Source organism: Colletes gigas, unplaced genomic scaffold (assembly GCF_013123115.1).
Source record: "Colletes gigas isolate AHSC1104 unplaced genomic scaffold, ASM1312311v1 Colletes_gigas_Sc00019, whole genome shotgun sequence".
NCBI lineage: Eukaryota > Metazoa > Arthropoda > Insecta > Hymenoptera > Colletidae > Colletes > Colletes gigas.
Window position 1 is genome coordinate 3183749 of NW_025106648.1, and position 72089 is coordinate 3255837.

General features: G+C 33.2%; 3 protein-coding genes across 3 annotated transcripts; all 3 read left to right on the top strand.

The window, feature by feature from the left end:
• Positions 1-24057: 24057 nt before the first annotated feature.
• LOC122400641 (protein UXT homolog) lies at positions 24058-25019 on the top strand. The gene is made up of 2 exons (XM_043402187.1): positions 24058-24328; positions 24480-25019. Exon 2 carries the CDS (start codon positions 24491-24493, stop codon positions 24923-24925), a length of 435 nt encoding a protein of 144 aa, XP_043258122.1. The 5' UTR covers positions 24058-24328; positions 24480-24490; the 3' UTR covers positions 24926-25019.
• A 279-nt stretch (positions 25020-25298) lies between these two features.
• Positions 25299-31951, top strand: LOC122400636 (cysteine sulfinic acid decarboxylase-like). The gene is made up of 6 exons (XM_043402183.1): positions 25299-25626; positions 28372-28618; positions 28987-29194; positions 29312-29688; positions 30748-30939; positions 31676-31951. Exons 1-6 carry the CDS (start codon positions 25355-25357, stop codon positions 31847-31849), a joined length of 1470 nt encoding a protein of 489 aa, XP_043258118.1. The 5' UTR covers positions 25299-25354; the 3' UTR covers positions 31850-31951.
• A 4394-nt stretch (positions 31952-36345) lies between these two features.
• Positions 36346-55091, top strand: LOC122400638 (elongation of very long chain fatty acids protein 7-like). The gene is made up of 8 exons (XM_043402186.1): positions 36346-36461; positions 37595-37643; positions 39259-39449; positions 40463-40543; positions 40624-40786; positions 41535-41674; positions 51872-52062; positions 54803-55091. The coding sequence occupies exons 1-7, from the start codon at positions 36396-36398 to the stop codon at positions 52034-52036; spliced, it is 855 nt and encodes a 284-aa protein (XP_043258121.1). The 5' UTR covers positions 36346-36395; the 3' UTR covers positions 52037-52062; positions 54803-55091.
• Positions 55092-72089: the final 16998 nt, after the last annotated feature.

Genomic DNA, 72089 nt, shown 5'->3' on the forward strand with positions numbered 1-72089 from the left:
TTTTTTAATATATTAACTACACTATATTGTAACGCAATTTATTTTGCAGTGTTAAGAACAAACGTTTATAATATTGTAATATTTACAAAATTTCACGTCAGAATTGGAATATAATTGTTATAATACAGACGATGCTTCAGACTACATCACGTATGAACATTAGGTTCGTTTTGACTTCCGTTCAGTAGACCGATCGTGAATATAGGTTTCGTATAGTTGGGAATATCCCAAGAAGTGGCGTGTTTCTTCGATTAGGTTCAAGATACTGGGCGAAACGAAACTGGTAATTATTATAATTAGCCTGGGCGAAAAATTAACTGCACGCTGTATCCGTGCCTTCTTCCTTCTTGTTATTTACCTAATTATGTCTTGCATTGTTGCCCACAGAAAAACGCGGGAAGACGACCCGCCTCGAATTAGCTTTTTTTTTTTATATACACAGCTCATTTTAAAAAATTGCTTCGCTTTCCTTTCGTATGATAGTCCTGAGAAAAAAGTTACTACTGTTGCCTTTGTATTCATGTTCTGCAGAAGCTCGGAAGCAACGATCGTTGTTGCCAATCGTTTTGTTGCGTGGTAAACGTTCGCAATAAATTATTAAAGTATTTTTATCTATTTATTCACTGATATTTCAAAGCTGCGGAGAAAAATATTCTGCTTTTCAAACTATATAGTCAAACAGTAGGAAATATGTGAAAATGCAAAAGAAATTTTCTTCAATTTTCTTGCGATTGCTTTCAAGATTATAACAAGGTCACTTTGCATCTTTTAAGAGCATCGCATTATTTTTGTTTTAATCTTGTTTACAATTTATAGATATCCATAATATGAATTTCGAACCTGGCTGATTTCGTACGATATATTACGAACGAATCTAACATTTTTATTCGTTATTTGAAAATAACATTTGCTCGACTCTGATGGATATCAAGGTGGAGAATAACACGACGGAAGAAAAGTGAAGCTGATTCTTTCGTTCATCCTTGACACATGCAAGCGTCTATCGATTTCCTTGTACGTGTAAAGAATTGGATCTATTTTTATATAAGGTGTTTCAGGCCTGCAGGTGTAAACTAAACTACGATACATCGTGAATAAAGACGCAGACTAGTTTTTTAGATATTTCATTGATTACTTTGCAAGTCCATAGTATATACTTTTTATCTATATTTTTCAATGATTCTCACACCTAGAATAATTTCACCCGAGTGTTCTAAAAGTATAGATTTACTAATTAAAAAATTGTTATTTTGTTTGTTTATTTTCCAAAATTAAAAGTTTCCTTCGTTGTTTGGTATCGAGAAGTGGAGAGGGTGGACACTAAACAACGAATAAGGAAACTATTATACTTATACAATTGGTTAGCTTGATTATTACAGAATATTTTAACTGTAATTTTCTGCAATAATCGAGGTTCTATCGAGGTAGTTGGAATTGGAAAACAATTTTATGTAATTTTAAATAATTTCTACGTTTCAGAATTTTATAAAAATTTCCCAATTTAATATCCTTTTCAACACCTGCCAGTGATAATAAACAGATTTAAGAGAAGAATTTATTTCTGCAATCTGATTAACCGGTTCAGTACTAGCTCTGCATTCACTCTAATTGTATAATAAGTGGATTAACCGAAGCATTAGTATAATATAATATAGTATTAATATTCAATGGCGTGTGCAAAACGCGGCTCGCTACCCATGCTGTTGCAAAACACCTGTTTTTAATATTGAAAATTTTATATCGATTTCTAAGACTTTTAAACCATACGTAAGCACTTTCAAACTGTTTAGTCGTATATCAGTCGCTGGATGCCTGTTATTAAGATATTTTTAGATATGTCGTGCGACGAAATGCCACGACACGTTTGCTTCTAACAATTTTCTTCTCGCTAATATGGTTTTAACATTTTCAAGCAGTTCTCGTGCTAATTATATACTCGTTGTGCTTATTTATTTTCCTAATACAGTTCTGACACTTAAAAATAATATAGTCTTTTATCTGTAGCGATGAAGATTATTGTTATAAACAGTTTAACAATTTCAGAATATTGGATTACAGGTTTGCAATTCCGCCACAAGGGGGACAACATAAGATGGCGGTGTTTGCCTATTGTCAGCTTCGATTCGCGTGAAAAGTTTGCGATGAAATGGAAAACTGGACTGTTAATAAACATTGAAAAACGTTTTAGGTCAAAGCAAACGTGAAATAAGCGTTACGTAAAAATGCACGCGGTCAGATGGACGAGCAGAGGGAACAAAGACAACGCTCCGGAGGCGGGATTGGGAAAGCAAAGAGAAAAATAAGAAAATTTTAAACGCTGGAAAGCCACGCCAGTCGGTCGGCCCGAAACGTATAAAAGCGTTGCATCGTCTTAGCTATAGTGTATTTTTGCGCTATATAAGCAATACAGTCTTTAGTTTATGCCCGGGACGCCGCAGTTAAACGTTGCGAAGACTTTTATAGGCTTATATGCGAATTCCCGTACTTATGCCGGTTACGACGCCCGGCGTGTTTCTACTTAAAGGCAGACACACGCGTGTGTACGCGTGCATCTTCCCGTTGTCGTTTCTCGCACGCCCCGATGGGAAAGACATTCGCGATCCACGCTGCGAGATAGATGGCCCCGTACCGTCGGATAACGAAGTGTTAACCCTTAACCGGTAGCGAACATTTTTCAAGATGATTAAATGGTACCGGTCCACCGTCGTTATCTCAACAAAAGACGGTTTGACGTTCAGTAATCGTAATAGTACATCATAGATCGATCAAACCCGCGGAAACCTGTCGAATAAATTCGTGTAAATTTATTGGCAATAAATATCGTAATATGTTGTTGCTCCCTAAATGTTGAGCGTACGCCTATGTCGGCAATGGAAAATCATTAACAATTTATGACTGGACCGCGGATGTTTATGCAAATGCATATGTTTCTAGGAGATAGATAAAAGTTTGTTTCATCAATAGAGGCCCTTAAAAATATATTTTTTATAAAAACATACGTCGAAATATACTCCATGTGTCATATATATTTATTGCATTTCTTTTCATAAAATGAATGCTTATATGGACATTCAATATTCAAACATCTATTTCAGTCTACTAATTCAACGTTTGTATACGATAGTCGCGGTAGAAATGATAACATAGCTGTGTTTACTTATAGTGCATCCTTAATGGTAACAGTTCATAGATGCTACGAATAGTATTCATCAATAATTCTGAAGTATCCTTGGCAAATAGGTTCTACAGAGACGAATTTTATGAGGTACGATTGTTGGAGAACCTAAAATTATTAAAACATGCTAGATCAGTAAATTCAAATGTGCTCCAATCACATCTTGTAATGTTGAGCATTCGTTCTCAGCTTATACTCTTAAACTCTTGACAATATTGGAAAAATACTCCTAATATATTGTAATTTAAATTATAATTGGTTATTATTATGTGTAAGTAATAAAATTAATTCAACATATTTTGAATATATTTTGCATATTCGACATATGTCACTTACATAATTTTACATATTTTATTGACATAGACATCCACAACCTATTTATGACAATATATGTATATTTTATTTAGGTATATTAACAGAAAGCTTTTAAATAAACTAAATTATTTAGTTTTATTTAATAAAGAATGTAACAGTACAGATAATCATTTTCAAATTTCGCGGGTCTGTATTGTTTTAACGTTGACGTTATTGAAATGAAAGACTCACGAAATCAAAATCAAACTACTGTTTGGTATCCATAAATTGATAATTAGTAACAACATGGTTTATGAGAACCATAGATAAATAAATCTTATTAAGTAGAAATGTATTAACTTTTATTTATTAGTAACCTAAATGCTATAGTAGTTACCGAGATATTTTGATCTATTTCTCGATGTACTTATTAAAAACAATGTAAAATTTTCCAACGTACAATTTTGACATTCATTTGTAGATTTTAAGAAATTCAAAGAGCATAATTATACATATAGTCACCGTCTGGTAAGACTGTTACACAAAATTTGTGAATAATTTGCAATATGACAATCAGTATAGCTTATTGAATTAATGTATTTTATTGTTAAAAATAATAATTGCAGAAATCAACAAGTAAGTTAGTACTACGATTGAAATATTAGCCAAACAAGTAACATAGCTATCGAAGATTTACGGTTTGAATTTACAATATTTACAAATATTTGTAAAGCAGAAGTAATATTAGTCAAGTATGAAGGTCGTTTGAGCAACGATCCTAGTTCTGTCTATTAGAATTGGTTATTACTAGAATATGCAAAATATGTTCAAATAATTTTATTACTTACACATAATAATAACCAATTATAATTTAAATTACAATATATTAGGAGTATTTTTCAATATTGTCAAGTGTTAGTTGATGACGTTTATCGCTTAAAGTCAATTTATAAGTTTTTATAAAAAACATGCAAAACATATGCCATATACAGAATATGCAAAATGAAAAATATATTTTTAAGGATCTCTAGTGATGAAACAAACTTCTATTTAGGTTTCACATTTTTTTTATCTAAAAAATCTTAATATCTATCTTAAGTTTATTTACTGTACAGTTAAGCAACAAAATAAATATTTATATTCTAACATCATATAAAATGATTCTATTTTGAGATATGTATAATTTTTGAAAGATTTACCGTTGAGTTTATCTAATTTATAAAACAAGCTTCACATTTAGAGTGAAGATGCAAATGGGTTCATAAGTAGACACATAAATAATTTCCATTTTGAAGGATAAAAAAAAATTCTATGCTTAACCATGGAGTTTTCGCGTCTTTAAGTCGTTACACGTGTTATAAATCTGGTCGATGAATGTGATGAAACAAACTTCTATTTAGGTTTCATTCTCTTATCTATTTCCTAGGAACATTTGCATAAACATCCCGCAGCCTAGTTATTACCATACCAGTAAGTTCGATTGCTTGAAAATGTCTGTGTACGAGGGAATTTGGTACGAATCGCGGCGAATATTTATTGTCAAGCCGTGAAAAAAGTGTTCTTCGTAAGGATTTCGTGGATCGTATCTTTTATTATTATGCGATCGTAAAGTATTAGTAAAACACGAAACTAAAAGCGGTGTATGTCTTTGTGCGCCGTCGGGATTTTATTATATTTGGACAGAATTTCGATTTTTATACATAAAAGTTTAAACTTTGCTTTCCAACGCTTATGTTACTGCGGCTATAAACACCGGAATGTAATCAAACCAGTGCTGGCGGAGTGCGCAGATGGGTACATCGCAAATGTTTGGGGTCCGTAACTGGAAGTAAAATTGATCCTTCCATACTGAATTAACTGTTACATGGAGTTGCGGCATTCCAGACTCCATAAATAAATTCTCGTGGAAGGGATGTGCAACCGAAATGTGATTGTTTCCAGACTAAAGACGCGAGAATCTGTCGACCCAACGACCATAGAGGTTATCAACGGAATATAATATAAAACATGTTACGTTAATTCCCGTTTACGAGCGACAATTTTTATACAGGATTTTTACACTTCGTGTTCTTTTCTTCCCAACGCAAGCGATCGATCTATTCGGAGCAAAGAAGTCATGGTGGATCAAACGTCATGGTCAACCTTCCGTAAGACAAAATTATTCGACGCTGTCCACATTCTACTTACTCGTACTGCCACAGTCCCCTTAATCTGGCACTGTTCTTTATTTCTTCCTGCAATGTACGCGCGGTCAACGGTCCCAGACGAGAACGATAAGATACGCAGCCAGGATCGAAATTATAATAATAATAAAAATATGTCTTAACATGGAATCAAGTATCAAGCGTAAAAATATGAATATGTAAATGTATAAGTTACCGTACAAAGGCGAGGTACAGTAATATTATTAACCTAATGTCTAAGAATTTCATTCACCAATGAAAAATAAAATTAGTATACTGTATCTCTATGAGAGGATTGGTGAGGTTTTCCCAATGAAAAGAAGTGTAAACACGATTTTATTCTATTTAAATAAAATATACAGTAAGTATTAGTAAGTTATTAAAAAATTAAATTAAAAAATTTCAAATCATTCTAAAAAAATTATTCTCGATTGCAGGGATCGATTAGAATAATTTTTGGTCATTATACACACCCACGAATTCTTACCCACTAAAGAGAAAAAAATTCCTTACCGAAAATATAATCTGAGGCCTGGTGGTTCCCCGAAAATGTGAATCTTTGAAACATCATAACTCTTGAACGGATTGGACGATTTTAATGTTTCAAAATTCAAACAACGCGTATTTTGGTGAAGAATATGTGAAAATTCCAAAAATATACGAAAAATTAATCCTTGACTCCACGAAATATGAAAAAAACAATAAAAATGGTCCAATTGTCAAACAGCCATAACTCCTACAGTAGTGAATATATTTCATTGAAATTTTAGGGGGAACTAGAGTTCACGGATATCTACGAAAAAGTACTAAACAACTTTTCTGTACAGCTTAAACCAAATTTATTAAAAATGAAAAACAAATTTTTAAGAAAAATCGACAGGGGATAAGGTCCCTAAATTTTTCGACGAGAAAAAAAAATTTCAAATCGCTCTGGAAAAATTACTCTCTGTTATAGAGATTGATTGCAATAAATTTTGGTCATTACACATACCCCCGAAATCCTATCCACTTTCGAGAAAAAAATTCCTTACCGAAAATATAATCTGAGGCCTGGTGGTTCCCCGAAAATGTGAATCTTTGAAACATCATAACTCCTGAACGGATTGGACGATTTTAATGTTTCAAAATTCAAACAACGCGTATTTTGGTGAAGAATATGTGAAAATTCCAAAAATATACGAAAAATTAATCCTTGACTCCACGAAATATGAAAAAAACAATAAAAATGGTCCAATTGTCAAACAGCCATAACTCCTACAGTAGTGAATATATTTCATTGAAATTTTAGGGGGAACTAGAGTTCACGGATATCTACAAAAAAGTACTAAACAACTTTTCTGCAGCGCGTAAAACAAATGTGTTAAAAATGAAAAACGAATTCTTAAGAAAAATCGACATCTAAATTTTTCGACGAAAAAAAAAATGTCAAATAGTTGTGGAAAAATTATTTTCGGTTTCGGTGGTCAATTATAATCATTTTTGGTGAATAGACATACCCCCGAAATTCTACTCATTTTCGAGAGAAAAATTCAGTACGGGCGGAACTTTAAATGTTAATAACTTTTTATCGAAGCCTCCACCAACAAATTGGTATTCTTGATTTTCGTCCTATTTTGATCTCTAGAATCTCCCTTTACAATTTTTTTTCCCAGGGGTAACCGAACACCCTGTATAGTCTGTTAAACCTCGTTTAGAAATGCAACATTTCAAACTAAATAATGATAAAATATGTTTTCTTAATTTCATTTAGAAAATTAAAAAATTTTATGCGTACATGATAGAAAGTCTTATAAGGAAAGAGTGAAAGTCAAAATTGCCCTTAACCATATATGGATATGAAGGTACCGAAGAAAACTATAATTATCGTTACTTCAAATAATTATGAATTAACTGTGGTGTTATTGTATGTATCCCCTATGCGTTATCTAAAGGGGTCTATATTATTTTAACAATTAGTAGCATTCCCTAAAGATCTGGTTACTTTTCGCCATTAATTATCAGGCAAAGATTAAAAACGGAGGTGACTATAAGGTGCACATAATTAAAAACACTAGGATAGAATAGCCGAAAATAATAAACGTACTTAATCTGACAGTTGCAAAACAGTGAAGTTTAATTTTTATTTCGATTCTGCCTACTTTACAGATTCGAAGGTAAAAAAAATATCACCGATACCTCACCATCTTTCACAATTTTTAATTATTCTTAAGTGTCCGAACATTAAATCGCTCGATCGATCCTCCGTGTTTCATTCGCAATAAATGGCGTGCATAATATAGTCATTCTCCGTAATGTTCTCACATTTGTTGCTCACTGTTCGTCCAAATTGCAATAATTCGATTGCAATTACTCGAATGTCGTTACATCGTTCTCTCGGCTGAAGAAAAAGCAAATTGCGTTAACATTTTGTCAAGCTGATCGTAATTACGTTCTTGTTTGTCAAGCTACTTTTCCCCATGCGGTGTTCCTCGCTTTCACATTTCGTACGAATTAAACCATCGATAGAGATAAGTCGTTCACGCGGAACACTTTGGCAATTTCTTCCTTACGGCTGGATTCTCTGTTCATCGTTGGAACCAGAAACGCCATTATCCAGTATCGCGTTTGCCACCCAATATCGTCAACAACGGTATCAGATATTGAGGGCAATTAATTAAATTCGGAATTCCCCGCTGCAGAAGTCGCATATAAATTCTGATACGTCCATGAACGAGTACAGTGAATCGTGAAAGTATGCAGAAAGCTCTCGATGCAAAGACTTAACGTCTAAAACCATCAATTTAACGATTTTGACTATACTTTTATTGCATAACAACTAGACGCGTTAATTTCAAGGAGTATTCGACGATGTAAACACTATTTACCAATAACATAGTATCAGTATGATGAAATGAGAAATAAAAAATTGAATCTCATGATTACTATTAAATGACTTTATTACTGACTTTAAGAAAATGCTAAAATAAAAATTACTGAAAATATTTGTAAATAAACAAAATATTAATGATTCTCTGGTGGTGTTTATAAAAATTCTGCGCAAAGTACTACAGGATATTTTCCAAAATTAACATATACAATATTTACACGTTACTGTTGCAATAAAAGTATTTAAAAAATCGTAATGTAACTGCATCGTTTTAAGCATTAACCGTTTCGTTCGAACGAACAGAAATATTTTTGCGATCCACTGTATGTACTTGCGTTCCTGTGAGTGGCGGCCTACAAAGTTTTATCGAACAAGAAAAAATGTGCATCTCGTTTTCGGTTTATAAAACGATCGAACGGAGAAAGCCACAATGTTTTCGATGCGCCAATTAATCGATCGCCGATATGCGCACGAACTTCATTACCTTTAAATTATATCTTTCGAGCGGATCCTGTTATTACAGGAAGCTTCTTCTACGGCTTCTTTTATCTCCTCTGTTTAATTGCATCAACGTTCTTCCCTACCTGATTTAACATTAACTGGTGATTATGAAAGAGCAGAATTTTATTTATTAACAGCCACGGATGTCATTTCGATCGATACGATTTTTTGAGAAATTGTTGCAGACGTGGAAATTTAATAAAAAATACGAGAACACTAACAGCTACGTTTCGATCTTCCTATAGTCAATAGCTTTTTTATTTTTATCCTTGATAACCCTTTGCACTCCGAATTATATTTCAATTTTGTTACCAGCAGCTCCCAAAGCCTTTAAGTGTTTTATTTGAAATTTACCTGTTAAAATATCTGTTTTATTTACACTGTTCTTGTATTTTGTAATTTTCAAGTGTACGATATCTCTTTGGTTTGGACTTGAAAAAATGTCGAGTGGGACTTGACGAAGGTGCTCCTGAGATAAAAATTGATGTCGAATCACACTCGACATAGGAGTGCAAAGGGTTAATGTAACTCAATCTCAATCTGTTATATTAATTTATGATAGTGTTGAACATCTTTATAATTTAAGATACGTTCGAAAAATAGCTGATAGCCAACTCTAATAAGGCAGATGTTAAATTCTGATTAGTTAAGAATTATAATGTTTTTTGTATTCTTTCAACAGCCCGATATCTGTAACGCAACAGTAATCGAACACGCGTAGCAGAATTTGTGACAAGCCTAGGTAGAAAGCTGTCTGAAATTGGGTTAGTTTTGATCGCAATCGTTTCAAAAAATGTTTAAAATATTTGTCACTAACCGATCTACTGCAGTCGAATAACATTATTCGTTTTCTTCTTGTTGTTTTCCACTTTCGGCTGCGCCGTGTCCAACGAGTCCTACTTCTGCGTCGATATGCCAGTTGTCACAGCATGCTATATGACCGATATCTGATTCTCTGAGCATGATATTGCACCTGATAAAGTCCAGTGACTTTGCGATCGTGAACGTCACTGGTTTGTTCGTGAAATCAATGATCGATTGCGGGAAGAAAACGATGAGACGCCAGCCAGAATGGTTTTATTTTTACGACACGGTACGTTCGAACATGGAACACGATTTCTTGCATTGCAATTTTAACAAATTGTTGTCTTTCTTACGATTGATTTTCAGTTCTCAGTAAGTTTGGCAAAAAGTGATTTATATTTATATATTATAATATACAGGGTGTTCAACCAACCTTGGGAAAAATTGTAATGGGAGACTCTAGAGGCCAAAATAAGACGAAAATCAAGAATACCAATTTGTTGATGAAGGCTTCGTTAAAAAGTTATTAATGTTTAAAGTTCCGCCCGTATTGAATTTTTTTCTAGAAAGTGAGTAGGATTTCGGGGATATGTTTATTCACCAAAAATGATTGTAATTGATCCCCGAAACCGAGAATAATTTTTTTAGAACGATTTGAAATTTTTTTTTTCTGTTGAGAAATTTAAGCACCTGTCGATTTTTCTTAAAAATTCGTTTTTCATTTTTAATAAATTTGGTTGGAGCTGTACAGAAAAGTTGTTTAATACTTTTTTGTAGATATCTATGAACTCTAGTTCTTCCTAAAATTTCATTGAAATATATTCACTATTGTAGAAGTTATGGTTGCTTGAAAATTGGGTCATTTTTATAGGGTTTTTCTCATTTTGTGGAGCCAGGGATTAATTTCTAAGAAAAGTTGTTCAGTACTTTTTTGTAGGTATCCTTAAGCTCTACTTTCCTACTAAATTTCAATGAGATACGTTTACTATTGTAGGAGTTATGGTTGTTTGAAAATTGAACCATTTTTATGGAATTTTTCTCATTTTGCGGAATCGAGGAATAACTTTTCGAATATTTTTGAAATTTCCGCATATTCTTCACCAAAATACGCGTTGTTTGAATTTTGAAACATTAAAATCCTCCAATCCGTTCAGGAGTTATGATGTTTCAAAGATTCACATTTTCGGGGAACCACCAGGCCTCAGATTATATTTTCGGTAAGGAATTTTTTTCTCGAAAGTGGGTAGGATTTCAGGGGTATGTGTAATGACCAAAATTTATTGTAATCGATCTTTGCAACCGAGAATAATTTTTCCAGAGCCATTTGAAATTCTTTTTTCCGTCGAAAGATTTAGGCACCTTATCCCCTATCGATTTTTCTTAAAAATTCGTTTCTCATTTTTAATAAATTTGGTTTAACCTGTACAGAAAAGTTGTTTAATACTTTTTTGTAGATATCCATGAACTCTAGTTCTTCCCAAAATTTCAGTGAAATATATTCACTATTCTAGGTGTTATAGCTGTTTGAAAATTGGGCCATTTTTATGAAGTTTTTATAATTTTGCAGAGTCAAGGAATAACATTTTGAATATTTTCGGAATTTCCACATATTCTTCACCAAAATACGCGTTGTTTGAATTTTGAAAGATTAAAATCGTCCAATCCGTTCAGGAGTTATGATGATTCAAAGATTCACATTTTCGGGGAACCACCAGGCCTCAGATTATATTTTCGGTAAGGAATTTTTTTCTCCTAAATGGGTAGGATTTCGGGGGTATGTGTAATGGCCAAAATTTATTGTAATCAAGTTCTGCAACCGAAAATAATTTTTTTAGGACGATTTGAAATATTTTACTTTTGCCGAAAAATTTCAGCACCTACCCGAATTTTTTTCTCGAAAGTGGGTAGGATTTCGGGGGTATGTATATTCACCAAATATGATTGTAATTGACCCTCGCAATCAAAAATAATTTTTTCAGAGTAATCTGAAATTTTTTAACAACTTTTTAACGAAGCCTCAATCAACAAATTAGTATCCTTGATTTTCGTCTTATTTTGGCCTCTAGAATCTTCCATTAAAATTGCTCCCAGGGTTGACCGAACACCCTGTATATAGAAGTAAATATTCATTGTTCAACGATACCTGTTCTGAACAATGTCAACATGATCTTTCACTATTTATCCATTGTAAGTATCTTAATTAGGTTAAATTGTATACGAAACATGCTTTGTATAGGCTATCATGGTCAATACTGCTACCGCGCAGAAAACAGTAGACTCACCCCGCGGTACGGGAGATCTAATCTGAAATGCATTTATCATCCTCGTAAATTGCTTCATAAAATAATTAATTCATTTAAACCCGTTTAATGGCTCTTCGATCACAAAAAGCGAGCAACGCAGCATCTGTTGCCGCGTATGGTGAACCACTTAACACTTTTGGGCATGGGTTCTTCTCTTCGTTTTAAAACGCGCGATAAAGATCACGTTCCAATATATCTGAAAATTTTCTATTAATTGTAATAGTCGCGTCACTCTATTAAAGGTCCGCATATTTAATCACTCGACCATTTTGCAAAAGTAACAGTTCGAGCGTTAATAAATATTACAATGCGCCGTTAGTCGGACGAGAATTTATTGAAATTGCAAACTCTCATAGAATTCGAATAAAAATTTGCAACATCCATAAAATTTTCCATGTTAAAAATTATTACATGTACAGTTCATGCTTCTTAAAAGGTCTACTGAATCTATTAATTGTGACCATCTTAAAAAAATCAAAGTTCACTATTTATGTGCAAACAAAAAATATGATTTTAGAAAAATACTTCATTTTGACGTTCCTAGTGGGAATCCCCTTTAATTCTATAGTTTAAATAACGTGTCATTTACCGTATCGTCAGCGCAAAATTTCCTGAAACGTCAGGAATTAAGACTGCTCGATGGACGTAAAGATAGCAGTCGTTCGTGTGTTATTTTCCTAGTCTGTCTTTAACGTTTCGAGAATCTAATGGACGGCGTTTCTAAAAATTTTTGGGTCGAAGGAAAATTACATCGCTCCTGGATACAAAATGTATACATGCCGCAACACGATCGGGACCGGGTACAAGGCATGCATAGTAACCAAAGTCGTCGATGGGCGTGAATGGTTTAATTCGAGCCAGAGGCAAACGAGCGTCGGCTACCAGGTCTGGGGCTAGCACGCAATCGTGTTGGTGAAATTTTACGAGAAACGGTTCTCGTTCCCATCGATAGGGAAGGGTAAGTGTCGCGAGAGTATTCTTTGAGACCCGTGGGGCGAGTTAATACGCACCTTAGAAACGAAGAGGCGATCAGCTGCAACCCACAGGCTGCAGTTTCTGCAAGTTGCTGGCCACAAACCGGTATTACCCGAAATTACTGGATTTAGGCAACTGGCGAGGCGGTCTTCTACACACGGATTTTCCTAAACTTTGGAAACACATCCTCGATCGCGGATATCAATAACACGCGAACGTTTATTAACTATAATTTGAGAAACTGACGGGATATTTCATCGAATTTTTTTACTTTTAATAGCATAATAGAACTAATTATACATTGCTCTGAAATAGATTTTATTATAACTTGACTGCGGATGTTTATGCAAATGCATATGTCTTTTGGAGATAGATAAATAAGTGAAACTTATATAGAGGTTTGTTTCATCAGTAGAGGTCCTTAAAAATATATTTTTTATTTTGCATGTGGCATGTGTTTTGTATATTTTTTATAAAAACATATGTCGAAACAATATTGAAAAAATACCATAATATATTATAATTTAAATTATAATTGATTATTATTATGTGTAAGTAATAAAATTATTTGAACGTATTTTGAATGTATTTTGCATATTCCTGTATATTTTGGCATATATTTGACATATATCACTTACATATTTTTACGTATTTTATTGACGTAAACTTCTGCAGCCTAAGTATAACACTTGATACCAACTCTAAATCTACTCCAAACCATTTTGAGATAAAGAATAGAGCATCAGTTTTTGTTTGAGCGAGTTTTAAAAATTTTATTCTTAAATCGTTCTTCAACATTACAACTAAAACTAACAAGGAACCATCGCGAACGGTCCGGCTTCGATTTTGATGAAACTTTGTACACTTATAAAGCAGCCAAAAATAATCGACACGTATTTTTTTTTAGCTGCGGTAACTCGAGTTTAAGGGGTGAAACCACCCCTTGAAGTTTTGGCTCGAAACGGCTATCTCGAAAACGAAAAGACATACAAAAAAATTGTTAATGGGCGAGGTTGATGGTTTCTTATGTACAATAACATGGTGTTAAAAAATTTTAAAAAATACAATTTGTATATAACAAAAAAAAATTTATTGACTTCATTTTTCATTTTATTGAAATTTTCATAATGACAAAAAATGACGAGCATTTTATTCCAAATCCATTGGTATGCGATTTTTTAAAATTGCCTCCTACAGTTTTGCAGAGTTTGATGATTTACATCTTGCGCACACATCCATTATGGTAGTAGCCGTTCTAACTTTGATTTTAATGAAGCACTGTAGGCTTGCACTACTTCTAGAGGACAAAATCGGGAAAAATACAAGAATACCAATTTGTTGATGGAGGCTTCGTTAAGAAATTATTAACGTTTAAAGTTCCGCCCGTACTGAATTTTTTTCTCCGAAATGCCCAAGATTTCGGGGGAATGTGTAATGACCAAAAATGATTGTAATCGACCCCTGCAACTGAAAATAATTTTTTTAGAACGATTTGAAATTTTTTTTTTTCCTGAAAAATTTAGGCACCTACGCCCTGTCGATTTTTCTTAAAAATTCGTTTTTCATTTTTAATAATTTTGTTTGACGCCCTACAAAAAAGTTGGCCAATACTTTTTTGTAGGTACCTATGAGCTCTACTTCAGAAAAAAGTTTCATTTAAATATATTCACTATTGTTGGAATTATGGCTGTTTGAAGATTGGACCATTTTTATGGGGTTTTTCTCATTTTGCGGGGTCAAGGATCAACTTTTTGCATATTTTTGCGATTTCTACGTATTCTTGATTAAAATACGCGTCGTTTGCATTTTTGAAAATTAAAATCCTTCAATCCGTTCAGAAGTTATGACATTTTAAAAATCCGCATGAAATTTTCGGACAACATTTCTGGCCATAAATTACATTTTCGATTAGGAATTTTTTTCTCGAAAGTGCGTAGGATTTCGTGGGTATATGTATTGACCAAAAATGATTGAAAATAATTTTTTCCTGGAGGATTTGAAATTTTTTAATTTAATTTTTTAATAACTTTTTAACGAAGGCTCAATCAACAAATTGATATTCTTGATTTTCGTCTTATTTTGGCCTCTAGAATCTCCCATTAAAATTTTTCCCAAGGGTGGCCGAACTTTTCCAAATCCATTGGTATGTAATATTTTAAAATTGCCTCTTACAGTTTTGCAGATTTTGATGATTTATCATAAAATCTGCAAAACTGTAGGAGGCAATTTTAAAAAATCGCATACCAATGGATTTGGAATAAAATGTCATTCTTTGTCATTTTGAAAATTTCAATAAAATGAAAAATTAAGTTAATAAATTTTTTTTTGTTATAAACAAATTGTATTTTTTTTAATTTTTTAACACCATGTTATTGTACATAAGAAACCATCAACCTCGCCCATTAACAATTTTTTTGTATGTCTTTCCGTTTTCGAGATAGCCGTTTCGAGCCAAAACTTCAAGGGGTGGTTTCACCCCTTAAACTCGAGTTACCGCAGCTAAACAAAAATACGTGTCGATTATTTTTGGCTGCTTTATAAGTGTACAAAGTTTCATCAAAATCGAAGCCGGACCGTTCGCGATGGTTCCTTGTAAGTAAAATTGAGCGAATTTTATTTGGAATTAAAGGAAGAAATAACAGTTCAGTCTGTTTGCAGTAATGTTTATAAGAATGGAACGAAATATATATTTGAAACAAGAATTTCAAGTAACGAAATGGTACTTTCTTCCAAATTGTGAAATGTTTGTGAAAAACAGACGTTTCTATAAACGATATTCATTTTTTAAATATTGAGTTGTTTATTTCTTAATCGCGATGGATTTTGAATTAGAAGTAGACTTAAACGTTCCTGCAATATTTGTTGCTTTAACCCATTATAAGCCAGTGTCCTATTTATAGGACACTGAGTATTTTATTTTTTTTCAACCCTAAAAATTGGTTCAAATTAAATGAACAATTTACCACATATATTTTAGGTTGTATTAAACTAAATTATAATTATTGTTGTATTATATTACCAATATTTTTTTAATAAAAAAATTATAAACATTGCATTTTTCTTACTTTGTCTCGAATTATATACTCAATCGTAAAAACTCCATGTCGTTACTTTTTTTATCTTCTAATGTGTTATTCCTATTGAGGAATGATTATTCAAGATTGTTGTAAACTTTGTTTATGTATTGTGGAAAGTGTACAGTAACATTATGTAAAAATTGTTTTATAGATTACCATGAGAAATAAATGTATTTTTATTAGTTTTAAATAAATATTTCAGTTTATAATTGTTTTCAATACTTTTGTATACATATACTATACACTTGTAATTCTGATAGCACTAAGTCCCAGCGTCCTACTTATAGGACAGGCCAAAATTCAAAAATGTGAGGATGGAAAAAATTTTTGAAAATATTTTCTTATTCAGGCCAAGGTTACTAATAAATCTGAATAAGTGAAATTTTGAAATTTGAAAAAAAAAAATAATTTGGGCGTTAATGGGTTAAGCACTTTCTGCAAACAGCGGTTATTGTTCCATTGATATACGATTCTTCGGGGATTGTTAAAAAAAATCAACCGACGATAAGTACCTTATTATTAGTCATTCGTCTTATTTTCCACGCATCTTTAGTCGATCCATCTTGTGGAAGATTCGAGTTTCCTTTGTCGGACATTTCACTGCGTATGACGAATCGAAAACCATGATTTGCAATAATGGAATCTACAGATTGCAGCAATTTGAATACTAGATTGTCGCCAGAAGGTCGACCCAAACGTTCACAAAAGTATGATCTACTTTATTATGAATAATGTTTGTCTTTATCGATAAGTGCCTCTACAGAGTAATTTTGTGTTCCCAAAATGGTGCAACAAATAAACAGATGTGAATTCCACGCGACAAAGACAGTCGACAAGCTTTTTCCTTTTGCAATCAGAGACAATGATTTTTAAATAGACATAGTTTAAAGTTTCTGTGTTCGACTTCTATGGCGCGTTATTCAAATATCAGACTCCCTTACATTCCTTCACAGTGTTCCAACACGACTACGTGAACATTAATGCATTATTTACTCGATGAGGCAATATGTCATGCAACGAAATCTTCGTCGAATACGTTTTATTACGCAGTCGCATAAACCGTTTTTCCATTCAAAGATAGTAGGAAAAGACGACTCGTTTGGTCTAACTTCGCATGAAAAGAGAAATTGCAGTCGTAACTTCAGTGAACTGTAATAATTGCATGTTATACACATGGCATGAACACTATGTATACCGAACATACAGGGTGATCTAACAGAAACAGTCGATCAATTTATGTGCACTGTATTCGCGTGAGCAAAAAACCTTTCCAAAAGATTTTCAATATCGTGCTGGAATAAATACTAAACAATTTTTTAGCAAAAAAAATCTCTCGAAGCAACATACATAAATTGTTCGAACCTTTTTCCACATCACTTTACCTTGATAAAAGTTCGCTGAAATAATGCGCAGCTCCGTATCGACCTTTCTACCAATTTAATTGCCCGTTTATTTCCTGCAGTAAAGACGCCACGCTGTAATTATTATCCAGAAGCAAACAATTTAGTTTCGTTTTGTATGCATCGGTGTTTTCCTTGCCGCGCTGCTGACTAAACTATACCTGGGTACGTCGATACAGGATCGCGGGGATCGTGAATCAAATATGGAAATGAATACTTTTTTGCCGTGGCTATGGGCATTTTAAAAATTGTTAGTTCCATATTTATCTGCGCGTGACTGAATTATTATACGCTTAGGTGGGCAAAGGTAAGCCCGAGCATCGTGCGGGTCCCTCGCTATTACATAAATTTCCATCATGCGCTGTCGCGCGGCGACACTACGTTGCCATGTGCTCGCAAATTACCGAATTATCGTACTAATTAACAGAATACCAACGTAGCAATGGCTGATCGTCTTCGGAGGCCATGACCATTATTAGACGTGTCTCGGTTGATTCATAAATTTTAATGCAACTCGGTTATGGTATGTGCGCCTGTACCCGTATCAGTTTTAATCTGGGAATAGTATTTTAATTTATGGCAAGACGATACGCGCCGAGGATCTTCCCGCAATCCCGCCGCCTTTTCGTGCGATTTGAAGAAAGTGTACTACATTGACGTTATTATTCCATCCAGACGGTCTGCATAATAGTGCATCATTACCGACACATTCATTAAATTCGTTCAATTATTGCCTTGGTAGAACAACTGGAGCAGTTTCTCCTGAATGTTTCAGAGTGTTTCTTTTTAAAAAAAAATTTAACGTTGCAACAATTACACCTGCGTGGCTATTAGCAACGATTGTTCACTACTTCGAAGCAACATTTTAATATTAGAGGCATTGTATCTTTCAAAACCAATAGTAATTGACAAATTTTGTTACTATTGTTGAAATTCCCTCTTGGTCCAATATGTTTTGTGTGTTAAGTTGGTAACACTACACTTTCAAGCGAAGAAATGATTTGTTCCCAGAATGCCTAATATTCGGTCTGTACTATTATTTATTATACATATAATAGTTTCATGAACTCCTTTCTCAAAATGACGTTACAAAATATTAGTTAAATCTCCTGTAATATTTTTGGATACTCGCGAATTTCGTTTTATAAAGAAATTGATACAGAGTTTTGAATTTCAATCACGTCTGAGCAACACTTCCGGTAGTAATTCCTCATTTTCACATTTTAAAGTACTGAAAGCGTTATATTAATATTTTTAAATGTAACGTATGTAACCAAATGAAATATTTAACACGTTCCATGGCAAATTCTTTTGCCTGACTTTGTCGTTCAGGTCATTTTATATTTCGACTAATTATTGATATGTTATCACGCAATATTTCATTGTATCATCAATCGATAAGCAGTTACCTTGTTTAGATTAGTTATCACGTCGTGTACCATTTGTGGTACACGCGGCGCTGCGATCAGTTAGATGGAAAAAGTCAGTCTGTTCGAAATATCTCGACTAGTAAAGAACCTGCTGCATTCGAATTTGTTTTAAATAAAAAACGAGGCAAATAAAATATTCTGTAGAGACGGCTATTATTAGAAAAAAAGGATATGATATCGTAAAACCGAAACTTGTAATTGATTACAATGAAGCCAAGAGTTTCGTTGACATTTCTGATCAAATGACAGCATACAGTATTCCATTACGCAAAACTGTCAAATGGTATAAAAAAGTAGGATATTATATAATACTCAGCAAAGGAATCCTATATCAATAGTAGAATTTAGAAAACGATTAACTAATTATTTATGTTACCGTGAGGATGAAAACAACAGCTCGTCTTCTGAAATTGCGACAAACTCTAGAAAACGACATGAAATTAAAAAGCAAGAGGGCAAAACGAGGACAGGTAGACAACGTTGCAGTTCTTGCTATAAACAAAATGTAAAAAAATTTGGTACTGTCGTAGCAAGACAAAAAACTACAAGAATAATGACGTTTTGTAGCGATTGCCCGAAAAAGCCGTTTTTATGTACCTCTTGCTTTAACAAAATCAACCATACATGTAATTATTAATTATTGTAAATATAAGAATTAAACAAACTTATGTGCTTTGTTCTACACTGCATTTTGTATAATGCCTCAATCATTTAGTAGAAGTATTTTTTTACAGAATTAAATTTGTCATAAATATATATTTTCAGCGCATTAAATAAATATGCCTGAGTGTACCACCGGTGGTACACGTGGCACGGAACGTGTTAATAATTCCCTATACAAATCTATCTATGACCACAGACGAGGCATACGAGTAGACTTGTCACCTTATGGACTTTCGTGGCCCAATCTGACTGCCATACCGACCTGAAAATTCGGAGGTGATTTTAGCGTCCTCTTCACATGGATGGCGGTCAGTTGAGAAACTATTCACTGAATTAGTATTAATAGGAGAGCAGCTGTAGTGTTGCGTAAATGCATGTAAGTTGACTATGGAAGAGATTAAAATTCATTTCTGAATCTGTTGGTAACGTTGCGAATGACACGAAAATGGTAATGGGGGTTTCGAGACCCCATAAAAATAGGCCGCAAAATACATTGGATGAAGGATCTACTTCTATACCTCATCTGTGACAATACTCTAGAATCTTTGATGAATCAATGAGAATCAAAACTAACCTAGTGAAGAAGCTCTATATTTATGATGACCTATGCAAGGCGGATCGCAGCCAATTTGCTAATATTATTCAGTTTTTAATTAATAATTGCATTACCCAGCTAAGAGTGATACGATTATTAATTAAACGCTAAATAATATTACCCAGGTCTCACCACGTGGAGGTTGCTGCGGATGGAGACCCGCCCTAACCGATTCCCAACCACCCTCCATTAATAAAAATCTTCTGTGACCATCGATCGTTGGTCGAAGAAGAAACAAATGAAAGTGCAACCAACGAAAGAGTTTTTTGAGAAAGAATTTGCCTCAAAACAGAGAAATAGACCAAAATATTGCCTGCCCGATATAATGATTAATATAGAGAACCAAACTCCTGCCTAACTATAAATCTAAATTCATTTACATCCTACCTATCTAATCATCTAACAAAATACATAGAAAATATATTCTTCCTTGTTGATCCTACGACGAAGATTTCCTGAAACATACTGTTACATTCTACCTAACTATAAATCTAAATTATTAAAACATAAACTAAGCAATCTGAAACAAAATACATGAAATACATTCATCTTTCTTCTATCTTCTATTTATCCCACGATGATTTCCTGAAACACAAACAAAACAATATCGAACAAAATTGTAACAATTCTTAATTGTTACTTCTATAACCCTGAAACTTCCATAGGAATATGCTCTGTAACAGAAACTTGTTTAATAGATTAGTAAGAGAACAAACAAAAATTTGACACCTGCAAGAAGCATATGCCCAACACCGAATCTGTAAAACTACAAATACTACAACTACAGGCAAGTGCAGTGAGAAAGTAAAAATAGTATATGTATAATATACGAGGTTACTTTGACTCTAAAATGTGTTCGTCGCGAAATATCTTCTTGCACGTCAATCTAATGATATATTTTAATAAGTAAAGAAAGACTTTGGGTATCTTCGATATCGAAGATACTCAAACTCGTCAACTCAATTATGAAAGTGAATTTAATTATTGAAGAATGTAAAGAACAATCGGAAGCTACTAATTTGACACTCGTTCTAAAATTAATATAATTATAAGTATTATAAAAGATATTAAAATCATGACTCTACTTTCGATCGATATTACGATGTTTGTCATATTAAAAATTGCGGCGTGTAAAAACATCGCACGCTTAAATAAAACGCGATGCGACACGTGCTCATAGCGTGCAGTGAGTGTGGGTATCAAATTGATCAACCCCGGCCTTGATTATCAGAAAAGCAAGTCACGCCCCTGACCCATGTCTATCGGGCTTCTCTACGTACAACTGCCGGGTCCTGGAGGACACACGATCACAACAGGACCCGCTTAGTACTCGAGAACGGATATGAGTCAAGAACTCTCACCGGAGGTCATTCTCTTTACCGTATAAAGAGGAGAATATATGCGCTCGGTGAGGCCCCACTTAAGCTGAACCAAGCTGCACCGGGGTTGAAGCGGTTAGAGCTATTACACCTAATACACAGGTGTCACATGTTTCATTCTATCAAACAGAGGTGATCGAGCAAAACTCTCCGGGTCCTTTCAGTCGAGACATAATCTCGGAAAGCGAGAACCAGAGAACAAGCGAACGAGAGAAAGTGATACTACTCATATATGTTGTATGTACTCATTATATATTCATTTTAAAATGAGTGTCAAATTAAAAATAATTGAATCTACTATGACATTTGTTATCTTAAAAATCGCGGTGTGCAAGAAGATTATGATTTTAAGCAAAAGGTACTAACTACACTTGCCAAAGAGAGCACGTATACAACCAGTCGAAGCTTAACCCCTTGCCTTACGATTTAATTTCCAACTGTGCGTGCCAAAAGCGACACCAAGGTTTGGCCCGGTAGACTTATCACATCTCTGAGACGTCTTATTCATGTTTGGCCGGGTAGACTTATCACGTCTCTGAGACGTCATTGTAAGCTAAGGGGTTAAAAAGGGGTGAAGGTAAATCAAAACTAATATTTATATTAGTGAGATATGGTAAGAAATTTAATAAACACTTAAAAATGATCTACCACCTAGCTCAAGGGAATTGAACAGAGTATATTAGCAAAATGTTACAAGAATTTAAGCTGAATCGTAAAAATAAAAATCTTATATTAATCAGTGTCATCGAAACAAATATGGTATATGCATCGACACTATGGTATACATATCAAAAGGAATACTCTTATATTCATCAGTGTCATCGAAACAAATATGATATATGCATCGACAGCATGTTATACATATCAAAACGAACATTCGTAATTGTAATGAAAGAAACTTGGATCGAGATACCAAGTTGAATCAACACCAAACAATCAAACGAAATGGAAGAATCAAACAAAGTACCTCCGTAGAATATTACGAGAATTCGAGCAAGAATATAATATTACATTATTATATCCTGCAATAATATACATATCAAAGCAGTCACATAAATTCGAAAAACAATGTAAAAGTAGAAACAGAGAAAAGGAACATTCATAATAACCAAATAAAATCAGATAGATAAATAAAGTTGAACTCACATCAAACAAACAAATAAAAATAATAAAATATAAATAAATGGAGCAGACTTACTACTTGTTGTCAGTACATAGGGTAGTTACCACTGGGCCAGCTGTAAAGTAAGAAAATATTCATATTATAGCAACGTCAGTTGGACAAGCAAGGCAAAATCAGTTCATTGAAGCAAAATTGGCATCAAACGATAGAATAGAAGAGGGGAGAGAATTTTTAAACAGTTCTTACCACAGGCCATCACCGTCCGGCACTGGTCAGTAGTGGTCAGTCATGGTCAGCTCTGGCCAGTAGTGGTCAGCTCTGGCCAGTAGTGGTCAGCAGCGGCCAGCAGAGGTCGGCAGCGGTCCCCGGTTCACTTCTGGCTGTTTGTACACTCCCGAATTCGCGACGAGACTGAAGAATTCTTCGCAGTGACCCTGCTTATATGTCTAAGGTGATGAAAGGGTAGGGAGACCAGTCAGAGTCAAAGTTAAAGTTAACAGGTAAGACTGTCTTGTCTACAAAGAAACTATTTCGATTGGTCCCACCTCTTGACCATTTCTGGATCTTCACTGGACCGCTGACCTTGATGTCAACCTCACTGTTGACCACCAGTGACCATAAGCTAGTCATTGTTGATCATCGACCCATTAAAACCATTACGAAGATTAAAGCCTTCTTACGAGGATCCCTTTACAATTTGATGCATGATCTTTTTAACTTTTGTTCCACTTTGGAAGAGTGTATCTCGTTAATTTTTCTTTTTGTACGTCAGTTCGAACAATTGTCATACGTGAGCGAAAAATTCGGAGGTGATTTTAACGTCCTCTTCTCATGGATGGCGGTCAGTTGAGAAACTATTCACTGAATTAGTATTGCTAGGCAAACAGCTGTAGTTTTGCGTAAATCCATGTGAGTTGACTATGGGATTAAAATTAATTTCTAAATCTCTTGGTAACGTTGCGAGTGACACAAAAATACTAATGGGGACCCGGAACATTAGGTGAAAATACATTAGGTGAAAGGTCTACTCGTATACCTCGTCTGTGCTATGACCTCTTGGAGTTTCTGGACCAAGTTTAGAACCACTGTAATAGACATCTATAATTATAAAAAAATAGTAACGAAAAGATTCTAAGCTTGTAAAGATTAAATTGTCTTTTATTTTGCTTTATGAGTTTTGCGATAATACTGTTTTGAAATACGTTCGCAAAAGATCTGTAGTACCGATGGAGCTTTGAATTCCCGAGATCTCCCGCTAGAAGAACATGTGGCGTTCTCGATCACGTAACTTGACATGTTATTGTAACACTGTGCTTTATTTACTTGAATATATGCATACAATTTTGTATATATCAAAAATGATTAAAATTAAGCATCATAACGTGTATCCGATTTACGTGATTTCATAGAATGTTAAAGTAAAAGCTGTTGGGTTATGTTTATGAATACGTTTATGTTAACCTCAAAAGTAATAAGAGTTTTATTTTTACATTCGATTTCTCAATCGTAAACAGTACGTAGTGTTCTCGACAAAATTTTGTACACTCTAGTTTATCTTTGGTAAGTGAGTGTAATACTATATTTACATTTATATGCATGATAGTACACTGTACAGTAAATCTAACCTATACCGTATACGCTTTCTTCGTTTGCTCTGCGTACATTGACGACACTGTTAAACGAATTTCCAGCACTTTTGTATGTTGTAGAGGCTGTTCGATTATGAATCCTGATATTCAACAAAAGATTTCACAATTCGAATCATTTGTTAATGATGTATTGAAAGAAGATCTAGCTAAACTTGAGAAGAAGCTCGACGATAAGAACGCAGATGTTGCTGAATTTTTGCAATTAAAATCCATAATCACTACTTTTCAAAATAATAGCTTGGATAAAAATGGCTTCAAAACGCAAGTAGATATCGGACAGAGTTTCTTTATCGAAGCACATGTTCCCGATGCATCCACGATTCTGTTAGATGTTGGTTTAGGACACTATGTGGAATTTTCTCTGAACGATGCTTTAACGATCATTAATGTGCGAATTAAACTGCTAGAACAGCAGATTGCACATTTCCGCAAGGAGGTAGCTAAGACAAATGCTCACATTAAACTAATTCTCCTTGGTATTAACGAACTACAAGGTTTCGAAGACTAAGTCGATGATAATATTAGTACATGTATAAAGTGTTTTGTAGAAGACAATGCCTATTGTTTTATATAAGTTTGTAATTTCACTTGTGTATATAGGTTCGAGCCAAATGTCTCTGTACATATGAATACATTATGAATAAACATTGTTTGCACGTTCTTAAATTTTTGTTCTTTCACTGTTTTCTACTTTGTGACTGCTTTGCATAATTTACCTGATAATCTAATTTAATGCAAACCCCTGCCTGTGCTCCATTAATTTACTACTGCGAACGGTCCGCTTTTGTTTCCTCGTTAAGCGCAATTGCCTGAATTTACAAGGACCTTGTACTTTGCTTATATACGATAGAGGTCAATCGCAATCGGATCAGTACGTTCTTCGCTACAAGCTGTTTTCTTATATTCGCGGCGCTTTCTGGCGCGAAGCGTTCCTTTAATGTCGGATTGGCGTAGCACACCATGCGTGGAAAGACACAAACAATTTCTGGAGAAGCTTGCCGCGGCCTTGATCGATTACACCTTCCAAAGTGTGTCTCGTGAGAACCCCGTATTGAGATGGAGGGAACCAGGTCATTTGCGGAACATCATAAATTTCGATTTGGAAGACGAGCCACGAAGTCAGGATAATCTGTTGGAAGTCGCGATTAAAATTGTCAAATACAGCGTTAAAACGGGTCATCCTTACTTCATGAATCAGTTGTTCTCTGGGTGAGACGATCAATGCATGAGTTTCGATTAGGAACAATTACAAGCTTCGCATGCCTCTTTTTACGAATTTCAGAATGTATGATTTGGCGAAACTTTGAATCTGTTAGAAATTTTAAGAATATGGACAAGATTGATTTTCGTTAATCCTCGAGTAGATAAATGGAGGTCTGTTAGATTCTCAAATTGTTTCGCTTTTAATAATAAAATTCAATATTTTTACTTCGTTAAATCGTTCTTTTTTAGTATGAAATATATTACAATTTATTTCAATATTGTGTGATTTTTAAGGTCCGATCTTGAGATTTGAATAAAATCCACTGTAATTTTTTTGTAACCGATTTTATAATATACTAGAGTAACCCTGCCCGCGTTGCTGGACAATACAATAACATACGTTTAATTTTAATGTGAAAATAAGTGAAATATTACAAATGTCAATGCTCGCACTGTAAACTGAAATGACAATCAATAAACACACAGAAATTAAATAAGTCAAATGACGCGAGCAAGCAGAGCCTTATACCGACAAAATGTAATTCGCATAAGAAAAAAAATACATTTTATATAGGGAAAACAGACCATCATAAAAGTGCGCGTATAACGCATATTCGTAGAAATTTTTCGATGTTTTTTTTTTATAAACCATCAGTGAAAGTAGATCTTTCCAACGCATGTACTCGTTTGAAAATCGGTTGAGTGGTTCTCGAATTATAAAATCACGAACATAGGACAACTTATTTTTATATATATAGATTATGAATAAAAATACTATATTCCATAATAATTTATATAATTTCTCTAGTTTGGAATATTTACAGATCTTAATTAATAAAATGAATTTTATCCGATTTATCATTAAAGAAAATATTTGTGGAAGCTTACAATACTGTTATTTTTTGTTTTACATTGTATAATGCGAAAGTTTTTCGATACCAGTATCATAAAATTTATAGAACACGTCTTAATTCGAAAAAGAAAAATGTTTTTTCATGGAAGAACTATTTTTCAAGCTTAATAAATTATTTTCAAATACATCACGTAGGAAATAAATATCAATTTTGAAAAATAAATAATTTCGTATTTAATCGATTAATTTATGATACAATGTACCCAATCCAGCCTTAGTGTTGGGCTTAAACCGGATCGAATGATCATTATTCGAATCCAGACGGTCTTGAAAGTCTTGGTCGATTTTGAAACTTTTGATCGGTCTCGCAGTCTTGATAGGCCTTGAAGTGTTGATTGGTAATGGGAGCCTTGATCGGTCTTAAATTCTTCACGAGTTTTGGAACTTTTAATTCAGTTTTATTTATAGATTCAAGAAGCTTTCTTTTGTTTTTAAAAATACGTATAATGTACTTTAATCATTTGTGTATAAACATAAATTAGACAATATTTACAAATCTGTACAGTACTAATTTGTAGACAATAACTTAATCATTTCTGTATAAGAAACAACTTATTATGTTTAAGGTACATAATTATAAATATAAAAATTTATTAAATTTTTTGCATGTTGTCATATCTTTGGAAACACAAAAGATCTATGAATGCAAAATGTTCCAGACTTATTAGAAGTTTCAAAATCTATAAAAAAGTCCAATCGATACTTCAAAACGAAAACGATTCGAATTTTCACAGTCTTGAAAGTTTCGAATCTTTTGCAAGACTTTTCATTGTTATCGTAGTTAACGTACGTATCTATTTGCATACAAATTTTTATTTTACAACTAAAAATATTTGGAGATAGTATCGATGATTTTCTCATAAGTACTGAATTTTTGTATCGTTTAAAATGATTCGAAAGAATGAAACTGATGATAATTCAATGACATTGGGTTAAAGCAAACTGCTGAATGGTTAGTTACTACTCAAACTGAATTACGTATCCTCCGTCGAGCACCTCTTTCGTCAAGAAGTGCAGCCATTTTGTCTTTAAATGTAGTGTTTAACTTGTGCAAATGTTGGCAATACCTTTCAGAGCTAATGGTTTTACCCTATTTTAAAAGTTCATAATGAACTAGACGTTCTGTTTTTAATCATACACAGTACGTAACTTCCTTTTTCGGTTTGCAACATATTTTTTCCCTTAATACACTCATGTACTGTTTCCATTTCTTATCTGTAATAAACAATTACTAAAACACAGCTTGATATTTCAACGAATTCTTATTTGATCGAATTAGTATATCTCTAATTCGTATGGAACTTAAATGTTTTATTTTAACTGATTCGTTGGTAAAGTTCGAACGTTTAGCAAGCGGAATGTGTTTGGTAGACGCGTTTAGTAAACATATTCACGTCCATAAGCTCTTAATGCACAAATGCAGTGTTTCATTGAACATCTATAGCTATTGATAATAGTGAAATGATTGAAATAAATTCATTAACCAATCAAGTTTGATGAAATCCAAAACCTTTGTATCTATTGTACTTCGAAGATCTTTATTAATAGCAACGAATAATAAACTCGAGTGACTTTAATTCGAGTGTCTTTTAATTTGAAAAATCTGGTGAGAAAATATACAAAAGTTTGAATTAAGAAAAACGGCCGCCATTTTGAGCATTCATGCTGAAGCATGTTTTGAATGACTTACAATTTAAAAACTGAGTATCTCTGAAACTAACAGTTTCCGGACTACATTTGTTATGACTCTGTTGTTTGTTTTATAGAGTTCACCTAAACGCCTTTTTGCACGTATAGCTTATTTACACTTTATACACGAATAGATTTATTTGATGTAGGTTGGATCCCTACGGTTTAGCTGGACAATGGCTCACCGACGCATTAAACTCTTCGGTGTATACATACGAAGTGGCGCCGGTCTTAACACTGATGGAAAAAAGCTTGATCACAAAATTACTAAGTATGTTTTATAAAGAAGAAACTGGTATTACGACCGGAGATGGCCTCTTTTGTCCAGGTGGTTCCTTTTCCAATGGCATTGCCATTAATTTGGCCCGGTTTTGGTTCAAGAAGAAAAGTCAAAGTGTGAGTACTTAGAAAAGGAATACTTTCGATATGAAGTTGATTGACCAGAAAGGAAATGAAATCAGTCGAAATCTTTTTTCAAAATATATAATTTCATTCTATAACTTTGCAATATTATACTAATCGAAAGTATAGATTGTCAATTTTCAATATATAAAAATTCTTCATGTTTCATCTTATAAATTGTGACTTTTGATTTTTCTTTTTTACGTATTACATTAAAAAAAAAAAAAAAAAAATAGTAATTAAAGTATATTTCTCTACAATATTAAAATAGCACTTCCATTGTATACGTATTTAATTTATATTTTGGAGAACAATAATTATATGATATAGCAATTTCTACTTATCGAATGTTTTTATTTCAGAATAAAAGCGTACCATCTTCGAATTTAGTAGTTTTCGCATCAGAAGATGCGCATTATTCAGTTTCAAAATGGGGGAACGTTTGCGATGTGGAAGTTATTCTCATAAAGAGCGACGAGCAAGGTAGAATGGATGTTAACGATTTGAGAGCTAACGTAATTGAAGAACAAAAGAAAGGGAATTACCCGATTTCTGTCAGTGCTACTGCAGGTACGTTAAGAGACTATGTATATAAAATATTCACGTGCAAAAATGTGGAAAATTATGTTGTACAAAAGATTATATGTTAACGATTACGTATTGCTAACAAATTACGTTCATTTTCAGGAACGACTGTGTTGGGTGCCTTTGATCCGCTAATCGAAATTGCCGACATTTGTCAAGAATTCGATATGTGGCTACATGTAGATGCAGCCTGGGGAGGTGGTTTGATATTCAGCAAAAGGCACAATTCCCTTTTGCGGGGAATCCAAAGAGCAGATTCCATTCTGTTTAATCCCCACAAATTACTAGCTGTCCCTCAGCAATGTTCATTGCTTCTAACTAAACATCAGAATATTTTTAAAGAAGCACACTCTAAGCAGGCTTCCTACCTCTTTCAAAAAGACAAATTCTACTCCACAGATTTAGATGTTGGGGATAAGTACTTGCAGTGTGGTCGCAGACCAGATGTGTTGAAGTTTTGGTTTATGTGGAAGGCTAAGGTAACTTTATATAAAAATGAAATATTTAATGCTATCTACTATCTGTTTGTCGACAATTGCTTAGCTTATTCCCTGCATGAAATACTGTTTATGCAAAAATTCTCATTCCTTGAGTATCGTGCAGTGTTTGGCATGACATGCCCCGGACATAAGATAAGACCTATCCGCATGCTATGGAGGTTCCTCTGTTCCCCTTATTAATCTTTAAGTGTTAACCACTTATGCAAATTTGTAGAAAACTAGCTTTGGTAGCACTTTTTCCCCTGACCTTCCTTTAAATGTGCATCTTGTACTTTGAGGCTTAAGCTGCAGCTGCAGTGTACTCCGTAGAAGTTAAGGGTCTGTATGCTATGTTTCAAGTGTTTGCCAGTATACTTATGCATATATTAACTTCCCCTGATACGAATAAAGAATGTTCATACTGCACCTATTCGTTGGATTTTCAAGATCATAAAAGAAGCTCCTGAAATTCTCAAGGAGGTCTGTTGATAGCAGTGCATTTAGACCAGGAACTTTCAGAGTTCCTGTCTGTTACTCAAGCATCATCAGACTATTATTTTCAATGCTTTGTTTTAAATCATACTTTCTTATTATTTATAACATAAAGACGTTCACAAGAATACTATTTCCATACATGTCAAAATTCAGGAGCTACTACTTTAGTCAATCTTTCATAATTTAACAAGATATTAAGACAGTCGTAAAATAAGATTAAGAGAATACATTAAGGTATTAAATGTATTACAATTAAATACATAAAGATTCGAAATTTGTTAATAACATACAAATATTATCAGTAATAATGCCCATTTTGTGTGAAGTAATATGTAGTTCACAATGTTCTCATAAGATGTCATTTTAGTATAATGCATTATATAAGATTAAGCATATGTTACTAACTTTTATTGTTTAATTATAAGCAATCTGTAGTAAATGCATTGGCTGCTTTATTATTTGAATCACTTCATATATTGATAAAAATTACTTTTTCGAGTATTTATTTGTATGGTTGGTAAGTGAGTTCTGTTTAAGTCCGTTGTCCATGTTATTTTGTTTTAGGGTGCTTCAGGTTTTGAAAAACACGTCGATCATTTAATGACTCTTTCGGCTCTGTTCAAGGAAGAAGTTGAAAATAGAGATGGCTTTGAATTAGTGATAGATCCGTGTTTTATAAATGTGTGCTTTTGGTTCATACCGCCATCTTTGAGAAATCAACATTCAACGTATAATTACAAGGAAAGATTAAACGACGTAAGTAAAATAAAGTTTTTTAATTATAGTTACAGTTTGATGTGACAATATTAAAATGACACATTTCCCACTGTGATAAAAAGAATATAACATTTAATCGTAAAATATTCAAGTGGTACGTTTTATTCATTGTATTGAAGATGGAAGAAAATGTTCGGTACCAGACAAAATAACGAGTGTTATTTAAAACTATTATGTAGAATATTAAATGAAACCAAATTATGGTATCAACTGTGAGTGATCACAATAGGAATTATCAAATTTTAATAAAGGATTTACAAGTATAGGTCAAAACTACATACTAAATAGGTGATTTTTCTTTGATGGTATTGAAAAAACAATTTTTGTTGATAGATTCTCTAGATAGATGTTTCAAAATAAATATGGAATTTAAAACACGATGATATGGAAACTAAATTTTGAAAAACGATTCATTCTTGCTATTTTTTTTATTTTTTTTACAAAGTTACCATACCGACAGTAGATATAATAGAAAATTGTATTATCGTTTACAGATATTTTACTCTCGTTATCAACTGTAGGTATTAAACTCGATCGTTCAAGTGAATTTCGTTCTTACTAGCAATCGATAAGAGAATCTAATTTTTGTAAAATTGATATCAAAATGTTTATATAATAGAAAAACTCATATTTCAGGGCAAATATAAGTTCAACGTATTAAATTTTCATAAAACAAAACAACAAATATTTAAAAAAAATTATGTTTCCCAATCAGGTCGCGCCGAAGTTGAAAGAGAAGATGACCAAAAGAGGCAGTTTAATGATCAATTATCAACCACTTCGTGAAAGGCCAAACTTTTTCCGTTTCGTGATACAAAATTCAGGAGTAGATACCCAGGACATTTATTACGTTTTTGACGAGTTGGAAAACCTCGGAGAGTCCATTTGAATTTATACATGGCGCACGAATGTTATTACATACACACAGTTCTGTGTTAAAAATAAGCCAATTATATGTTATGTATGTGTATAAATCACGTTACAGTAAAAAAGGAGAATAAAATTTAAAACTAAAATCAATATTAGTAAAAGGAAGTTTTGTTTTTGTTTGGTTATTTTCCAACAACTTTGTTTACGTACGTTGCAACGCTGCATTAATAAAGAATAATACACGTTTCGATTAAAAGTTTTTCCCTAGGTTCGGTAAAAATGTCGGTTTTATCCGGTTATCCACGAACGAAGTAACAAATTCTAGCCACGACAATCAATTCCGCTGGGTTAACTAGGCGAAACCTAGCAGTCAGTTGATCTGATTAGGCGAGGGACCGCCACTAAATTTCTGATGCCAAGGTACGAAGTCAATTCGTGACTGCCTTCGTCGCAGAGCCCGCGGCGTTGCAACGTACCCACCGACTAATCCTGATACAAGTGACAGCATATAGAGAAGCCCTATGTATATTTATAGAACTGCGTTGGTACTATGTAGAACATAATGATTTGCAACCATGGCTGTAGCTCATTCTATCGAAACGGGCGCCTTTCGGTGTTGTTTTCGAACGAACCTTTCCATAACAAAGAATTCATTGCAATTTAATATCCGATTATTTTCCACCGATCGTATCGCAGCATGTTTTCCACTCAATGATTATTTAAATTAAAAACACTCGCAGAAACAGACATTTATTCGTTTCAAAATGCGTTTCCTATTTATTTACTTCGAAATCCATGATCGCGAAATATGTTTCGAAGCGTGTCGTTCGAGTTCGTTAAAAATTATATCGCGGTAAATAGAAGAGATCGATTTCACAATCGTACTGAGTTTAGCACGAAGATAGAAATATTTTTATTTTTTTTTTGACGCGTACCTTTACGCGGAGGATTATCCAACAGAATGAGATTACTTCGACACGTTCGTCGTCTTTGAAACACTTACTACATTTTTGTGGCTTTTCTACCTAAACTTTATTGTTCGTTTAGTATGTTCGCGGTATACGAACGTAGCGTTTTAATTATACGATAACCAGTTCCATCCTATGACGCGATGTATGGTTTAAGGCTTTTAGAAAATGATGTTCTTGGATAATTCAGGAAAATAAACTATACATGGGTTTATATAAATTTTGATATTGTATCCAGAATTAAAAGATATTTTATTTAAAATCTTGTCGATAGTTTCATAAATTATTATTTACTTTTCTTTCCCTTTTCACATTTTCCATACATATTATTACTTTCATACGGTATATATGTTTTAGATTTTTAAGATTCTGTATTGTTCCTGAAGAGAACCACCAGAGTGAAATTGAAACATTTAATATGAAAATTTAAATATAAGGCTGTAAAATGTGGAATAAAATTTTTTCATACAAAATTTGTTTTTCGAGAAAATTGACTTTGAAAATCGGTTACATGTTCGATAGAGTACGATTGCAAGATCAGCGAAAGTAGAAATAGTAAGTAATAGACAGACGCGCTAGAAAAGTCGGGTCCAGTCGGAGAAACTCTCAAACTGAATTATTTTGGAAATGAAGCATTATATGTTGTTGAATTTTTTAAAGCATTTCTAAACTTTTGTTAGATAGATTCTAGATATTGTATAATAAATGTTTCATAGAAGCAGTTTTTTCATATCTTTTCTTGGAAAAACAATACACACGTATCATTTGATCACATAATATTATGCATGATATAATATGTTGTTGATATACTTATTTGGAATAAAAGGTATAATTAGATTCAGTTTCTGGAACTTCTATTTATCTGCTCCCGTCGGTACTTATACAGTGACAACTTTTTTCTGTTTAAAACAGATTCTTTTTATCTGTTTAAATGGAACCTCTTAAAAAACTTCCATAACAGTTTAAATGGAACCTATTAAGAAAGTTCCATAACTGTTTAAATGGAATCTATTAAAAGTTTCATAACGGTTTAAATGGAACTTATTGAAAAAGTTCCATAACTCTTTAGATGACCAACATATTGGAAACTATGTTATAATTATTTCGATCTTTTGTAGCAATTAAGAGTTCTTTTTCATCTTCGTATAGGTAAAATTTTAATTTTCTTTCAAAAAATACAAACAGTTTCCTTCTTTTTAAATTCAAAACTCTAATGAATCGATAATTTACTCGCGGAATAACACTAATTTCATCTATAACTTCCTTGGACAATTCAAAGATTCATTTATACATATATATTTATTACGTTAAACTATTTTAAATTTTACACGATTTCATTGAAATTTTCTTACTCGTTACACGTCGAATATTTCCACGAAATTTATTTTTTTTCGTGTTTATATTTTTCTATGTAAAATTTTAATTGTTCGTAAGGACTATATATCTCTTATTCCTATATTTTTAACTACTAATTTGAAAGACTTCTCTAACTGCAATAAAATAAATAATTTTTGGTTCAAGTTTGTTGTATTTCCAATGAAGGTTTCAGTGAAAATTGAAGTAGTATTTGTAACGAAAATTTAAAAAATTCCACGTACACTTAAGCAAAATTATTTAACCGGTTGCAAAAATAGTACCTGGTCTGTTATTTCATTTGACGATGGAAGCAGTTTGGCAATTTCGTTCCTTCTTTAATAAAGCATCACGAAGTCCCATAGATACATATACGTATACTTCAAGAGTGGTTTTATTGCACGGATTTGCATTTCAGCCACGATAAACCGTGTTATTGAAACGCTTATTATTTAATGATTGCTATCGTTGAATAGAACGTGTAATTCTGACAAACAATTCGAAATGCCTGTATGCATAATTAACAATAAAAATAAGGGTAACGATCATGGTAATCGCGTGGAGTTTTCGATCGTCAAAAGTCATGAGATTCCGTTCCACAATTGCCTATAAATTGCAAAATAGAACGAACCCCCGTTAACATAATACGAGCCCCGAAAGCCTGTTGTATAAACATGCCAATGTAATTCTCTCACACTTCATCGTTTTGTTTTCGACGGGCCGTAACCTGTAATAGAATTAAATTCATCTGACGCGTTATAATCATCCAGCTCCATTTTCCGCCGATATAAATTACCTCTTTCTCTTTCAAGGTCGAAAAACGTGAAAGTATTCTTCGATTATTAATTTAATAATGACTTTGGTTATTTTATTTCACGGTTATTTCGCTTTAAAATACAGGTACTACGTGTTCCAAAAACCTTTTAAAGATAAAAAAGAATCTTAAATATATTTTAATTACAAACAATTTTTTTAACGCATGAATTTGTATTATATTATTCGTTGACAATTAATAATCGTGAGATAAATTACATAAGCGTTTCGTACCACTTTTTAGGTCTTCCTCGGATTTCACAAATATGTTCGAAAATATCTAAAGTAAATGATATTAAATTTATTTTATTTTACATGTTTTTCAGAACAGTTTTTAATCCAAAGAAGACCCAATATTGTGGTCGAAAATGTGTACGTTGTTTCATGAAGAATTAATGAATAATACGAATTGCTTGCATTGATTTTGATTTCAATGGTATTTAATAATTTCATGAACCAGATTCTATAGGCAATACGATTAGTACACTGTTGATTCTAATGCTACAAAATTAGATTGACAAAAGATAATTAGAATTCCGTTCATTGCTCAATTAAAGTGATTTTAAAATATTAGAAATCTGGAGCACGATATTATCATTAGTATTTAAAATGTTAAATTCAATTTCGTCAATTCTATGTATTCCAAATAATATTTTTTAAAATAAATGTATCGAACGTTGTAGAAAAACATTCGTCGTTTCAATTTTAAATTAAGTTTGTCATTGTTTAAGGATTTTAAAAGAAAGTTCGTGTAAAACCAAGTCGAATACGATTATTTCAAGAGTATTTAAAAATAAGAAAAGTAATCAAATGGTTCCATTATTTTTGCTTCATAAATTTTACTTCAATATTAACGATTTCTTCACTAAGATTTAAAAACAAGGAAAATAACTCTTATTTCAAACTATGTGACGATTTGTTTTACTCTAAATAACCTTCAATAGCCACACGTAACTATTATTTTTTATTTTCAAATTAGTTATTATTTCAACTTGAATGAAGCATCTTTAAAACATGCAGAGAAAATCGTACACGAATTTTCTCCAGCAATTAAGAACAAGGAAGCTAGTTCCATTAGTTTATGCCGATAAATTGGTGTTTCGAAGCGTTGCACGAAATCATTATTATAAATTTCAAATTTATGAATTTTCTGTTGGCGTGGTTCGATGGAAAGTGTAACGATCAGACGTAATCGATAGTAAATATGCAAATAATATGCTTCACTGTACAGGTCTTGAACGTGTTTCTTTATCGTATTAAGATAGGGTGTGCGAGAAACCCTTTGCAGGGAATCGGGCTTGTGTGTTACGTTCCTGTCTCCGAGTCACTGCTAGGGGTGCTTGCCCTGCAGATGAACTTAGACAGTAGGCTGCTGCCGCGAAAGACGGTGTTAACGTCGATAGTAACCATTCGAAGCGTTCACTAACCCGAATGTCAGTCGATATCTGCAAACTCGATGGCCAGGATGGGAAAGGTCTCCCAATTCACGTGTCACAGGTACTTCTTTTTCATTTCTTCGACCATCTTGTCGACAATCCAAAGCTTTACTGCCAATTGACCACTCTTGTTTAGAAAATTTCAAAATTACATCGCGCCTGTTAACAGTAGATTCCTTATGTTCCCGTAAAAAGCTTGTAAAAAATAGAGATTATCGCGTAGTAGTTTCTACAATCTACTATTTTAATGCATTATTAAAATACAAGGTGTAGAAACGAGTTTCGATCGATCACGTAAAAAGCTTCTAGAAAATTGAGAAATTTATTATTGAGTACTAGTTTCTACAATTTACTTCAATGCATTATTAAAATACAAGGTGTAGAAACGAGTTTCGATCGATCACCAGTACTCGCCGATACAAGAGAATATTTTCCATAAATCATTTGTATCGGATTTATGAAGTATTACGAATGCTCGAAAAAGTATCTTCGTAAAATTCCGTACACGTCGCGCGATTACTTACGTGCATTCATTGCGCATTAAAAAAAAATGGTTTGAAGCAACCTATCACTGTAAAAACATAATTGAAGTTATGGTTACGAATACTAGTGCCTTATGAAGAAGCTGTATTTCAGTTTTTATTAATTATCGTCAATTTTTATGCTTGTATCTTCTTTTATATTCTAAACTTTGTTATTTCTTATTTGGAAATATACTACGAAATTTTTATAGTGTCTGTGAAGCTTTGGGTTAGAAATAATTTTATTGCTTTTTCAAACGTTGATAGTAAAACTAATAAACGAGTATTTATTTCATAATTTTATCATTTTTCTTAAATACACAGTTTTACAATTTTAACTGTGCATCGATGCATCGTTAGAGATGCAATCGTTTAAATGGTTCGTCCTTCTCGTGTCGTTCAGAAGATCTACCTAATATCACTTAAATTATCGACAATTATAACACACATTCTTTTCCAAGCTTTGTCTTCGTTTGATCGATTAATTTTCACGTTTAAACGTGATTTTAACTACAGCTTTCTTTTGTGTTTTTGTCGTACGTGTGATAGTGTATCCGATCCACATTCGTAGGCATTATTATTAATTCATTTGTCGTTTTATGTTTTATCGTGATTATTTCCTGTTATCGACCACTGCATTGTCCGAATTCTCCGATATCTTCACTACCTGAAGAACGTGGGATTCCTGGAAACGTATCGTTACATCATGGAGGACGCAGCAGGTCAGTCTTAAAATTTACTTTAATAATACATTTTTTCTGCAATGCATCTGAAGTGTATTTATAATTTGTTTTATCAATAGTCTATCCTACTTTTATATTCTGCAGTAATAAGATAATAATGATGCATAATATTATTGAATTTAATTTATTTTGTTGAAATGTTGCTTCTAAATGTAAAAAGTTTGTGAAAATTAAGGTTTTTGTACTCCACCACTATGTTTGTACTAGAGTTCTTTTCTCAGCACGTACCTAATATTTGAAAAATATTAAAAAAAGCTTTTAATCGCTTTTACGAATAAATTTTCGATCTCATACAAAGCATCTATAGAACGTAACGGATGGTATTAGAAAACAAATTTTTGCAAGTTTTATTGTTGGAATTAATGTAATTAATTTATAATATTTGGGTTTTTCCATTCCTTTTTGTAATAATTGTTATACATATACTGATATTCTCATGAATTCTATTAATTGTTTATAGAAGGTCTATATACTCTGTAGCTAAGAAATTTGGAAAAATCCTTTGATATTTATAGATATATAGTTATGAACTGATAACTGTTCAACGTATGTATCTATTTGTCTAATTTGAAAATTAAAATTTTTTTTATTCGGTATAGTTTTAAGGCCAGGACTGGATTTGTGCAGAGCACCCTGTATATGATTGAAGATATCGGTTTAACACATTTAACACATTCGCGGTCAGAACGTCTATAGGCACCGTCTGCCAATTTATACACGATTGAATGTCTAATGACGTCATGGACATTTAACCTCTTATCGAAACGATGTGATCTTTATAAAAAATTAATGATGATAAATGGGAGTCTTGTCAAATAACTAATGAATAGTGTTACAATTTAGCTGTACAATCGTAGCTTAATTTTATTAATGTTAAAAGTTACGATCCCAGATTTGAAACATCTTCATCGATAATGGTCTAAATAATTGTGGAGCAAATAAAAATAACTGTGTGAAACAAGAAAAACATCATTAAATAATGCAATTTAGCCATAAGAGTCACGAATGGTCTCTTGGTGTTTGTTTACTTATCTTACAAATTTATAAATTTAAAAACTTTTTTTAAAGATATTGTAGAAGTTTTTACATTTTCACAAAATTTAAAAATTTTTGGTAAACTCCTTTTATCAATTTTATACAATATTTACAATAATTTGATAAATTTGTAAAGTTCAAAATTTTACATATTTATCGTTCGTTTCATGCTATAATTGTATTCATTTTTACTTTTTTTACAATTATTCAGTTCATCTTTACTGAACATGATCGAAATCTGGGGCCAATTAAACTATATTCATAAAGCTATACTGTCAAATTATTTATCAGAAACCACGAAAACCTATCTTATAATATTTGATATATATTTTCAATAAAGTGTTTGTATTGCTATATTAAACAGTATAGTGAATGAAAATTTACAACGTCAGAAATGAGTAACCTGGGTAGTTATCAGGATCATGACAAGTTAGGGGCAAAAGAGTCGCGTGCCATTGGACGCCATATTGTGAGAATGCAGTCAAACATCCTTTAAAGACATCCTTTACTTATTATTTTTTTTTAATCATTGTTTACTTGAAACTATCTTCTTTTATAGATCCTAGAGTAGCGGACTGGTTCTTAATGGGCAGCCCAGTTCCATTGTTAGGAATTACATCCCTTTATCTGGCGTTCGTTCTTCGTCTTGGTCCACTTTATATGAAAAACCGAAAACCGTACAGCTTGAATAGAGTAATGATTTTTTACAACATCTTTATGGCAATCGCGAGCGCTGCGGTATTCCATGGGGTGAGTTAATTAAATACGACTAATTTCACGCATGACTTCAATATTTCGTAGCATAGTTTAACTATTCGATGCATTTAGATCATGATTCTAACAGAACTACACACAAATATGGAAAATGGACGATACATTAGTAATTAAAGGAATACTGAGTAGTATTTAGCCCACTTACTGCTAATTTATTGTGTCTTCAAAACTGATGTCTAATCGAAATTTAATCTAATATCTTAAAATTTCGACATGCCTTATAAAAAAAACATTGGCATCCACCAATAATGAAATATTTTTACAGTATCCGGTGTAAAACAACAAAGAATAGTATCATGAGCTTATACAAATATTTTTTTTTAGTGAAAAATCATAATAACGTAAAATAGAACAGGTTTTATCAATTAAAATTTGGAAATATTCTAGATAAAAAAAATCAAATAAACTATTACTGACTGTAATATTTTTGTTTACTTAAAGATTACAAACTGTTATAGTATAGAGGAACTGCAGCATATTTAGAATATCAATTTGTTTAAGATGAATAAAAAATTTAACTTCAAGTTTAAATTCAAACTTTCAATTATAACGAATAACGAAAAGTATTTAAAACTTTGCTCTAATCGAAAACTGACAAAAAGTGACAATTTTGAAATTTGCAGTATTTCAATTAATCAATTTGTATTAAGAACTAATAATTTAGTGTAATTAATTTTTTTCATTTAAAAATGATAATTTGTGTCTTTTTGGTCCATAGGTGCATAATTTTTCTTATACAGAATACAGCTTCAACTTTAAACTAATATTATAAATATAGATCATTTTTTATTTCTACACTATTATCAAACATAAAATTCATTGAATTTTACCACTTTAAAAACCAAATAGCCACTAAAGAAAGCTATTTCGTGCTGAAAAAAGTTTGGGAAAAACTGTTTCATTTTACATTATTTCGTTACAAAATTTTATTGCCCTCGTCTGTTGATTTTCGGCCACCTAAAATATTTAATGTTTTTTCAAATTTTTAGCTGCTCACTTCAGGATTTACTACAAGATTGTCCCTAGGATGCGAGTCTCACACTGTTTCGTACGATCCTGAATCTCTTCGCGTAAGTAGAGAGGACTTTTTGAAAACGCAAATCTGAGTATAAGAGAGTCTCTATTATAAGAGTTGTTTTGTATTTAATAGATGGCTCGATGGATATGGAGGCTCCTAATATTGAAAGTCTTCGAGCTCAGCGATACCGTCATTTTCATTCTGAGAAAGAAATACAACCAAGCATCCTTCCTTCACGTTTATCACCACACGTCGACCGTTTTACTTTCGTGGATAGCGTGTAAATTTGTTCCAGGTAAATCGTTTCGGATTTTAGTTAGCTTCTTTCATGTTTAATCTCGTTCATTTATACATTTACCTATTCGGGGATACTAGCAAGGACACAGACACTGTGTGTTTAGTATGCACGTCATTTTACATATTCTACGGTCGAAATACCCAATAGTATTCTGATCAAATATTCCAAAATAAATTTCACCACAATAGAACACAGTAACCATGTCATAAGTGTGGACAAAAATTAAATTTTCTCAAACCTAATAAGGAATTATTTAATTTTTAAAAAATTATTACAATTATTCAAATAATTAGTAAGGAAATACATTCTTTCATATACGTTTCTGTATAAGCGAGACGCATCTTAAATTAAATTATTCCTGGATCAGATTATTGACAGTACCCATGTCATAAGTGTGGACAAAAATTAAATTTTATCAAACCTAATGAGTTATTTAATTTTTAAGAAACTTTTACAATTATTATTAGTATGGAAACACATTCTTTTATTTACGTTTCTATATAAGCGAGACGCGTCTCAAATTAAATTATTTCTGGATCAGATTATTGAAACATTACATCATATTTGAAAAAAGAATTATCACTCGATAGAAACGACACACCTTGTTAGAGATAATAAAAAAATACAAATTGAAGTTTTTCCAAAGAGTACATTCTTTTTCACGATTTATCGCGCGACGATCGAACTTTTATTCGCATCGAATTTCCAGGAATCCGTTCAAAACGATGAATTCTATTATTTTCAGGCGGCATGTGGACGTTCGCGATTATGCTAAACTGCATAGTGCACGTGATTATGTACACCTATTATCTCCTTGCCTGCTTGGGCCCAGAAATGCAAAAGAGGATCGCACCTTGGAAACAATACATTACGGGATTACAAATGGTACGTTTCCATTTTCTATCTGACTTCACTATCTGGTACGTTGCATACAGCCCGCAATGCATATATATTCTCGTGCCGCTCGTTGCGCTGACTGAATTGCCGTGCTGGGAGCGTTATTCGCTCATTTCACCGTACACGCCGCGTATCGCGTAATCGTAAAATTACATTTCGTCGCGCGGCGAATTTTTCAAAAGCAGAATTGCTATTGACGTTTGACCGACCCGCAGCGAACCCTGTACAAAGTAAATTAATCTAAGCCAACAATGGCCAGAATGGAAAACAACGAGCAACGGACGACATTTTCGTAGAAACGCCGCCATTGAACGGATAACGATGAACGGAACACGCGCGATAATACGTTTTCCTGGTAAAAGTAAAAGCAAAAGGGAATAAGGATGGTTACAAGTTCTGTCACAAGATGTTTTTAAAATACTTTTTATTCAATCTCGTCACAAGCAAATTTGGGAAGTTTAGCTTAAAATTTAAATTTAATTCAAAACGTCTCTAGTTTGAGTTAGCTTCAAACTAACAAAATAATATAAAAAAATTGTATAATATCAAAAAGTAAAAGCAAATTTGAAAGTAAGCTATTTCAAAGGTCATACTGAAACGCCACCATTTACCATTTTCATGGTAAAAGTAAAAGCAAAAGGGAATAAGGATGTTTATAAGTCACACGATGTTTTTAGGTGTCTTTGGTTGCGCATGAGACAACAAAATTTAGTGTCTCAATCGTTTTTATACATTCATTTTTACAGTACCTATTCTTTCAATTAGTTAAAGTAAATGGAACAAATAAGTAGCTATTTAAAAAAAAATCATTTTAATTAGAAAGTACTATTTGCCAGAATAGCTATCAAATTAATTAAAAAATTCATAATAATCATTTATTTTTTAAATTTCAGTCCAAGAAATTAATAAAATTAAAGAGTAAAATGTGTTGAAAGCCGTATAATCTTATAACCTTTGTTAGTTTTAGTAATTAGTAAGGAAATCACTCTTCTAAGGCATGTTTTTTTAACATTAAAAAACATCATGCTAAGTGTTTGATAACTAGGACATGCTCGAATACACTATCTTTTGTTTTGGCCTACTTTCCTATTTAGGGAATGAAATTACCTTTGAAATTTCATAAGGAGAGGTACAAATGCTCCTGTTACATTGTTAGCTTAAAAAAAAAAGATGTAAATTTAATTTACGTCATAACTTACTGTATGAATGATTTTTTGTCAATAGTCATCCTCATCGGGGTTGCGAATTCTTTTATATTTTTCTAGCATTTTCTATGCATATTTAAATGACTAAGAATAGTTAACCACCTGATAAGAGTGAACGACAATAATATAATTCACATAGTTATGACGTGAATTAAATTTACGTCAATATATAATAAAATAGAAATTATTGTATTTGTTTTTATAAACTTCAAGGGGTGGTTTCACTTGAATACAAGTACGTGTTCAATATTTCTTGATGTTCTAGAATCATTGTTTCAAATGTTTCAAACCAATCAGAGAAGAATAGCTAAAAACATTAGTATTGAGCTGTTGTAATAAAATAAAATACCTTCTATTCAATCTTGTAACAAGCAAAGAGAAGTTTAGCTTATAATTTAATTTAAAACGTTTCGACTCTAATTCGAGTTAGCTTCACACTAATGAAATAATATAAAAAAGTAAAAGTAAATTTGAAAGTAAGCTATTCCAAGAGTCATACTGTAAAAATGTTAGCGTAAAATTGATGAAAACGAACGAAAAAAGAACACAAATGAAATTAGGCATACTAAATTGTTACGAGGAATGCAAATTATAAAAATATGGGTTTCTTACAAAGTGCACGATATTCTTAGTTTCAAATTACAGTGCAAGTGTTTTCTTGAAATAGATTCTGTAGGTGAGCAGAAGTGAGAGAGACACTTAAAATTGTGGTAACGTCACGCGTTAACACGAGTGAGAATTCTTTTCTCTTTTGTCGAATGTGCAGCGAGAAGAAAGATCGAACCGATGGAAGAAAGAAAAAAGAATTCTCACTCGTGTCAACATACGATGTTACCACAGTTTTACTGCAAGAGTATCGTTCACCCCTACTCGCCCACACAATCTACATTAAAAAAAACTCAGACGTGGAAAAGTGTATGTTTCCGAAATCTAAAACTAAGAATTTTGCTTTGTAAGAAACAAATTTTTTTTATAATTTGTGTTCCTCGTAACAATTCATAAAGTCTAACTTCATTTGAGACCTCTTTTTTTCTTTCCTTTGTATCAATTTTCCTTCGTATCGTTAGTTAGAGAACAGAATTTTTAGTGAAAACATGCATAATAATTATTAGTCTTCTTTAATAATTAAATGCATCTCAAAATCATAGCACTGTATGTGTTATTTGATTACTATAACGCGTCTAGTAGTTCTCATAACATAACAAACTTTAAAACTGAGGCGTAACTTATCGATTAATTGAATTAGAAGACTCGAAATTCTATTTAACCCCAGATTTGAACGATTATCTTTTATTTCTACATATTCTACAGTTTAATAAAATAAAATGTCTGAATACTTAAATAAATCACTCAAAACGGTAATCGTTATCGATATATTCTAGAAAATGCAGCTTTCATATTTATTTTCATTATTTTTATCGTTTGTACCGCTGCGATAAGGAATTAATTAATTGCATACAAAATCATTGGAAAAGATCGACAGGTTCAAACAACGATGCAAAATTCAATACGTTTCACGTAACCAACTGTTACAGCTACAATGCAATTGTTCTTTATGCTTCTACAGGCGTGACAAGAATCGCAGATGAAATGCATACAGTCGTAAAATATAAATGCCAAAGGGGATGTAGAACCAACGCTTTTTTACAATAACGAAATACCACAAATAAATCCAGTTAAAAAAAAATCGATTTATTTCATTTTATACTTGGAATGTCGAATTCTATTGCAATCTGCCTAACATCGATATTAACATTAATGCGCTAAAGGCAAGAATTATAAAATGCATGTAACCTTCCTCGATTCTTTAAAAAAAAAAAATTTGATTCAACCTGTTATTTCGCATATTGATTTTAATATTTCACGCTGAAAATTCATCCAGTTTGTGAGAACGAGAGTGATGTATACTGGTAAACAAATTTCCGTACAAACGAATCGAGTTTATTGTTAAAATTACTATTATTTCCTACCGTGCTTGGAAATGTCATTTTTTTTTATCAGATTGTAGTCTGTGGAAATTCCACAATAAACGTTATATAAAACAGTAACAAATTCATGTTAAAAAAAGCTTTTATACACAGCGTAGCGACTAGGGTTACCAATCATACTTTTCTGAGAGAAAGTATACTCTTTCCGAGGTGGTAAAATAATGTACTTTTACTTTGCGCTTATCGAAGTCAACCGTATTCTTTTATTTTTATATTTACACTACAAGCTTTGTTCAAATTGATAACTACTAAATAATTTTATATATAAACATACATAATTTTGGTCTTTACCTTGTAATATTAATAACGTAAAATGATTGGTTACTTTTTCATAGCAATACACATAAAAATTCTCGCAAGCATAGTACATATTAATAATAAAATCGTTTATAAATTTTTCCTAGATTATGGAAAGTTTTTTGACCTAGTATAGTTGTATTCTAAGATTGAAAATAAGATTGTGGTAAGATTGGAGAATGTTTCTTTCAATTCTTCCCAAAATGGATCTTTTTTGCTTTCTATTATACAGGGTGTTCGGCCACCTCTAGCAAAAATTTTAATGAGCGATAGTAGAGGCCAAAATAAGACGAAAATCAAGAATACTAATTTGTTGGTGGAAGCTTCGTTAAAAAGTTATTAACGTTTAAAGTGCCGCTCTTACTGAATTTTTTTCTCGAAAATGCGCAAGATTTCGGGGGTATGTCTATTCACCAAAAATGACTGTAATTGAACCCTACAACCGAAAATAATTTTTCCACAACGATTTGCAATTTTTTAATTTTCTCGAATAATTTCACACCTTCTCTATTTTTTTTCTCGAAAGTGGGCAGGATTTCGTGGGTATGTCTAATGACAAAAACTGATTGTAATTGACCCCCGCAACCGAAAATAATTTTTCCACAACGATTTGCAATTTTTTTTCTCCGTTGAAAAATTTAGGCACCTAATTGGATTTTCAGTAAGGAATTTTTTTCTCGAAAGTGCGTACGATTTCGGAGGTATGTGTAATGATAAAAAATGATTGTAATTGATCCCCGCAACCGAAAATAATTTTTCTTAAACGATTTGAAAAATTTTTTTTCGCCGAAAAATTTCAGCACCTACTCGATTTTTTTTCTCGAAAGTAGATAGGATTTCGGAGGTATGTGTACTCACCAAAAATGATTGTAGTTGACCCCCGCAACTGAAAATAATTTTTCCAGAACGATTTGAAATTTTTGAATTTAATTGTTAATAACTTTTTAACGAAGCTTCCATCAACAAATTAGTATTCTTGATTTTCGTCTTATTTTGGCCTCAACTATCGCTCATTAAAATTTTTGCTAGAGGTGGCCGAACACCCTGTATAATATAATATACTGGGCGTACCGTTATTCGGGATAAAATCGGACAGAGGGCGATTCTTTGTGCAAAAATGAAACGTAAAGAGAGAATAAAATTTTTTCATACGAAGCTTCGTTTCCAAGAAAATCGAGTTTGAAAATTTATTAGGTACGCGTGCAGAGTTCGACTCTGACATCAGCGCAAGTAGAAACAGTGAGTAATGGACAGACGTGCCAGCGAAATCGTATTCAAACGCACGAGCATCCGATAAATTTTCAAATACAATTGTCTTAAAAACGAAATATTCATATGGCAGAATTTCATTCTACATTTTCTACTTAGATTTCTATGAGGAATCGCTCTCTGCCCAGTTATACTACGCATAACAAAACGCTGTGTGCATTGCAAATAAATTTTGAAAGTAAGAGTTACTTTAATAAATATGAGGAAATGGAAAGAAATTTATTTTATTCGATTTAAGCAAATACCATTATTCGTGATATTAAAAAATATTTTTAATGGAGGCTTAAGGGTATCATAGGGTTATTCTTGTACAGCCATCAGTGTTGCATTTATCAAGTTCAAATTGTACATATATTAGTAACGATCATGTAAGATTATTTTGGAAATTAATGGAGCAAATATCTAACGGGTTATTTTTCACTAGTCTTGAATATTTCAAATGTAATGCTACAAGATAAAAGTTAGGTTTTAAAAACAGTATTTTTAACAGTACTGAGCCTCGTTTCTTGTGTATTTACATAATTTGTATTTACGTCAATTTGTCATATATTCAGATACCTGTGATGTGTGATGAAGATGTTTAATAATATTAATGATAATAATAGCCTTTTGAAACTCTTAAGACTTCCATTGGAAATATATAAATTGTATTTTTAAAAAAAATTTTCTAAGTACATATATATTGAACAACACTAGAATTTTTGAATAAGTATCAGTAAAGTATTTAGGTAAATTGTTATTTAGAAAACTAACATGGCAAGAATTATAGTAAAACCAAATGTAAATAGCTCAAACAAAACGAAAATGTCTCGTTCAATGGAAAACACTAAAATATTAAGACTTACAAACTAACTACATCTTTATAAAGTTATTTCAACAGGAATATTAGAAAACGATTGAGTCTATTGCAAAATTGAGATGTACGATTCCGATTAAAACACTCTAGGCGTATTTGCAAAGTTTTTTGCGGTATGTCACTAACGAAATCATCCATCATGGTCTATGGATATCCACAATCAAATATGAAACGGTACGATCTGGCAAACTTTATCGTGCACTTAAAAATATTACAACCAATAAACCACATGCAAAGATTAAAAAAACCTATTAGATCAACCAAATAGATATTTTACGAGCGTTCCCTTGTATATCTACGTACAATATGTACCGCAATACGTGGAATCAATTTCAGGAATGGATTTAGTACTTAAAACACACAATATTATTTGGAAAATAGCTGAAATTTTCAATTAATTTCAATTTTTTTAAATTTTCGTTGCAAATAGATTAAAATAATACGGAAGCGGACGAATAAAAAAGTGAAGCAAACACTTGCAAATATGAGCACTCCAACGTTTTTCTTTTTTAATTTTATTAATGATGTTAAAATGTGTTCAGTGGAAAGAAAATTTGAGTAATATGGAAAGCATAGGGAATAAATTTTTAATCGAAATACATCGAAAAGTGCACTTTTAATTATTTCACTTTCAGACGATCAAATAGATACTGAGCTGCGAAAACGAAGCCATTAATTTCGAAGTCAAAGTCATTAATTTTATGACATCTGGGTAGTTGGATACCTGGGATCATCGTGGATCCCAAATTTTACGATTCGAGGGGTACAAATTCTTCTGTATTTTGCTTAGTCAGAACTATCGTTTGGCCAAATGTGCTTCTCTCGACTCAGCCAGTGCTTCCTAGCGGGTTTAGTTTCCTCGTAATACCTTGTTCTTGCTCGAAATCAGGTTTTTATTTTATAAAAATTCGTATCCTTTGAAAACTGAGGGCAACGGAACAGTAAAGTTGGGTGTGCATATTTTTTACACACACCCAAAGTTTTATAATTTTTCGGATGTTCCTCAGTGAGAAGAAATCGTCTAAAAATTGTACAATCACGAATATACAGGGTGTTCGGCCACCTCTAGCAAAAATTTTAATGAGCGATAGTTGAGGCCAAAATAAGACGAAAATCAAGAATACTAATTTGTTGATGGAAGCTTCGTTAAAAAGTTATTAACAATTAAATTCAAAAATTTCAAATCGTTCTGGAAAAATTATTTTCGGTTGCGGGGGTCAACTACAATCATTTTTGGTGAGTACACATACCTCCGAAATCCTATCTACTTTCGAGAAAAAAAATCGAGTAGGTGCTGAAATTTTTCGGCGAAAAAAAATTTTTCAAATCGTTTAAAAAAAATTATTTTCGGTTGCGGGGATCAATTACAAACATTTTTTATCATTACACATACCTCCGAAATCGTACGCACTTTCGAGAAAAAAATTCCTTACTGAAAATCCAATTAGGTGCCTAAATTTTTCAACGGAGAAAAAAAATTGCAAATCGTTGTGGAAAAATTATTTTCGGTTGCGGGGGTCAATTACAATCAGTTTTTGTCATTAGACATACCCACGAAATCCTGCCCACTTTCGAGAAAAAAAATAGAGAAGGTGTGAAATTATTCGAGAAAATTAAAAAATTGCAAATCGTTGTGGAAAAATTATTTTCGGTTGTAGGGTTCAATTACAGTCATTTTTGGTGAATAGACATACCCCCGAAATCTTGCGCATTTTCGAGAAAAAAATTCAGTAAGAGCGGCACTTTAAACGTTAATAACTTTTTAACGAAGCTTCCACCAACAAATTAGTATTCTTGATTTTCGTCTTATTTTGGCCTCTACTATCGCTCATTAAAATTTTTGCTAGAGGTGGCCGAACACCCTGTATAAGTTACGAATTTATTTTAATATATAGGGTGAGGCATGAATTAGTCCCCACGATTTTTCAGCCCCTTTTGATGGTTTGACAAAAATATATTTCCTATCAAAGTTAATCAGTATTTAACTGACAAGAAATTACAGTTGCTTAAATTCAAAAACAAATTAAGAATATTTTGCATAGAAAATTAAGGTCACTGTTATATTGTTAAATGGAAGGTTATAGAGTAGCAGGTCGCCAACAATACTATGAAGTTAAAAATACCTAGTTCCAAATAGAATAGAATTATTTTTAAATAAAAATATAACAGTGATCATAAATTTTTATCGAAAATCAATTTGTTTTTAAATTTAAGCAACTGCAATTTCTTGTCGGTTACATACTGATTAACGTCGATAGGAACCATTTTTTTGTCAGATCAACGAAGGGGGCTAAAAAATCTTGGGAACTAATTCCTGCTTCATTCTGTATATTTTCTAGTAGAATTATTTTTAAATACTCGAAACAAATAAAAAGGAAACAGAACGTGCAATGTTTTTGTGGTCATATTTTTAGTTATTGAATGGCTGTCAAAAGGTGCAATACGAAACATACTATACACATCCCCAAAGTTTCATCATTTTCTGATGCTCCGCATGCTCCTTAGTAAGAAGAAATCGTTTAAAAATTGTACAAATACGATTATACAACTTACAAATTTAATTTAATATATACTTTCTGGTAAAATTAATTTTAAATACTCGAAACAAATGAAAAGGGAACAGAACGTGGAATGCGGTCGTACTTTTAGTTATAAAATGGCTGTCGAAAGATGTAATACGAAAAAATACTATACACATCCCCAAAGTTTCATAATTTTCTGATTCTTCAGATGTTTTTTAGTAAGAAAAAATCGTCTAAAAATTGCACAATTACGAATATACAAGTTACGAATTTAATTTAGTTTACATTTTCTAGTAGAATTATTATTAAATACTCGAAACGAATAAAAAGGAAACAGAACGAGCAATGTTTTTTCACTCATATTTTTAGTTATCGAATGGTTGTCGAAAAACACAATACGAAACATACACATCCTCAAAGTTTCATAATTTTCTGATTCTCCGCATACTTCTTAATAAGAAGGACTCGTCTAGAAATTGTACAATTACAAATATAATTTAATGTATATTTTCTAGTAGAATGATTTTTAAATACTCGAAACGAAGGAAAAGGGAAGAGAGCGCGGAATGCGGTCGTACTTTTAGTTATCGAATGGCTGTCGAAAGGCGCAATACGTTCTTCCAATGAATACGAAACACACGGCCAGGTAAGCGTGTGTTGCACTTGGCACGGAATGCGCATATCGGGCCATATTCGACGATCGTCCTTCCTAACTCGATAACCAGGTTTTCACGAGAGCTGAAAAGGTCGTAAGTGCCGGATGCAGAATTACACGTGTAGTTGCGAACAGCGATTCGATTTGGGTTCGAGCCCCGAGAGGAACAACAGCGGGATGAAATGGCGGCCGACGAAAGCGCGGCGCCGAAGGACGGGGAGAGTGGCGTCGGCACGGTTTTTAATTAAATAATCCGCCAACGGAGAACTTTTATTTCTGGCGAGATATCGACGGAACGATTTATTGGGTAACGTGGTCGTTTAATTTCAAGCAAAGCGTTTACACTATACGAAGCGGAACGGGGTGGGTGGGGGAGGGGGAATGAAGAGGACTGCGACAGGGTAAAGTGTTATGTTACGTGTACAGCGTGGAGAGAGAAAGAGAACTTAATGAGCCTGTTGTGCGCGAACAACGATGCTCTATATTCACGATTTCTCTCTTGAAGCAGACACTTTTCTTTCTTATCTTTCTTGCGAATGGATAATACGGTTTTAATCCCTTGGCGTATTGGCGAGCATAGACAAATGATCAGTGGTTCTACGTTCACAGTTGGTACAGAGGCGCGAGAATTATTAGACTACAACGCAATGTTTCCACAGCTTTTTTCTAGTTACCTGCGGAAATATGAGAAAACTGTGGTTGAAGGTATTTTTATTTATGAAAGGGGGATAACCAAGATATGAACAGTGATGCTCGAGGGCCTAGAATATTTAAAAAATTAAAAATACTACGTTCATTCGGCGTACAGTTTTTGTGAAAGAATCAATAATTATTCAACTTTGCTTTGTATTAGAATATTTATTTGTTCTCTATAATAAATCTCTCATCTCCCAAGAACGAAACGTATTAGAAGGCTGAATATTTGTATATAGTCTTATTTTAAACGAAAATTTTAGTTATTAATATCGAACTAAAAAATATCTACACTGTAATGCTACAAGTATACCAAAAATTAATTCGTTTCATACGATATCAGGCTGAATGCATTTCAGTTAGATTGTAAAAAAATTGAAAATCTTCTTATGTATGCATAATAATCTTAACGTCGTAACAAAATAGTTTTAAAACTATAGTAAAAGTGTTGGTTTTATTTTTCTCATCCTGACAAACGTTTATATTCATGAACTATTTTGAAACTTACGAAGTGTTACAAACAAAAATGGAGAACGAGTACAATTAAAATGTAGGCAATTAAAGTATTCAATTACATGTTATATTTAAACATTTAAAAAGCACAGTAAAAGTAACCATAAGCACTAAGAAGCAAGCTGTACATTTATACTATGCAAAACATATAAAATAAGACGTGGAAATATTTTTTCTCTGTTTGCAGATCCAATTTGTGATTATGGTGTGTCACACGTTTCAAGCTCTGTTACCCTCCTGCGAACCGAATCGAAAACCAGTGGCTTACATTTACATGTCACAGATTCTTACAATGTTCTACATGTTTTGCGACTATTACAAGAAATCGTATCTCAGAAAAAAGACCGAGTAATGTTTCGACGAGCCACGAGGACGAAGGTGAGCAAAGCCCTTAATATCTGATCGGTTTGCAATTAATCAGTACGTTAATACGAGTATGTTTTCACCACATCGTCGGACTAACGGATTGTAAAATAGAAATCTTGATATACTTCGGGAAGTTTATGCTATAATTATGACGATACGTGTATCGTGTATACTGCCGCGGTCGTTCCGGGAGTATAGTGCTTATAATTAGAGGAACATGCAATTTGTTGCTCGTAAGAGGAAATCTTTAGTAGAATCGGCGAGACTATCGAGAGAAAATCTTTTCAACTCATTCTGTTTCAAGCTACATGCAAGCTGTCTGCTTTAAATAACACAGAAATCAATAGCTACGTGTCCACTGTCTTAACTATTTCACTTTTAAACTATTTTGAATGTTCGTGAAAATTGCAAAGACTGTTCATGAAATAAGTAAAAGTTTGAATTTAAAAATTGAGTAGGATTTGTGATAGTATAAAAATGTTAACTCTAACTGTCTGCATCCTTATAATAAAGACATCAGTTTAGTATAGAGGAAAAGGAGAGACGAAATGGCCAACTAAGCTATATAAGAAATTTCAATCGACCCACATAAGAGCAAAAAAAAAAGAAATATAAAAGGTGCTCAAAATGATTTTCTTGCATCTGAATGTCAGCCTGTCTTATCATCGATCTTTTTATCTTTCTAACACATCTAGAATGCACTTGCTAGTAACCTTGTTAAATTCTTTGGCAGAGTATTTCGATATTGTCTGCAGACCGTTCTGCAATGGATTAAAATCCGGAGATAATGTTTTCAAAATATTCAGCAAAGTGGTACGTAAAAAATACCCAGCTTTGTTTGTAAACAGTTGAATGGAACCAGTTGTGTTTATCAAAGTGAGTGCCAAATATTTTGTCCGCTCAGGAATCGTAAATAGAATATACACACCCGGAAAATATGAATGTCAAAGGGGATGTAGAAACAAGGTTTCTTTTAGACTAAGGAAATACGAATACATTAAAAAAAAACATTGTTGAATTATTTACATTGTTGTATGTATGAAATCATGAAAATTATACCGAGGAAGATTTATGAATGCTCAAAAACGTGACTAATTGAAGTTGAATTTGTTTATAACAGAAATAGAACAGTTCAGAGCGTAGAAGCTCTTTGCTTTAATGATAGTGCATTCAAATAACATTGAATCGACTAACCTGGTATTTCATAGATGCTCTATGAGATTTGCATCAGGAGACTAGACTGCACATGCCAACTTTAGAGTATTAATTTTCTCTCTGTATAATAATTTTCGAACACAATTGGTCGAATGCTTCGCGTTATTATCATCCTGGAATAATCATTTCCTTCGTCCCAAATGGCAGCATGTAGGATTTCAATTTCAATTCAAGGAAAACACTCTCGGGCCACGATATTGCCGCCTTCGAATATTAAAATTGCTCTAAGATAACGATCGTTTTGTTTACCAAAAGAGTGAAACATTTTAGTGCATTCATTTTATACATATCAAATAAAAGAATGAGGAATTGAGGGATTCTAGAGGCTAAAATAAGACGAAAATCAAGAATACCAATTTGTTGATGGAGGCTTCGTTAAAAAGTTATTAACAATTAAATTCAAAAATTTCAAATCGTTCTGGAAAAATTATTTTCGGTTGTGAGGGTCAATTACAATCATTTTTTGTCATTACACATACCCCCGAAATCCTACACACTTTCCAGAAAAAATTCCTTACCGATAATCTAATTAGGTGCCTAAATTCAACAAAAAAAAAATTTTAAATCGTTCTGAAAAAATTATTTTCGGTTCAGCGGTCAATTACAATCATTTTTGGTGAATAGATATACCTCTGAATTCCTACCCATTTTCTAGAAAAAAATTCGAGAATGTGTGAAATTTTTCGACGGAAAAAAAAAATTTCAAATCGTTCTGGAAAAATTATTTTCGGTTGCGGGGGTCAATTACAATCATTTTTGTTGAGTAGACATATCCCCGAATTCCTGCGCATTTTTGAGAAAAAAATTCAGTAGGGGCGGAATTTTAAACGTTAATAACTTTTTAACAAAGCCTCCATTAGCAAATTGATATTCTTGATTTTCGTCTTATTTTGGTTTCTACAATCTCCTATTAAAATTTTTTCCTGGGCTGGCTGAACACCCTGTATAGAATAGCTGTACAGAATCAATTAATTTTTTAAAACGAACCGACAATATAAAGAATAGATCCTATTAAGTTCCTCTCTAGCCTCCTTTTGCAAATAATCAATAAAATAAAAAATGTATGCCTCTTTCGTAAGGTGCCCTTACTACATGATTAAACAATTATTCTAATAAGGTATAACTTTCATATTATCGTGAAATTATTTCCGTAAAAAGTAGGCGTTACGTCGACAGAATTAATTTGTTTCCGATACAGAAATTAATTCGTTAGTCTCAAATAAATTGCTTCGTTAGTTTCGTTCGATCGAAATTTCACGCATCCCTGTCTTCGCGCGGTTCGACAAAGGAACGGTTCATCATAATCGCGTGGAAATAATAATCCAGCGGTCGGTTTAATGAATTTTACTCGAAAATTCGCCGACTTTAACCTTATTATTGTTTTACAATCGTTTCGATATCGCGAGCGCGCTGATTGCAAAGTTTAATTTTATCGGGTCGATCCGGCACACGCCCAATTCCCATACATTTGTTATTAAAACTTAACTCGAAAGTTACGCGTATTAATTGTACTCATGTTAGATCCTTCTGTCGACAGATCGTTTCGAGAAGAATAGCAACGTCCAAAGCCGCCAGCCGCCGTAAAAATTATAGATTCCAGTTTTTGTGGTCGACTCTTCATTAGCTCTTCCGCCCTCGAAAGCCAGGACGCGTGTTCGCGTGGTAATATTTCAGTGGACAAAGTCAGAATCGAGCGGTGGATACAGCGACGCGTCGTGTGATACATCGTACGGACGATACACACCTAAAAGATATTCATCAGGAACCAAGGAAACACCGTTTCGATACGAGACAGACCGCCCGATAGAAGAATAAAATTCGTATATCCGAGTCAGCTCGTGTTTTGTTCGCAGGAATGCTTTTAGTCGGACTCTTTTTTCATTGTTTTTCGTCCTTCTCCGGCGGATAGGAACGTATTACATTTTGTTGCGTGTAATATCGACAACGGGGACGTTGCATCGCGAAACCGCAGTCGCGATCGTGATTTCGTTAAAATCTGGCAGATCGTAGATCAACGTTAGCGTTCCACGTTCTCGCGGTGGATTTTCATTTTTATCTCCGCGGGTTTGAGGCACGATTTTCTTTTTTTTTTTACGATCGCTGGGAAGCGTCAGGTCGCCGAATAAGTTTCCACCAATTTCGAATTTCTATCTTAAGCGAACATAAGTCTGGTCGGAATAAAGATTATTATGGTAATAAGTGCCATTCTCTTCGATATTGACGTCAGGTTTTAAAGCAGCCTTTGTTACGATCACTTTTGTTACGACACGTAGATTTTTTATAATTTGAGTAATAAAAACGTTATAGTAGTAATAATAATATAATTCCATCGATCGATACGAGTACACTTGTGTCGTAAAGATCAGTTTCGTTTAGAATTCATGATACGAATGCCATAAGATTAGCTCTGCTATTGAGTGTTCTTCCTGCCAAAACGTTAAAAATTTTTTTTAATAAACTGTGGTTTGTAGGTGATAAGCTCAATAGGTATAGAAGGTGTTGAAAATATTCTACGTTCAAGTCACTTAAACTTTAGTATACTATGAATTTTACAATAATTTATAGAACAAGGTACAACATCTACAAGTTTCTACTCCATTTTTCAATAAGGGAAACACTTGTTTTGAGAGCTAATTTTATACGAATTTGTCTTTGCAAATTAATTTCATTTGAATAAAAACGACGATGTAGATGATATACGTATGCGTATAGTAGAAGCATAAATTTTTAGAAATAATCGTACGATTATATCAGTTATACTTACAATTATAGAACTTGAAGCGAAAATTCGATAATATATTTTATACATGTATTAGACTAACATACCAAAATGTTTGTAATAAATATTATTGAATACACGTATTGAATTGTGTTGTATATTACTCAATTATTTCACAATTAATTTGAATATATTTTAGATGTTTATGATATGTATAGGGTGAAGAAAAAGTATACTACCATCCTAAACTATTTTAAATATATTTTAGGGGTGACAGTAATAGCTCCCAAAACATTCATTTTGAATTATTGGATGCATAAATAAACATATGGATTTGAAAGTCTCAGTGTCTTTTTCCTTAAATTAGAGATATTAAATAATAACAGATGAAAAGAAAAATCCATGTTTTTGACAAATAAATAACGCAATATTGCCAAAGTTGATTATTCAGGTGACAGTAATTGAGTCTTTTAACCTATAAGTAATTTCCACAATTGTAAAAATAATACAATTCTCAAATATCTTTTCAACCAAAGTGCTTGCGTTTATAGAGGGAAAGATCAATATGGCGTTAAAGGGACCCAAAGGAAAATATTTAATAATTTTTATTTTATATTGGTTGCAGAAGTTACGAAGATTGAAACGTCTGAAACGCAATTCCTTTCTGGACTGATCTTTCCCTCTCCTATAATATAATATGTACTTATATCATTGAACCAATCTTCCTTATTCTACGGTACAAAGCAACTTATGATCCATTGTTGCTGTAATAGAATAGAGAATTATCCACAAATGATTTTGTATAATTAGTGTATCCACCCCTCACAAAAAGAACACTGGTTAAATATATGCAATTATAATAAATATTTGCAAAGAGTATCTTGACGAATAAAACTTTGTACTAAAATTTAATTTTACTTGATCAAAGCTGCTTTATATATATTGACATGTATAAAAATACTATTTAATTCTATCAAAGAGGACCGAAAGCTCTGGTTTTAATAAAGACATGCTAGTATGGACTAACAATGCGTCTAATTCCCTTCGACGAACAAGTACTCGTGCAAATACATTGATTGAATATTTACGATAAATCTGGATTAATATGTACTTCGAAGCAAGCAGGAATGTATAGTACATCGTTACAGTCTTTGACAAAAACACATGAACTATGCATTACGTGTACTCTTATGAAGGATAAGGTTTTATTCTTCCATATCATTGCGAATTATATGATTTGAAAAGAATCAGAAACACAGTAATAACAATAAAAACTAAAAAAAAACAATAACATAAAATTTAAAACTATTCTAGAGGAAAAAAATTACAAGACACTGTTCCATAAAAATTTGAAACATTTGATGTGACATGACAACACTGAAGTCATTATAATACCAAATAACAACAATAACATAAAATTTAAAACTATTTTAGGGGAAGAAAATTACTAGACACTGTTCCATAAAAATTTGAAGCATTTGATTTGACATGCCAATACTAAAGTCATTATAATACAAAATAACAACAATAACATAAAATTTAAAACAATCCTAGAGGAAGAAAATTACTAGGTTTCATAAAAATTTGAAGCTTTTGATGTGACATGACAACACTGAAGTCATTATAATACAAAATAACAACAATAACATAAAATTTAAAACTATTTTAGGGGAAGAAAATTACTAGACAATGTTCCATAAAAATTTGAAGTATTTGATTTGACATGCCAATACTAAAGTCATTATAATACAAAATAACAACAATAACATAAAATTTAAAACAATCCTAGAGGAAGAAAATTACTAGGTTTCATAAAAATTTGAAGCTTTTGATGTGACATGACAACACTGAAGTCATTATAATACAAAATAACAACAATAACATAAAATTTAAAACTATTTTAGGGGAAGAAAATTACTAGACAATGTTCCATAAAAATTTGAAGTATTTGATTTGACATGCCAATACTAAAGTCATTATAATACAAAATAACAACAATAACATAAAATTTAAAACAATCCTAGAGGAAGAAAATTACTAGGTTTCATAAAAATTTGAAGTATTTGATTTGACATGCCAATACTAAAGTCATTATAATACAAAATAACAACAATAACATAAAATTTAAAACAATCCTAGAGGAAGAAAATTACTAGGTTTCATACAAATTTGAAGTATTTGATTTGACATGCCAATACTAAAGTCATTATAATACAAAATAACAACAATAACATAAAATTTAAAACAATCCTAGAGGAAGAAAATTTCTAGGTTTCATAAAAATTTGAAACATTTGATGTGACATGACAACACTGAAGTCATTATAATACAAAATAACAACAACAACATAAAATTTAAAACTATTTTAGGGGAAGAAAATTACTAGACACAGTTCCATAAAAATTTGAAGCATTTGATTTGACATGCCAATACTAAAGTCATTATAATACAAAATAACAACAATAACATAAAATTTAAAACTATTTTAGGGGAAGAAAATTACTAGACAATGTTCCATAAAAATTTGAAGTATTTGATTTGACATGCCAATACTAAAGTCATTATAATACAAAATAACAACAATAACATAAAATTTAAAACAATCCTAGAGGAAGAATATTACTAGGTTCCATAAAAATTTGAAGCTTTTGATGTGACATGCCAATACTGAAGTCATTATAATACAAAATAACAACAATAACATAAAATTTAAAACTATTTTAGGGGAAGAAAATTACTAGACACTGTTCCATAAAAATTTGAAGTATTTGATTTGACATGCCAATACTCAAGTCATTATAATACAAAATAACAATAACATAAAATTTTAAACTACTCTAGTGGGTGAAAATTGCTCCATAAAAATTTGAGGCATTTGACATGCCAACAGTGAAGTCATTGAAATTAAATTATACAAATTTAAAGTAAACGAATTGCTATAGAACGTGAATCGAGGCTGTGAATGTCATTGATGGGAAGGGGTTTCAGCCACTTTCGCGTCTCTTTGTTGTGCGATTGGAAACTTTTGACAGGAGTTGTATATCCTCAAAATGGTTCGAGTTTTAATGCGGCAGCATTCGAATGCAGATCCGTTTTTTGCGAATCGCCGTACACAATGGTCGTCTTCCGCGTACGTGGCTGCGTTGCCTCTCATGGATACGCGTGTCTGAAAGGGTGGCATTAGAGCTGTCGTTTTCCTGGCCAACCGAAATTAGCATAGGGGATTAGCGCGTCCGTGGCTTAAAGTCGACACGCATGGTTGCATGCCGATAAGACTTTATTAACACCGGCTTTATTTATCCTGTAATTTCAACCGAACCGTAACCTTCTGCACCACCGCGACTTTCCCTGTCCGGATTTGGGATAGGTTGGTTAACAGATACGATTCCGCGAGCGTCACTCTCTAACGTAATTACGGAAATAACGGTTCTACCAATGGAATTGCATTTCTTCGTTTCAAATATTTTTCATCTTCGTATCGTTATTATTTCCCTGAAGTTTGACTTCTCCGACAGTTACACAAGCTGTTCTAGTGTTAAACGATTAAATTTAAAATATGAATTTATGACCTCACAACAAAAATTTCCTTTGAAACGAATAACATCGAAATATCCTTTTTTGTTTTGTAAATAAAATTAATACTTTTGTAGAATAAACTATTGTAGTTGCAATCATGCTTCGTAGAAATGACTCTTAAGAGTTTTTAATCATTGAAATGGAGAATAATGCAAGCATATGAAGGAATTACAGACACACAATGTCAGTCAGTCATTTGTTCTTACTCATCGATAAATGGAATGCTAGTCTCCATTTTGAACAAAATATTTAACAATTGAGCTAAATATGAATTGTTTTTATTTTATTTAAAAATCAAATTTATATTTCAAGTTTGATACTTAAGTGACATGACAGACTAAGAAATTTGACGCCCAGGTTTTTTGCACTTTCGATGTATTTAAGTGTCACGAGCCCATAATGTGATTTATATCTCACGAGTGGTTTAACAGAAAGTTATTTTTGGCAAAATTAAAAAATTTCAAATCATTCTAAAAAAATTATTTTTAATTGTGGGGGTCAATTTCAATCATTTTTGGTGAATACATATAACTCCGAAATCCTACGCACTTTCGAGAAAAAAATTCTTTTACCGAAAATCTAACGTGAGGCTAGAAATGCTCCCCTGAAATTTGATGCGAATATTTAAAATGTCATAACTTCTGAATGGATTGGAGGATTTTAATGTTTCAAAAGGCAAACAACGTGTATTTTAATGAAAAATATGTAGACATTCTAAGAATTTTCGATATGTTGTTCCTTAATTCCGTAAAGTGAGAAAAACCCCATAAAAATTGTCCAATTTTCAAACGGCCATAACTTCTATAATAGTGAATATATCTCAGTGAAACTTTTTTCTGAAGTGGAGTTCATGGGCATCTACAAAAAAGTATTAAACAATTTTTCTGTAGAGCGTCAAATAAAATGACTAAAAATGAAAAACGAATTTTTAAGAAAAATCGACTGAGGTAGGTGCTTAAATTTTTCGGCGAAAATGAATAGTTTTAAACATTCTAGAAAAATTATTTTTAGTTGCAGGGGTTAACTACAATCATTTTTGGTGATTACATATATCCTCGAAATCCTACACATTTCTGAGAAAAAAATTCTTTACCGAAAATATAATGTGTGGCCAGAAATGTTTTTGTTATTTCATTTTCTGTCTCACTTCCCTTTGTGTTAATTTCTGTAACTTGTTGGTAATGTTGCGAGTGACACATACATGGTAATGGGGCTCTAGAGCCCCAGAAAAATGGGCCGAAAAAATATATCAGATGTAAGATATACTCGTGCACCTCGTCTGTAATCATATTTCTCGTTTTAATCACTTCATATGTAGGTATAGTCCAATTATCTGGCATATTTGATTTTTCGATATTCAAGTATGCCGGATAATAGGAATTTTACTGTATATTCGTGTCATATTTTTGAACAAAGTTTGGGAAGTGGCGATATGTTGGTATTTTTTATTTGGATGGAATGTGTAATTGCGCCAAAAACTAACAGAGAAATGAAATTAACAGTTTTCTGGGCAAACGTTTAAAAAAATATGAATTTTCATTTAGAAAACCGTGTACCTAAAACGATAGCAACTAATTCGACAACATTTCTACACTTCTCACACCGTTTTTACGAGGCTATTCCAGTTTCAATGGACATCCTCTGTACGTGGGTCCCTTTTCTTGCGTCTCTTTAGATTTTAAACGGGAGATTAACGTCCGTTATATTGAATTAATAATATTGGAACGTTCGGGAGATGTATTCTCCTCTGTCTCTGGAGTACGAAAAGATTCATGTGCCCTCTATTGCTACACGCAATACATTCAACCGTGAAAGAAAAAGGGGAAAAACGGACTTCCTTGTGCAAAAGGTATGACCATGCAACCGCGTGTTTCGCTTCAGCTCTGTGAATTCATTTTTTAGATTTTCGAGGTTTACGCGTGTCCTACGTCGTGAAGTCCTTTTCTCGTGACACAAGTCTCGCTATTTCCGCGTTTTAAGCAACGAAACGGAAAAATGTTCTTTCTTTCCCAGGAAAATTTCGTGTGGACTGTGTCGAAATGGTTTAACAATAATAATATTTTTATAATTTTAATTACAGCTCGAATTTTCATCGCGAACATTCTTTAACTGGTCACTAATAAAGGCTACGGGCCTCTAACTCGCGTTTTTATTTCGCGTCTCTGAATACCAGTTTTACTGTATCCGAACGACGACACGAGCACGCCCTGTTCTCGTTTTCCACGAAAATAAACACGAAACTGGGGTATACTTTCCCATTTTCACGCAACGAAAATTTCTTGATTGTCAACGCGCGCTTTTATTCGTCGGAAAAGAGCATCGTAGGTCGCATGCTTAACGTTAGTCAGCCCTCACCCTGTTTCGGAACCCCATTGATCAAATGGTACCCCATTGAGCGTCGCGGAACAGTGAAAAAAAAGGTGGAATACCGAAAATCTGTGTTTCAAATTGAAAAATCCAAATGGGAGCTTGCCTCGTATAAAGATTGCGCTCGTAAACCGCGGAATATTCCGCGAGTGTATAAATTATGCTGCAACGAACACGGTGGCTGTGGAATTGCGCGGTGTAGCCTGGATACCGGTGCCATTTTTTATCGGCCGAAAATTTTAATTCTCTATTCGGGCTTATTATTGCTATGTCGCGCGTGCTCGTGACTCTTTTGCGGCGTGGCCAATATCGCGAAATTTATAAGACATAGTTGCCGTTCCCATATTGCGATTCGACTCTGCGATTGCATGCTATACATACAGTGTGTCTCGCGAACTCTGTCCACTCAAATATCTTGATTATTTCAAATAATTAGAGAAAATGTTACTTGTGGAAGTTTTGGGGTTTCAGGAAGTACGTAATATGATATGAATTGTATTCTTGCAAATGGAGACGTAGAAGAGATATAGAGATCAATATTTCTAAATTTGTACGCTCGATTTCGACAGATTGGATTATTCTGAGCATAAAAGTATTAAAGAATGGTTGCTTTAACACTTACCGTTTCTGAGATATTTGACTGTTTTCATTTTATTGTTTTCGTGGCGATATCTTCCACACTCGCTACCAGAGGGCTACGCTCTCTCGCAAGTACTCGATTTCCTTTTCTTTTCTTTCTCTCCTTTACTCACTTTCTCCATATAACAAGTCGTCACACTTTCTTTGTGGTATGTTATAATGTTCATATTAGTTTGTGTCAGATTGAGCATGAATCTGCAGTTAACAAAAGTAGTGCATTTACGCAGGGCTGGGGAAAATTTGAAATTGATATAAAATAGTAAACATTGAAATATTTGCATGAAATACTATTCATTAAATGTTTAAATTATGCAAAAATACTATTTACTATTTACACTCGGATTCAAATATATACAAAATAGTGAACTGAAACAAGAGACAATAGTTCAAAAACTACAATGTAACGTCGCTGCAAATGGCCGCCATTTCGAACGTTCTTCGTAAAAACGGTCAAGTATCTCGGAAACGATAAGTTTTATTTTTAGATTAAGTTTTAGGCACACGTACTTTAGTTTATCCGTCGAAATCGACATAACAAATTAGACATTTAAAGAACAATGTCATGTACTTTCTTAAACCCTACAACTTCTGTAAATAATATTTCCACGCATTGTTTATTATTATGAAATAGCACACACTGTATAACGTAACCGGTTGCTTAAATACCGTGCGACGCATGCACTTACTAAGCGGATAAAACGAGGACACAGGCCACTGCAGCCAGGTCCCTGGTCCTTTGGCACGATACCGGCGACGATTCGAACGAGGCTTCGAATCGTAAGCCGTAATCGTATATCTCTTTTCGTGCCAGAGCTTCGTGCCCGCCACTTACAGCCCCGGATAATAGCGGATACGCTCGATCAATTTTTTGCAACCGAGCAAGAATATACTTTTCATGCGGGATGCTCAGAAAAACATCGACCGAATCACGATAACCGGACTGGTTTATAATTAGGGGTCGAAAGCCAGGCTGAAATTCCATTTTTTCAAATACAAAAAAATAGGAGCGTATTCTCCGAAACCCCCACTACGAAATCATTTTTAATTAATTCCGATGTAACGGTTATTTTAGAGTTTCATATTCATTCACGCACCATTATTGCACGGATGTAAAGATTTTTTCGAAAATCGAGAGAACTTCGAACAAAAACAGTTACATTCTGGTTTGAAAATGTTAAAGCTTGTTCGAACAAAATCGTTGAGCGTTACATAGGCTCGAAGCTTTGAAAATCATTTTATGTACGAGAACGTTATATAAACAATTACGTATAGGCGTAATATGGTTGACAGATCGTTCCAGGAATCCAATCGCGGTGCATTCGTTAAAACTTGGGAAGATGGAGTGGTCAGGGGAACACGGATCGTAGATCTCGTGGCCGTAACGCCGGCGAATCGCAATAGGGAAGATCGCGATATTTATGATCGGTGTAAAACATAGGGCGTTGCGACTCAGCCCGGCCAGAGAACGTGCTTGGTGATAGCATGCAGGAATTTAATAACCACCGAGCACGGACTTGAACTCGTTTAGAATTTAATACTAATTTAAAAGAGATTAGTTCCGTATCCGGCCCTAGACAAGGATCACTACCCTCTCAGCCAACCCCTTCGTCCCGGGGCGAATTTCAGGGGCAGTAACCGGGCACAGAAGCCGTGTTCCCATGGGGGAAGCGGCTTACTTAATTGAGCTTAATTTAAATTTAATTTAATTTCCCCTGCGCTCTCCTTTGCCGCCCACTGTATTCACAGATACTGACACGCGAGCCTTTTCTCATATTTGGAATTTTTGGAATAAAAGGCAGCGAGGCTAAACGCGATTACGTCCAATGAAGATCGTCGATGCCGGGAATATTGAAATTTTTTCGGGTAAACGTTCGTGTGTACGGTTAACGGAATAAATGAATAAGAAAGTTTGCAGACCGGTATCGGATGAATGCAAACTGTTAAATTAGATGCTCTGTTCGAACGACCGTATTCATGAGAAAAGTATCCAACACTTTGAAAACTTCGTACTCCCCAACTATGGGTATAAAATTATCCAGTCGAATACAACTCGCGAGTATACAAATCTTTTACTGAACTTTTGTAAATTAATTAATTGGTTTTCGGATATTCAGTCTATGTGAATATTGCTTTTGTGATTGAATAAATTTTATGAGCTATTTCATTTCAAATTCATTTCATTTGAAATGATTCGTTGGTACATTGAACCCTGATCAGTAATGTTACAGTAAAGTTAAATTTATTTTTGAAAAGTTTGGTTCATAATTAATATTCATATTAATGGGGCATATATTTTATTGTAGATATTTATTACATTTGAAATGATTCGTTGGTACATTGAACCCTGATCAATAATGTTACAGTAAAGATAAATTTATTTTTGAAAAGTTTGATTCATAATTAATATTCATATTAATAGGACATATATTTTATTGTAGATATCCAAACAATCTTATATTTTTCATTCCATATATCTGATAGAGTTTTACACGCAGAGTTACGAGAACCATGGATCAATTAATACGTTGACTGCCAGATCAAACCCCTAAAATTGTCCATGAAAACGAAACTTTGTTTTCATACAATTAGAAAATAATCAGAACTTATCTTTGAAAGAGTCCTATCTAGATTTATTTTCTTTAACATCTAATTTCTTAGCTTTTTTAGCTGCTCAGTGAAGAATTATGTCACTCGTATGTTGGCGACGTGGTAATGAAAGTGTTAAAAAACCATCCAGAGGAAAATATTTTCCCAACCGCTACATCGACCCCATCGAACAGAATATTGAGGTGTTTCCAATTCTATTGTGTATTTTGTACATTTCAGAGGTATTCCACGCAAAGAATTTTCAGCAACGATTGTTCGGTTTTCCAGAGGCAATCGGTTTAATAAGAAAAATAATGCCAATTTCGCCGGGGTCGATGTGGAAAAATTGTTTCCTGAAAACGGTTTCCCGGCCGTAAACCTATACGATAGTTTCCCTTCTTTCGGCGGTTTTATTTTTCAGCCGTCGGAGCGGCGGTTAAAGTTTGAAGCGCCGCCTAACGTCGGATGATTTACTCCGGATGTAAATCATTGCGATTTCAGAGGTTCCGCGTCGAAGTCTACAGCGGGCGTCCTGGCGCGAATTTCGAGAAACGATTCTAGCAGGAGTTCCTCCTCGTGCCTGCGGGATATCGAAAACCCGGCGCTCCTCTTTTTTCACCCCTGCAGCCTCAACCCTCTTTCTTCGCGGAGGAATTCATCTCGTGAAAAAGTTTAGAAGAGCCCTTGGTTGTTCTTCCCTCTCGCGCGCGTTGCTCATAATGTGATTGCCTGTCCGTGTGCGAGAAACGACAGAGAGGGAAGAGGGCTGGCTCGGCGAGGGGAGGGAAACCGATTCTCGTACGAAAACTTTGAATATTTACAGCTAGAGCGCGCCCCGGCGTTCTCGAGGGCACCCTTTAAAATTTATTAGCGAATATCGATGAAATTCCACTGTGGCGTACGATTTAAGGGAGAGAAAACGTCGGTCGGCGCGTGCGGCTAGAAAAATCTCGGTGAAGGGTACGTCTGGTTTGGGGGTGGATAGTGGAAGTTCATTGAATCTTGAAATTCGCCCGGCGTACCCGCGAATCTCCACTTACGAGTCATAATTATCGTGTTCCAACGGGAGAAATACAATTTTATATCTGGTAAACAATTTTTGTGGTACCAATTTGTTTGGCGAGGTCGTTAGAGAACTTGAGGCGCTCGATTTCGACGATCAGCAGAAAATATTCAACCTTCGAACATTATATAGACTTGATACTATTAAAAAATATGCTGTCAAATTCTTGGTAGACTTTATCATTACATTTTCAACAAATTCTTAGGAGAAAAGTTATATCTCTAAAACGATTACAGACAAGAGAAAATAAGGCTAAATGCATAAACTGAATGTAATTATATTTTCGACGATCAGCAGAAAATATTCAACCTTAGAATATTATATAAACTTGTTACTATTAAAAAATATGCTGTCAAATTCTTGGTAGACTTTATCATTACATTTTCAACAAATTCTTAGGAGAAAAGTTATATCTCTAAAACGATTACAGACAAGAGAAAATAAGGCTAAATGCATAAACTGAATGTAATTATATTTTCGACGATCAGCAGAAAATATTCAACCTTCGAATATTATATGAACTTGATACTATTAAAAAATATGCTGTCAAATTCTTGGTAGAATTTATATCCTCACATCTTTCAACAAATTCTTAGGAGAAAAGTTATATCTCTAAAACGATTAGAGACAAGAAAAAATAGGGCCAAATGCATAAACTGAATGTAATTATATTTTCGACGATCAGCAGAAAATATTCAACCTTCGAACATTATATAGACTTGATACTATTAAAAAATATGCTGTCAAATTCTTGGTAGACTTTATCCTTACATTTTCAACAAATTCTTAGGAGAAAAGTTATATCTCTAAAACGATTAGAGATAAGAAAAAATAGGATCAAATGCACGAACTGAATGTAATTTTATTCATTTAGAATGCAACTACGTCCTTTTTTAAACGGGACAATAATTTTGATGATGTTATACGATGCAGGATTTTAATCTCTACAGAAAGGTACTAAGCTAGTTGTACTCTAATCCTAATAGTTCAAGAGTTACTAATGTATTTTGATGGATTTTACATATGTTTTGAAAGACTCATACTGTTGCAAATGTTCAGATGGTCTTTCATTGTAGTCAAAATATTTTTACATTTCTTTTTCTCTGTGTTATTTAACCATTATGTTATATCCATTTATGAAATAAATTTCGATATCTCTAATACATTTTATCTTTTATGTGTCCCCATAAGAGAATCAATGGGAAAGGTAATGAAATATTCAAATGCGTGAATTTTGTTTCCAGTCATTGCGTTAACATGAAAAAGTTATATTATCGATGGAAAATGTACATGTGCACACGAAAGAACTTCGTTTCTATAAGGATCAAAAACTTTCGAGCGGAAGTTACGTGTGGCTGCACAATCAGCTGACGGAGATATAAATAGCGCGTACCGGAAGTCACATCAGCAAAGTTTAACCACTTATGTCACGGCAGCGAAGCTTCAGATTGGAAAATGGTAAAAGACTTTTCGATTACTTTTCCCATGGGGTCATTCCACGCAAAATTGAACACCCTTTGAAGTACCGTTCCGAATATTGCTGAAATTTAGAAATACATATATTTGTTTCTAGCAATATTCAAACATATCTTTCGGAATTATTCAAAATTTTGAACATTATTAATTTCATACACATTTCAGACAGAACGTAGGACTATCAAAAATTTGCTTTAAACCTTTTTTTACAATTTTTTTTGCAATTTTATAATAATTAGGGAAAAATTGAGAAATTTGAAAACAGTAAAATATAGTAAAACTTGTTCTAGATGGAGGATTTTTAAGAAATGCTTTGTACAGGAACCATATTTGAAGATCCTCTGTTCACATTTTGACTTTTAACATAAAATGTATTTGTCGAATATACGTATAGGTGTACAAACTTTTCAATTCAATAAAACATTGTGTTTCAATTTAATGTATCATTTCAAGATCTGATCACTTTTTGAACAAAATCGATGTACAAACAATGATGATTATCACTTGTTATGTTTTATTTGTTTTATATATATTTGTAATTATATAGATACCGAAAAATATTTAAAATAAATTTTAAAGAGTATTAAAGTTTACATAGAAAGCCTAAATGAATTTTGATCTATGTTTAAATTAAATCCTAGTTTATTCGTGACTATTCAGCAATTAATAACTTATTAAAATTGCTAAAGAAACCTGATACGTTCTTAAATTTTATCTTATTTTTCATGAAAACAAAGTTTGACCAAATGTCCGCCATTATTATTGAATGAAACAGTCATTACTTTTGCAACGAAAAAATTTAAAGTGCCAGACAATATAATTATTCTGTTTTTAAAATAAGTTATTTATATTTTCTCATTACTTACGTTATTCCGAAAACAGTGGAAATTCAATCGACGAAAATTAAAAGATCGACTTAACGAAACGTCGACTCGCGTTGCTCCAGGAATCTTGTAATGTCGTTTGAGCAGTAGCAAAATTTAATGTTAAATTTCCTACTACAAGAAAGGGAAAAATTCCTTTGTTTCTTATGCAGATTGCGTACAATTTATACAGAACGGTTTTGTAATTCTAACGGGCGCAGATACGGTATTCATTCTTGTACGCACCTGTTTGGTCATTTCCTCCCGGGTTAAAGGGGCCTCATTTTTCTCTTAGTACGCGGCAGAATAAAACATCATTCGGTTAGGAAAATTTCCTCGCACTTTTTCTCGTCGACTTTTACATATAGAGCTCTGAATATTCATCGGTGAAGTACGACGAGAAAGTTCAATCTGCAAGAAGTGGACGACCGACTTCGTTAGGGTTTTCCCTCTTCCAGTTCAAAGTTTCGCTCTTGACTGAAGTTTCGTATAAACTTCGATAAGGTAATATTGTTACCGGTACCTCTGACAAACGAATAGCTTTCTACTTTGCCGAGGAGCATGTCCGATGCCGCTTCGACGAAGATGGATCAGATATAAAATTAGGAAAATCGAGCGAAAGATGAAAACTTTCGATAATTTCGCGTCCATCGGAGTACGAGGAGGCTAAGAACTCTTCGGCTAAAGATAAGCCGACTTTCCAGGGCCACACTTTCAAAGAAAATTGAAACCATTTTACAAACTCGAGTTTGTACAATTTTCCTTACGAGAATGCACTTACCTTCGGCGAAACTAACAACTGTTTAATAATATCATTAACAGGTTGCCTCGATATAATTTTCTCTATGCTAAGAGAAAACGAGGGTTGTCTTATTATTTTGCAATCAGTGGTTTCGTTTGAATTAAGTACGTTAAAGGGGCTCGATCCATTACTAGGGTGGCACGTAAGTTCTTTTGTTTTCTCTAGAAATATACTTTCACTGTTTTAACCGATTCATATTATTAAAACTAGAAAAAGTCTACTGTCAGTAAAACCCTTTTTCTCCACCTAAACAACATTCTATATTACTTGTAAGTATTTACTTGTATGTTGCATTGATAGAAAGGTAAAAGCTGTGACGGTTTGCTGTGTGGAGGAAGCGAGTAAGCTCTGACCTAGACGCCATGACGCTCAATAGTCGGTCGAGCGCTCGCGAGAGAGCGTAGCCCCCTGTTGGCGAGTCAAACGAACGAAAGTGCAACGTCTAGTCGTGTGGTCGTACGATTCCTTCAGCAGCTGGTCGATTTACGGTGTATCTACTCGTCTTGGCGATAATCGGATCACGAGCGTCTACGTGCATCGAACCGAAATCAATTTAGTCGTGGCCGCGGTCGCGAGGCGGACAAGGACTCGGATGGCGCGATGGCGTCGGGAAAAGAAGAGGAAAGTTGAAGAAGTGGGTGGCAAACAGGAAAGCCTCGCCTTATCCGTAGCGTCTTCGTTTGAAATGGGCGGCCGGAACTCGAAATGAGAAAAGGGGTGGAAGGAAGTGTCGTTGATGGGGTAGCTAATGAGTGAGAGCGAGGATAATGTCGTTATAATAAGTAGCTGCGGTGGAGAAGGTAAAGTAGTGTTTTATAGCGCGAATGGTCCGCCCTTCTAAGGACTTTAAATGTCCTTGCAGACGTTAAGTGACTCGGAGTGGAAGCCAGATAGCGCTTTATTGCTATCAGCGAACCCGTTCCACGGTGCACCATCATTCTCCTTCGCCTCTGCTAGACCGCAGCTACTTATTTTGTCGGCGCACATTCTGGAAATCTTTCGTTTCTTGTAGATTTGCTCAAATAATTCCTGTCCAAATACATATACTACTTATTAACATTAAAATCCACCAATCCGTTCAGAAGTTATGATGTTTTAAAGATACGCACGAAATTTTGAGCAGACATTTCTGACCTGAAATTGTATTTTCGGTAAGCAATTTTTTTCTCGAAACTAAATATATTTCGTAATTGGCAACACTACTACTATCGTTTATGGCAGAAAATTTTTTACCACATTTTATTTCTACCATAATTCTACCATTAATTTTCAGTTTAATTACATCCAAATCTATATACAGATTGTTTAAGAAATTCTTGGGATATCCAGTGTGTTGTTAACGAAGCTTCAGATTGTAAAAGAAAGATCAACTTTTTTTATTTACTCTGGCATGAGAAATTGACCTTGATTATTATTTTATTAACTAAAATTAATATTGTATTACAACTTCTAATATAATTTTTTTTAAAGGAGGATCCACATTTTAGACCAAAACTTCGGATTAAATTATTAACATCTACAATATTTAAGTTAATAATACATTTGAAATTCATAGATTTTTGAAAACCAAGAAACATTTTACTAATACTCATGTGGGAGGACAAAGCTATTAAATACCGCTAAAATAATTTTGTTGTTATTTCACTAGCAGGAACAATATCAGCTTGAAAGTGAAATCTAAATATAGCGTTTTCGAAATTTATAACCATTTATTATCGGTTTAATAAAAACGAATAATAATGGTAGCAATGACTGGCGCGTGAAAGAATAGCACGGGGTCGCTGACAACGGAAATTCTTTGGATGAATATGCATGCGTCGCGTATGTGCAACTATGAGAACATTGTTGGAAATGGTATCTCTCTCGTTGCACTCTAACTCGATGATTTGTTCCTGCGTTTAACAATGAAAAATTTCCAAAGGCCATAACCTTCTCTCGTAAATTCTTTCGAACTACGGACAAAAATCCCCGAGCGATTTTTACATTCTGATAGATTTTTTGTTTCGTCCGAAATGCTCCGTTGGTTTTAACGTGTAGAATTTCAGGAATGTTTCGTTCATGGTATCACAAAAATCCGTAAGTTTTCACGCGGATGCTATGTGGCACTTCTGGCTTATGTTAGTATATCTCCACTGCAATGATTAATAGGTAAAATATGTATTCCATATTCTTACTTCTATTACAGCTGAATTAAGAATATACTAATTTAGATTAGACGATTTTAATCTACTAAAGAATTTGAGATATTTCGCTGTGATGTTTATTATAATAAATTCGTGTTCTTTTTTAATTATTCTTTTATATGTACTTCTTTTGAAGACGTCACAAGATTTAAAACTTTCAGGCTATTTTCTTAATAAAAATGAATTTCTGTCTAGAAAAATACTGTATTTACATAATTTAAGTAACTCTTTATATACACTCGATTCACTTTATGTTTGAGTATTTTCAGGCATATTTAAATTATATCCATCGAAATAGACGTAGGAAGGTCGAAAACGTTTCCACAATTTGTATCTAGATCTTATTTAAACTCTGTATAACGACGACGTTGTACTGTATGCTGTAAAATTAAATCTCGCGTACAAAAGAGAGCGTCGTTTCGTCCTATAATTTCCGCCCTTTCGTCCTGTTTTCGAGCCGTACGCTTTCAAAAGGTGCTTAGCGGTTTAACCATCGGCCACAAAGATATGCACTTGGGAAATTGACCCAGTCTATTTCCTCTTCGGTGTT

What these genes read in the sequence shown, in the direction of transcription:
- LOC122400641 (XM_043402187.1), top strand. Translation starts at nt 24,491, where the DNA reads ATGAATCCTGATATTCAACAAAAGATTTCACAATTCGAATCATTTGTT.
- LOC122400636 (XM_043402183.1), top strand. Translation starts at nt 25,355, where the DNA reads ATGTCGGATTGGCGTAGCACACCATGCGTGGAAAGACACAAACAATTT. An exon ending in ATGAATCAGTTGTTCTCTGG is followed by an intron (nt 25,627 to 28,371) that starts GTGAGACGATCA and finishes TATTTGATGTAG; the next exon opens with GTTGGATCCCTACGGTTTAG. An exon ending in GGTTTATGTGGAAGGCTAAG is followed by an intron (nt 29,689 to 30,747) that starts GTAACTTTATAT and finishes ATTTTGTTTTAG; the next exon opens with GGTGCTTCAGGTTTTGAAAA.
- LOC122400638 (XM_043402186.1), top strand. Translation starts at nt 36,396, where the DNA reads ATGTCAGTCGATATCTGCAAACTCGATGGCCAGGATGGGAAAGGTCTC. An exon ending in ACGATCCTGAATCTCTTCGC is followed by an intron (nt 40,544 to 40,623) that starts GTAAGTAGAGAG and finishes TGTATTTAATAG; the next exon opens with ATGGCTCGATGGATATGGAG. An exon ending in ACATTACGGGATTACAAATG is followed by an intron (nt 41,675 to 51,871) that starts GTACGTTTCCAT and finishes CTCTGTTTGCAG; the next exon opens with ATCCAATTTGTGATTATGGT.